General features: G+C 40.2%; 2 pseudogenes; one reads left to right on the forward strand and one right to left on the reverse strand.

Moving 5' to 3' along the window:
- The first annotated feature begins 17516 nt into the window (after window positions 1-17516).
- LOC143389334 (serine/threonine-protein kinase PAK 2-like) lies at window positions 17517-44465 on the forward strand (annotated as a pseudogene).
- Window positions 40705-43218, reverse strand: LOC143389340 (zinc finger protein 516 pseudogene; annotated as a pseudogene).
- Window positions 44466-64278: the final 19813 nt, after the last annotated feature.

Genomic DNA, 64278 nt, shown 5'->3' on the forward strand with positions numbered 1-64278 from the left:
AGATAATTTAGTTAAATTGTTAGGAAAATAAAACATGAATAATATCTACAAATTGAGATGCAAAACTATATAATACCCTACAGAGCCATACAATTGAAACTTTTTGGGTTGCATTTTAGTTATGCATAGAAATTACTTGTGACTTATTAGTTGTTCACAGGTATCATCTAACATCACCCTGGAACTAAGTCAGAAACAAGAAAGTTAGATAAAGTTTTCTTCTCATAAACTCTAGCATAGTACTGTCAAATAGATATATGAGATAAATGTATATAACTTTAATTTTCTACTAAGTACATTTTTAAAACTTTAAAAACAGTAAGGGAAGTCAGTTTTTAAGAATATTTTTTATTAATTGTAGATGAACCTTTTTATTTTATCTTATTTTTTTAATATGTGGCACTGAAAACTGAATTATACTAATATATTAGTATACTTCAAATATATATATATATATATATATATATATATATATATATATATATATATATATATATATTCAATTCAGTTCTTCAGTTGTACCACCTTCATATTGAGGGCTCAACACCCACATGTGGCTACCATACTGGAGATGTCTAGGTCCTGGAGCACAAAGATTTTCAGGAGATCTTGTAAATATTCCAATACAGACTACAGAAAATGCACATGGCAAACTTGTTGCCTCAATTACAAGCTTTGTATAGATTTTATTAAAAAGAGTAGATTTATATACAGTGATATGGCACCTATTGAAAATTCTGGGGATGAGGATCTGGAGCTAGATTTAGTTTGCTTTAGGAAAACAAAAAGAAAAATGGTGTGCCTTTCTTAAGCTCTGAAACAGTATTTACTATTTAAACAGCAGTCTAGAATCTTAAGTGTGATTGTGGCTATTTTGTCAGACACTTTATTTTTCTAAGCAGCAGCATAATGGAGCTTTTAAGTTCAACTGCACTTCACTTCCTGCCTTTTCTTTTCAGTCCTTATTCATAAAGTTGTGGGATAATCTGGATGCAAAAGGACACCTGTGCTTGTCAACTGGATGGCACATGTACCAAGCCCCTTCCAGTCAGTGGACTACAAAGATATATATTAGCAAATGAGAAGGATGCTACAATTTCCTTTGGTCTATTTAGTAAAGTGAATTAGTAATTGTCACAGTTTGGCTTTGTTTTATTAATTCAATTATGGAGAAAGAGATCAAAAACCTTTGTGTTTTAGATGAAAAATCATGGAGTCCATTTGCTACATGTTACAGAAATTCTAATCAGTGATTGACAGCTGGGCTGGGTAATTTGCATATGTTGTCTTTAATGCACAATCAATTCTATAAAGGGATTATCAATTCTCCACTAGAAGCAAACAGTGTCCATAAATTTATGTCAATAAGCATTCAAACTCAATTTAATTGACTACAAATATTTTGCTATTCTTACTATTTTTTGCCACCTCCTAGCCATACTGAAGGGAGTGATCATAGATTTAAGAGCATTGGCAAACAGATTACCCAAATAATAAACATCTTTGGGGTCAATGTTAAATTCAACAAATGTGGTTCGCACAATAGATGATGGCAGTCCCCAATATATGTAAAACCTCTTGTTATATGCTGGAAAGTCTTCTAAATGATTTGGAGGTAACTAGTCAACTTGATTTTTACAATAACCCTACAAAGCAGATGCTACAAGAATTTCCATTTTTTTTCAGATCTTTAAGAAAACTGAAGCACAGAAAACTTAAGCTACTTGCACAGTAATGATGAAACCAGGACATTCTGGCTTCAGAGCCTGCATTTTAAACACCTCCACTAAGATCACTGATGGGACATGTGGAAGGGAGAAGTCTTAACTGTATAGGAGCTGAATCCCTTAAGTCCTTTTCAGCAATATGATCCTCAGAAACTTGGATAGAGGTCCAAGCAGAACTGTCACAACACTTATCCATTAGCTCTACCCTTCACAGTATAAAGTGTAACACTTTTATTCCAAACATGAGCATTTGTCTCTTGCTCAAAGGAAAGTCACCACAATTCCTGGTAGATGTTCAGCAAGGCTTCAAAGACCACTCCTTGAGGGACTCTTGGTCTCTGGAGTATTTGAATTCTTCTGTCTAAATTATGAAGTAGTGTAGATCCCAGGCATTGAGTTTTTTCCATCATATTCAAAACATTTTTCTTTACATTCTGTTTCTTTTCAAATTCAAAGTAAACTCTCTTTCTGCCTCAACAAAGGGTTTTAATTTATGACTTAAGTCATCCGTGAAGGAATGGGAAATGTTAGTGGTCTACTGCTCTCTGGAGCAAGCCTGTTCCTCCATACTGCCTATATATTAACATGGTGCTAAACATGAGAAATCAGCAGGAAAGATGCATGAAAGCTCTATTGTGGCAGCAGATTTTACTCCTTAGGGTGATTAATAACTGTGCATTTTTCCTTGAGCACCACCAAAACCCGACCATGACTCCCTTAGAGCACCAACAAAGGTGAGGTTTATCTCAAAGAACTCTAATTTGAGGTTGTAATCCAGAGAGCAAAGTAACAGTGAAACTAAACTCATGTGCTCAATTATACTTCAGTGAGCTTAAGCTGTTAAGAAAGACAAAGAAAAGAAACCAGATGTGTCCTGTGGTCAGTATTATCTATAAATTCCTCAACATATCTGAAAGCCATGGGTTTAGTTTCACATTGCCCATTCCTATGAAGGAGAACGATTTGGATATAGCAATTCTACATTTTAGATGGAGAAACTTCTGGGAATCATGCTTTAATTAATATCTTCAACTGTTAAATACTTGTTTTTTTTTTTCTTTGAGTAAATAAGTTAGCACTTTGGTATTCATTTTTCACAGTTTGTTACACATGGTAAGATAAAAGTATGCTTGGGTTTGCAAGGGACATGGGAATTTAGAGGTTGCCCCACACTGTGAGATGGAGGCAGCAGTCTGAAAAATGCCATGAACAAAAGGAGGACACTCATACAGGATACAAAGTGATATAGTCTTGATTAGGCCTGTTAAGAGTTAGATATGAAATGTTGTGCAAAGGCCATGTGCTAAAGGCTTGTTTGCCAGCCTATGGTCCTATAAGGAGGTGGCCCAACTTTAGGAAGTGGGGCCTAACTGGAGGAAGTAGTTAACTAGGAGAAGGCTTTTGAATGATATATTTTGTATCAAGCCTCTCTCTCTTATGTGTTCTCTTATGTGCTCATTCTCTCTTTCTCCCTTCATACACCTTTTCTTTCTGGCTGCCATGAGGTAAGCAGCTTTGCTCCACCTTTCACCATGATGCTCTTATTCAACACAGATTCAGAAACAATGTATAAACCTTTCATTCCTTAAAATGTTTTTCTCAAGTACTTTGTAACAGTGACAGAAAGCTAAATAACACAGTTTTTGAGAGAGTATATAAATGCAGGCAGCAACAGGACAATTCATTTGAAAATAAGCCAATTTCAAATTAGAGGAAAAACAATGTTAAAGGAATTAAGTTAGTCAGATGTGTGAAGGAGAAATTTCAGCATATGTATTCACCACTAAAAAAATCCTCAACAAACATGTTAAGTTCCTGAACCAACCTCTTATGTAAGATGGACTGTATGAAATATCCTGCTCACATTCCTGTTGTGTCCACTAGGTAGAAAAACTATTGAAGGAAGGACTTGTCATATTCCTTTCTACAATCCTACTACTTAGTATGGTATATTCTACTAGGTAATTATTTCATATATGTCTCACCAATTAAGAAATTAATAATAATAAATATCATTTGTGGAACACATAATTCATATTTGATGGATTTTAACCTATATATGGCTGATTTTAACACATCATTCTCCAACCTAATCAAGTTAACAAAAGGATTTCAAAACAAAGATGAAATACTTTGGAGTGTGGATGAAGGTGAATGAAGTTTGAAGGGGTTAGTGGGAAAAGAACAAAAGAAATCATACTTTGGTTTGTTAAGGTTAGAGATATAATAACAACAATAATAATATATTGTGTCTGAATTATTCAACCATTTTTCACCATGATGAAAGAGAAAATAAAGAGAAAAAAATAATCATTTCTTTCTTGGAATGAGGACACTAAGACTGAGAGGACAGGTGAGTAAGAGAGTCCCAGAGACTAAATGTCATAGACGTAAGAGCCATGATTTGTACAAGCTTTATGAAAAAAATTACTTACAATGGATGTGAATATAGCATTTATATAATAGTTTTGATGTATATTATTTTATATCACTTTCATGTATTGACAAATGGTTCCTGAAGCATAAAATATTTACATTTAAAATATATGTTGTTTCTATTTATATCATATATGTCAGATTATTTCATGCAAATTCATAAGTAGCCAAGTTATAAGTACTCTATATACTACTAAATATGTAGTGGTAGCGAATAAATGCAATGGGCTAACCCTGTTTAGATGTCATGTGAGGAATCAGTATAAAAATTCCAAACAAAATACAAGATAGAATGAAGGAGAATAATCGTAATGTAATAGTAATGTAAACTCTGTGAAGCCCCTTGAATAAGAACATTATCTAATATAAGAACTTATCAATGAATCTCTTGAACTAATGAAAAACTGGATTCCTCAAAGAGTTATTTGATTTCGAGACTTTAGGTAGACATGATATGACAGAAAATCAGGGGAAAAAATGGAAACCATGTAACCATTTTTTTTTTTAAGAATAAGAACTGTTCTAGAAAGGTTTTCACATAGCTTGTATTCTTGGCAGTATTTATTTCAAGGACAAAGTCAGCATGTGTATTGTAGCCAAGTGGCTTGGTTGTTTGGGCTCTCAGTGGCACTAGTTGCTGCAGAATTGGGTTACAGCCTTAACGTAATCAGTGAATTATTTATTCCTTGATGGGGTTATCTGAGTGGTTGCTGGAGGTAGGTGGGGTTTGGGTTGAGGATGTGGTTTGTTGAGGACCTGGATGTGGGGTCTATATTTTGTATCTGGAGAGTGGAGTTTCTCTCTCTCTGATGATTTCTCATCATGTGAGATGGTTCACTCTTCCACACTCTTCTGCTATGATGTCCTGCATTAACTCGAATCCCAATGAATAGAGCCTGCGATCTGTGGACTGACACCTCTGAAACTGTTAGCCACTAAATAACATTTTATTCACTAAAATTTTTCTAGACAGATTGTTTTGTTACAGTAGTGAGAAATTGACTAAAACATGCCTCTAATCCCAGTGGCTCAGGAGGCTGAGGCAAGAATATTGCAAGTCGGAAGCCAGCCTCAGCAAACTAATGAGGTCCAAAGCTAGTATAGAAACAGTTTCAAATAAAAAAATAAGAAGGGCTAGGTATGTGGTTCAGCACCTGAGTTTAATCTCCCATCCAAAAAAACAAAGAGTATGTCAGATTTGATCGTTTCTCTACTCAGAATCTTGCAATGTTGCAATAACTCCTCATGTTACTTACACATTGTTTAAAGTAGCTATATAATTTGTAATTCTGTGATGTATTGTTCACTTACTGTTTCTCATTTGTTTTCTGCCAAATTAGCTTCCTTATCGTAAATGAATCAAATTCTTCTGCTTTTCTAACATCATCTCACCATGTCTTAGCACTCAATGTGTTCCAATGATTTCTCTTGTCCTACACCAAAAATAAATGAGGCACCTTCCACCATTCAATAGGCTATACATTTTACTTATTGTGTTTATCTACCTACTTCTATTAAGCATAAACTATTCATCATGTGTATAGTGATTTGTCTTCTGTTAAGTTTACTTCTGTTAAGTTTCCCTATCACCTTAGAATAGCATCTTACACAGAGTAGGCACTTGGTAAATTAGCATATATGAATGGATATTTAAAACTCACCTATATTCATGTACATGTACGAAGAGTAATATTTAATTCTTTTAATGTGTCAGGGACAATTTGTTTTACAATTTTAAATCAGATTGCTACTTCTATTTCTTGTACATTAAAAACCGGTAATATTTTTGTTAAAGGCATTAACACAAAAATGGTCAATTAGATATCTGCTCTTATTCCTGCTGCTTTCAACAAGTTTTAATGTGCTACATGTATTCAGATTTATATTCTAGATAACATTTACCTTTTAGGGAAACATAATAAATCAAGTTTTCTTCCTCTCAATAGTTGATCTATAAACATAAATCTGTACACAACTGAACCAATTAGTTTTCCTTATATTGTGTGATCATAAATAACAATTACTACAGAGTGCAGTGCTATCATCATTTCTTTCTTTAAGTTGCTAATTTTTTTCACTATTAAATTTCTTGCAAGCTGCAATTCAGTGTCTGGAGACATTTTTTAAGACCAGCTCACAAGATTCGTATCTAGCAGTTTCACAACCTTTGACAGAAATGTTCGCAAATTCCTTCTGTAAGGTATGTTTCCATTGATTTCTCCTTAGTAACTGATGTAAGTGTGATTATAATTTGTTGCAGGATTGTTTATCATTGAGGCACCAAGTCTGTAAGTAATGAACTGATAGTTTATATGGATAGAATGTGGGATTTAAAACATAACAAATTTAATATGGTTTAGGTTTTTTTATATTAGTAGCTATTCACAGGAATTGATAAAAATCTTGGTAAATCCATATCTACCCACCAGCAGATGCCTTGGTTTCCATCCAAAACTCACTACTTTTAGTTGATACTGATTGTTTCTGTCTTCCTATACATGAGTTCTTCCTAGCCGGGGAATTCAATGTACATACCGTTTGTGTGAGAGGTAAGAAGAGCTTTGCCATCCATCCTATGTTTTTCCTGTGGACTATTAATCATAAGACTGTCTTATGAAAATAGTACTAAGGATGTCAGGGTGTACCTGCTCCACTATTAAAAGAAATGTTTCTATGCAGCAGAGGATGAGAGTAGCAGACCTCTGGTTCTTCACTGATACCCTCTCTCTATTGCCCATTCTCTCATCTATAAAGCCAAGCATAGGATAGGTGCACTCCACAGGGTGCTCCTGGAACACATTTTTCCAACTTTTCCATCTGAACAGAAAGTATTTCTTTCCAGGTCCAGTTCAATGCCATCAGGATTCTGATTGGTCCTGTCTGTTATGTGCCCAGCCCTACGGCTACAGAAAAAGGGAGAAGAGAGTTACTTGGGTCCTCCTCCATTTCCGCATACTCTTGGAGCTCCTCTGTGTGATCTCTCCAGGAGTGCAGTTGGACATCTTTGTTAGCACAAGGCTTCCAGAGAGTAAATTCTCTTAAAATCACACCTAGAGTTATCACATTGCTTCTTCTTATATATCCCAAAGACCAAATCACTCAAAGGCCAATGCATTCAGGGAAAGGCGATACGTCCTCCTGTTCTTTTTTTTTTTTAATTTAGTTTTTAGTTGTCATTGGACACATTACTATTATTTATTTTTGTATGGTGCTGAGGATCGAACCCAGGGCCTCGCACATTCTAGGTGAGCATTCTACCACTGAGCTATAAACCCAGTGCTATACTCCAGTTCGTGATGAGAGATATATTTGAAAAATTGTAGCCATTTTGGATTTATTATACCTACTCATACTAGAACTAGGAATTTACTTTTCCAGGATTCACTGGAGACTATCTGAGTCCAGACAACATCCGCTTAGGTGTATTGTTTTTAGACTGGCACAGACACGTGGTAGTGTGGCCTGCGGAGGACAATCAACAGAACTGCTTCCTTTGCTCATGTATTGTAGCCATGCAGAGGCAGCTTTTGGATTTCTCTTTCAAGGAGGTTTGCTGCCTAGTACTAAGGAGTGCAGATGGCAGCCTCTAGCTGTCAGCACCATCAGCCTCTGCCTCAGTTGTAGAGAGCTTTTCCCCCAGCATCATGCTTTTTCTGGGCAGCCCACATCCAGCGGTGAGGGAGGCAGGAAGAGGATGGCCTGGACACTTTGGTCCAGCCATTTCCATCTAAGTAAGATAATACTTACTAGTGACACTTATTCCAGAACTCTCTACTGACTTATACAGGCTCTGTCAGGTTATGTTGAAATTTCACTTCTTCTACTGCCAAATACAAATTCTTTTTTCTTCCTTTCATGATTACAGATCCCCAATGAACAGGTTATACACAGATAGTCACAGACTGTGCTTCCAGAGTATGTGGCCTGTGACACACTTCAGCAACTATTTACCCATACCTAGGTAAGCACACATGTATGTGTATATAAACACACACATGTGCATACACACTCAAGGCATGCAATTATACATGTATACATACACACATATATAAAATGCATAGCACATATACACATATATAAAACACTCACAGACATTGGTATACGGGAATGCTGACAGCATGAAGATCTTGGTAAAAGATGAAACCAGCCTCCACTTATTCATTCATTCATTCAACAAATACTTATTGAGCATCTAATATGTGCCAGGAACAATTCAAAGCAACTCAGTTTCTGAGAGTGAACAAGAATAAGAAGATAAAATGAAATTAACTAATTCCACTAAAGTAAGTTTGGAACCAATGCACAACTAACTATTCTCCATCATTTTTTGCAGAATAGATTTGTTTCCATTGCTGTTAAGGCTAAAGCATTTACGATTTACTAATTACTTAAACATTGTAGAAAGAGTGATTGTAAATGCCCTGCCTGATTCCAAATTAGACTGCACACTGAAATACATCAGAAAGATTTTAAATATTTTATAAATGTTCTGGACTCCACATAGGCCATACAGTTTAGGAAATCTCTCCTATAACCATTACTATAATGTAGGGTGAGTTAACATAACCTTTCTTTGTTCCTATGTCATTATCTCTGGCAGATAGTTATCCTGACCATCCTGTTGTGAGTGCTTGCTGGCTTCATTCATTAGATAAATGCTTACTGAAGACTCTAGCATGTGCAAGATATTGGGTTGGATGTCCCAGAAGCAGTGTCATTAGTAGATATTACTCATTATTGAGAAAACTTTAGTTCACATGAGAGATACAACTATAATCAGTTAACTGTAATGCATGTGCCGGAATTTGGAATATGCACTGTTTCATGATGTATTCATGCTCTTATATATATATATATATATATATATATATATATATATATATATATATATATATATATATATATAGTGTATGTGTGTGTGTGTTTGTGTTTATACACATGTGTATATACATATATGCTTGTATGTATTCATGCATACATACATACACACATAGACACACACACTCACACACACACACACACACACACACACACATTCTCTCTTATTCTTCACAAGAACACTACAAAGTAGATATCATATTACACAGGCTTTAAGATTCAAAGAAAGTAACCTCCTCAGAGGTAGGTGTGTCACAATTGATTTGACTAAGATAGGTTTCCAAAGTCCCTGCCAAATTCTCAATACCATGAAGCCTTAGGGAGTACTACATGTGTTTACATGTGTATGTGTTTACAGGTCTGTGTCTTAGGAATGGGTTATACTACTTAGGAGTAAGTATCTTGCCATACTCACCAGGATTTCCTCCTCCTATGCTAAATATACATTAGTTAGTAAGAAATATGAAGGTATAACCAAAATGAAGTACACATTTAACAAACTTGTGTTCTCTAGAAGTTTGTAATAGACATTAAGTGAGAGAAACCATACAAATGTAAAAAATGTGGCAAAGTTTTTAATGTTAGGCAAACCCTTATTTGGCCTCAGAGAACTCACACTGGAGAGAAACCATACAAATGTAAAAACTGTGACAAAGCTTTTAATCAAAGCTCACATTTTACTTAACACCAAAGAATTCATAGTGGAAAGACCCATAGAAATGTAAGGAATGTGGCAAAGCTTTTAATGTTACACCAACCCCCATTGGATACCAGAGAATTTACACTGGAGAGAAATCATACTAATGCAAAGAATGTGGCAAAGCATTCACCGTTCAGAACAGCCTTGTTGTGAAACAGAGAACTCACACTGGTGAAAAGCCATACAAATGTAAAAAATCTGGCAAACATTTTAATCAAATCTCAAACTATATAATTCACCAGAGAATTCATACTGGAGAAAAGCCATACAAATATAAATATTGTGGAAAAATTTTTACTCAGAGACAATATCTTGGTCGACACCAACGAATTCACACTGAAGATTAGTGATACAAATGTAAAGAATGTGGCAAAGCTTTTAATCACAGATCATGCCTTAGTAAACACCAGAGAATTCATACTGGAGAGAACCCATACAAATGTAAAAAATATGGCAAAGGTTTAAATAAAATATCACATTTTACTCAACATCAGAGAATACATACTGGAGAGAAACCATAGAAATATAAAGAATGTGGCATAGCTTTTAATGTTAGGCACACAGTTATTGTGCACCAGAGAACTCACACGGGAGAGAAACCATAAAAATGTAAAGCAGAACAGCTTTTATGTGCGCCAGAGAACTCACACTGGAGAGAAACCATACAAATATAAAGAATGTAGTAAAGCTTTTAGTATAAGGAAAAACCTTGTTCTGCACAATAAAATTTATAATGGAGAGAAACCATACAAATGTAAAGAATGTGACAAAGCTTTTAATGAAATATCATACCTTAGAATACATCAGAAAATTCATGCTGGAGAAAAACCATACACATGTAAAGAATGTGGCAAAGCTTTTAATCAAAGATCACATCTTAGTAGACACCAGAGAATTCATACTGGAAAGAACCAATACAAATGTAAAGAAAATTTCAAGGCTTTTATTTGAAGAGTAGGCCTTACCCAACACCAGGGAATTCAAACTGGAAAGGTTATAGAACTGTAAATAATGTGGCAAAGTATTTAAGTACAATTCAAGGGTTAATAAGCATGAGAGAATTCATACTTGAGAGAATCTTTACAAATCTAAAGAATGTAAAATATCATTTATTTTGATATCATGACTTATTAATTACTAGTAAATTCATACTTGGAAGAATAGTGTAAATTGACAAAAATGTGGCAAAGTTTTAATCAAAGCCCAACATTTAAAAAATGACAAGAAAATTACAGTAGTGATTAAACCCTACAAATGTAAAGAATGTGACATAGTTTTTAATGAAAGATCACACTTTACAAATTTCCCCCAATTTGAAATTCAAGAGAAGTTTTGGACTTGCCAAAAAAATGTCAGAATGATGTTCAAATTTAAAAATTCATACTCTACTTATTCCTAATGCAAATACTATCTGTTATGGAAAATTGAATAAAATACGCCTTTTACCTTAGCAATGACTTGCTTGTTATATACAAAAAGCATCATCTCTCTTTTCATTTTTAGAAAAGCAGTAAGTACATTTATTAATTATTTTATGGCTGTGGTAAAATACTTATATTAGCCTTGCTTTTCCTATAACACGTACTTTTATAACAATGTATCTCAGAATCCTATTTTACCTTTCATTTTTCAGAAAAACATTTTATTGTAAAAAGCAAAAAACAAAATATCACATATATATTTATTTTTATTACTATAATGTCAATTCTAAGATAATCTAATCACATAATTTATACTATGTGCCTTTTAAAGTTATTTTAATACCACATTAAAATTGCAAATAATATTTGGATCCATTGTTTGACAAATTTATACATGCACATAGTATAATTTTGTCAATTTTATTCCCAAGTTCCTCTCTTTTCCCTTCCTTGCTTCCTATCACAGATTGCTTTCCTCTACCCTATAGTTCACATTAATTTTTAATGAGATCCCCATTTTTTCATTCTTCTGTCTAGTTTCCACATATAAGAGAAAACATAGGATCCTTGACTAAGACTGGCTTGTTTTTCTTAACATGATGTTCTCCATCTCCATCTATTTTCCAGGAAATTATATGGTTTCTTTTATGGCTGAATAAAACTACATTATATACCACATTTTCTGTGTTTGGTGTGTTGGCCAATATCTAGGTTGTTTCCATAACTTGGTAGTTGTGAACTAAAAATATTCGTGTTGCTAAAGTATGTTGACTTTAATTCTTTCATATAAGGAGTGGTATAGCTTAATCATACACTGGCTCCATTCCTAGTCTTTTAAAGAACTTACATATTGACTTCCATAGACATTACACTTATTTAAAAATGTTACCAATATTACATTAGTTTCAGTCCCCTAGGATTCTCACCAGCATTTATTATTATTTAAATTCTTCATAGCTATTCTGACCTATATGTTGGAATTTTACTTCTGTGTTTTCTTCTATGGAATGCATAATTTCTGGTCTCATTAGCAGGTATTTTATTGACTTTGAGTTGATTGAATTTTATTTGATTGACATTGACTTTTGTACAAGGTTATAAAAATGGATCTAAGATAATTCTTCCATATGTCCAATTTTCCTAGTAGCATTTGTTAAAAAGACTGTTATTTCTTCAATGTATGTTTTGGCACTTTTGTAAAGATCAGATGACTGTATCTGTAGGTTTGTCTCTGAGTCTTCTTTTCCATTGATCTACATGTCTGTTTTTAATATTGGTACCATGCTATTTTATAGCCCTTCATTTTAAATCGAAATCAGTTATCGTGATGTCTACAGCATTGTTTTTTTTTTTTTCCTACCAGCATTATCTTGGCTACTCTGTTTATTTTATTTTTGCATACAAATTTTAGAACTATTCTTCTAGGTTCTGGGGAAAATACCAATATTATTTTAATAGGTATTGCATTGGATTTGTAAATCACTTTTGATACATAAATGATTTAGCAATATCAATTGGGCTATCCATGAACATATCCATCTTTTATTATCTTTTTTTCAAATTCTTGCTTCAATAGTCTATGACTTTTATTGTAGACATATTTTGTTTCACCTCCTTGGTTAGATTTATTTCCAGCTACTTTTAAAATTGTATTGTAAATGGAATGTTTTCTTGATTTTTTCCCCAGTGGATTGATTATTGGTGTGTTTAGACTTTGTGTCTTGCTACTTTGCTGAATTACTTTTATGGATCATTGAGTTCTTCTGCTGGAATTTTTTAAATTTCTAGGTAAATAATCATATCATTAGCAAAAAGTGATAATTTGACTTGTTTCTTTATTAATTGTATATCTCATATTTCTTTTTTCTTGGCTAATTGTTCTGGTTAAAATTTCAAGTACTACATTGAATAGCAATGATGAGAGTAGACATCCTTGTTTTATTTCTGATATTAAAAAATACTATCAGTTCTTTCCTATCCAGTAGGATATGGTTTTTTAATTTGTTGTATACAAATATAATGTTGAACTGAGTTCCTTATATACCTGGATTCTTCAGTGTTTTACCATGAATGGGTCCTAGATTTTGTCAAAATCTCTTTCTATTCATATTGAGATAATCATTTTATTTTTAAATCTTAATAATGTTTATGTGATGAATTACAATTTTTTATTTGAATATGTTGAACCATACTTTCATTTATGGTATGAAACCAACTTGATCATGATGTACAATCTTCTTAATCTGTAAATGATTTGCTAAAATTTTAATAAGAATTTGTGGGGGTTAGTGTTGTGATTCAATGGTAGAGTGCTTGCTTAGCACACGTGAGGCACTGGGTTTGATCCTCAGAACCACATTAAAAATAAGTAAATAAAATAAGGATATTGTGTCCATCTACAACTAAAAACATATTTAAAAATATATTTTTTAAATCTGTGCTCATAAAATATATTGGTTTATAGTACCCTGATCTTCCTGATATGTCCCTAGGTATTTGGCTTATAGTAGCTTCCTAGAATGATTTTGGAAATATCTATGCTCCACACACTTTTTTTTCATTTCATTGAGTGATTTGAGAACTATCAGTAGTAACTCCTTAAAATTCTGGTGGAATTCAGCTGACACTCTGGTGTTTTGTTTGTTGGGAGGCCTTGTATTACCAATTCAATCTCATTTCTTTTTATATGGTTAGATTTTCTATGTGCTCTTGATTCGATTTTGGTAGGTTGTATGTTTATAGAAATGTATCATTTTTAAAAGATTTTCCAAATTATTGAAACACATTTTCAAAATAGTCCCTAATGATCCTCTGCATTTCAGTGATGTGTGCTGTTACCTGATTTTTCATCTCCAATTTTAAAAATATTGTGTTTATCTTCTCTCTGTTTTGGTTAATTTGGCTAAGTGTTTATTAGTCTTATTCATCTTTTCAAACAAACAACTCTTTTTCACATTAATTATTTATATTGCTTTCTTATTCTCTTCATTAATTTCAGACCTGATATTATTTCCTTTCTTCTGCTGTTTTTTTTTTTTTATTTGATTGGTTCTTGCTTTCCTAGGGCCTCAGATTGTTTATTTGATATGTCTCTATTTTGTTTGTTTCATGTTGTTTTTATGTAGTTTACTCACAGAAGTAAACTCTTCCCTTATAAATACTGTTGGGATTTAGGTAGGCAATGACGTCCAAAAGCTATTTATGATACAATGTAGTAAAGTTTATATGTGAAATTACTGAGTTATGAGAAATTTAATTTAATCAATGCATTAAACCCCTGATAGGGATTAACTGAGTGGTAACTATAGGCTGGTAGAATGAGGCTGGAAGAAGTGGTTCTTTAAAGGCATGCCTTTAAAATATACATTTTTCCCCATTATTAGGGGATCCCAAGTTTGCCTGCCTCTCAATTCTTTTTCCTTTCTGTTTCCTGCTTCAGTGCTGCTTTCATCCACCATACTCTTCTGACATGTCTTTTAATTTCACCTGAGTAATTAAGTGGGTAATTTTTTTATCACAGCTCTAGACCTGAGCAATAGGGAGACCTTGGGTATGCTACTCAGTCCCTGGTCACTCAATTTCCCTATCTGTAAAACAGGGAATTGTGGGTTCATTTATGTAAACCTCATAGAATAGTGGATGGTCCCAGAAAGTGCCCTGTGTGCTGCTGTTACATCACTACCATTCCTTCCCATGGTCATCTACACATGTTTGTGCTCAGATTAAAAGTCATAAAAGTCCCAGCCTTAACATCCCAGGACTCCACTCCACCTGTTGTACCTTCTGGGCCTTATTTCCTGAAAGAGTTGACCTTGTTCACTAGCTCCCCCTTCACTTCCTGGCCCAGGGCAGCCCAGCCCTTGCTGTCAGGATGATGCTCTCATTAATGGCCAAGTTCAGCAGACATCTTCAGACTACTCTTTCTGGTCTAGACACAGCCTCTGAAACCAGAAGTCGCTGTCTCAGCACTTAAGTCACTGGGCTTCTCCTGTGCATGTACCTGGGTGCTGTGAGCTGGGTTTCCTACATGGTTCCCATGATACTCTCTCTCTGCTCTACCCTTTCCACTCCCCTTGGTGCACAGGGTCTCGGGTTGCAGCTGCCCTCACCACTGAAAGTAGGCTGGCCATGCTGTTTGCAGGGTGCTTTCCATCCCCAGTGCAGTGATGGGGGTTTGTTTTTTTGCTACTCGGTATTGAACCCAGGGGCACTTTACCACTGAGCTACATCCCCAGTCCCTGCTACCTTTTATTGTGAATCAGGGTCTCACTAGGTTGCTGAGGCTGGTCTCAAACCTGCCTCACTGTCCAAAGTCACCGGGATTACACGTGTGTGCCACTGTGCCTGGTTGGACAAAAGCATTTTTGATGCCCTGAAATATTTCGAATGGGGGTGCATCTCAGTGGTAGAGTGTGCTTAGCATGTGCAAGGCCCTGAATTCTTCAATCCCCAGCACACAGGGAAAAGACATCTGAATCAATGAGAGAACCAACAAACAGAAGAACCAACATTTGGGGATAGAAGGAAAGAGGAAAGGAACAGAGAGAAGCCTGGTGCCCTGAACCCCCAGGATAAGGAGAAGAAGGAGAGGCAGCAGGAAGTTGGGCAGAAGATGGGGCAAGAAGAAGATGCCGTTGGATTTTGGTCCTGTGGAGTGTGAGGGCATTTGAAACACAGAATTGGAGCAGGAGCCACAGGAGTGGAGCCAGTGAGAGAGGCTGGTCTGGGTGCCTTAGAGCTGTTGGATTTTAGTTTGTAAGGGTCCGGCGAAGCATTGGAGGGAGAGACCACAAGAGACCGGCTTCATGCAATTGGCAGAAGGGGTTTTATTGATTCAGCATGCTGAGGCTCCAGGCTCACTCAGGAAGGTACAGCAGAGAAGAGGTCAAGCAGTGCTTAAGTACACTTTTTGGAGGGGGTGGGGGCTTTGCATACATCAGAACAAATCATCATGAGGCGCGGGAAAATTGAACAACTCTGAGACATGATTAGTCCATTCATTGGTGGGAACAGATTGGACGGGGGTGATTGGCCACTTCTAAGCGGGGTACACATTTAAACTGATTGGTTTTGGGGCTTGGATGCCTACATGCCGGGCTACTCAGAGTCCCAAGTTATTAGACAACCAGAGGAGTCAGTGAGAATATTTACTGGACAGTTCGGGTATTGTCCTAACAGCTACAGGGATTACAGGTTTTGGGGTAGCAGAGGAACTTAACAATACTTGGTCTTTTACTTTTTAACCCAAGCCCTGCAGTTTAGAAACTTTACAATGTCCGGTCTTTTACACTTTAACTCAGGCTCTGCGGCTTAGAATCAGCTTAGAAATTTTACCTTTACAAGTTGTATGTAATAGGGTTCCATGTGGGGGGAGGATGGTATTCACATTTACTGCTCAGTTCTTAGAAATTTACTATCATTCCTTAAGCATTTTCTTTTTTTATTGGTTGTTCAAAACCCTACAAAGCCCTTGACATATCATATTTCATACTTTAGCATACATTAGCTTCAAGTGAGTTATGTGATTCTGCAATCTGTACTTGGGGTAAAAAAGGGAGTTCATAACTCCTTAAGCATTTTCTACACTTTATGTACAATCAATATTTTCTATACATGATGTATATCTAATCAAAAATTCTTTCTCTAAGTTTAAAAATTCTGTAATTTTTAAATATTCCCCATTAATTAATTTATTTCTTCTGATACTAGAGATTGAACCCAGGGTTGTTTACTATCAAAGCTGCATCCCTAATCCTTGCTATATTTTTTTGAGATAGGCTGTCAATAAATTGTTGAGGGCCTTGCTAAGTTGTTGAGGCTGGCCTTGAACTTGCAATCCTCCCGTGTCAGAATCCCAATTCCCTGGGATTACAGGTGTGTGCTGCTGCACCTGGTGGTATACTCATTTCTTAAGTGCTGTGAACATCTTAAAGGAGACAGAACCTCATAGAGGACAATGATTCGAGTTGCTGTTTTAACATATTCCAGAGCTGTTCTGATGTGGAGTCTTCTTTCCTTCTGGTGGAGGAGAGTGTTGAAGATGAAAGTCTTCATGTGTAGGCCATCGGAGACTTGGAGTGGTTAGAGGTGCTGCTGGGCCACGTTCCATTATAACAGAGTATTTGCTACCTAAAGCTCATGAAGTTGGGGTGTATCTCAACTTGGTCTGGAAGGAGGAGGGGTTGAGGCTGATGGATGAACTCAGGAGAAAGAGAAAGTAGAATAATGGTGAGAGGAGAAGCCAGTCAGTGTCCTGAAAAGGACATGACTTTTGAGCTTGACCTTTCCTGCTTTGTGTACTGAAGGTCTTCAACTCAGATTTTCCTGGAAAATCTGATTTTTGACTAGGGAAATATGTCTGGGCATCCCCTGCTGCCACTGGTCTCCCAGATAGTGAAACTCAATGAAGGTAGATTTTTAGAAAAAATCGAGAGGTAAGAGAGTCAAGTGGGAGTGGGGTAGTGACACCATCTTTGGATCAGTTGAGCAGAACAGCATGAGACAGACCTAAAAAGGTACCTGGAAGGATGAGGTGAGAGGATGGGTTTGGCCAATGGAGACAGAGCAAGGATCCTGCAAAGGGAAGCACTAGGGGTTGAGGAGCCCTGAGACCCACTCACAAGTGGGTCGAGGGAGGTCACTCTTCCTAGGACCTGAGAAGGCAGGAGGCCCTGGGTCACTCTTGGGCACCCCTGTACCTAGAGCCTGGCCACAGGCCCATGTTGAGCCCTGGCTTAACTGACCAACTTAGTGAGGGTCCCTGGGAGATGGCCTTGCCCAGTCCTGCTGATTCTGAACTCCTCTTCCCTTCCTCATCTCCCTCCAGCATGACAACGCATTCAATGAGGGCTGCCCAAAAAACTGTTACATCACACTATGTGCACCCTTGGGACCTAAGTGAGTTGGTAAACCAAGGGCTCAAGTGGTAGACCCTGGGGCTGGTGGGGTGGGGTGAAGCTGGGTCTATTTCCCTGGTCCTTGTCTCTAGCTCCCAGCCTTAACACTCCCTGTTCCTTTCCTTTTGGGGTTTTCTCCAGGGCACTCTGGAAGTTTCTGGGAATTTCACTCTTCTGTGCTCGAGGGGAATGGCAGCCTGGATAAGGCTCCTGGATGAGAGCCCTGGGCTCTGTGCTTTCCCAGCTGAGGGGTAAGAGTGGTCAGGGAGACCAGGCCAAGGTGGGTAGTGACTCCTTGCATTTGGCCTGTTGCTTCCCAGGTACATGTCCGAGGCGGTCTGCTTTCAGGTGGACCAGGGGACCAACTGGGGGCCAACAGAACACCTTAAAGATCTCCTTTGGCCCAGGTCTGCCACTCAGGCCCCTCCAAGGAGTGGCAAGTCCGCACCTGTACAGAAGGTAAGGAGTATGGGGTGTGCTTTGAACCATGGGAGTCTGTGGTTGCACATGTGTTGGGGGAATCCCCCATGTTGGGTAGACCCTGAAGCTGAAGCACTTGGAGCATAAGGAGTGGGATTACGGACCTGGAGAGTGCAGGGTCCAGGTCACAGGACTTCAGAGCACACCCAGGTGTCCCTGGATAGAGAAAGAGAAAAGACTGAAACACTAACTTTCTGATTGGCTTTGGGCCAGTCCTTACATTTTTGGTCCCCAGTTTCCTCAGCTATTAATGAGGACTGAGACTAGTCCAGTGGTTTATGTTTTAAAGAAAATTCTGTTTCTTTTGTGTGTGTGTGTGTGTGTGTGTGTATGTACATATATAAATATCAGTTGTTGATGGACACATATATTTATTTTTTGTTGTTTATTTTTATGTGGTGCTGGGAATTGAACCTAGTTCTCATGTGTGCTAGGCAAGCACTCTACCCATGAGCCACAACTCCAGCACACCCAGCTTCTTTTTTAATGGAAATTTTTATTTGACGTACGATGTGAAACATTTGGAGTGGAGTATTAGGAGTACAGTGGGGTGGGTAACCCACAGTGTACCCCATGCCCTTGCAGTGATGTGGTGCCAGCCCTCTCCCTTGTCCTGCCTCTAGGCATCCAGGGACTTGACTGTGAGCTGTGGGGTGGAGGGTAGGGAGATCCCCCATGTACTGACTCTGTGTTTAGCTTCCCATCAGCCCAGTGGTGCATTGGGAGGCTTCCAAGGGAGGCTTGGCCTCCCATTCTCCCTTCACACCCAGCAATGACAGGACACGCACAAGAAGTTCATCTCCTGAGCCCCATGTGGGGGTCTCTTGTTCCTGAGCCCTCACTTCCCTGTTGAGAGTGCCAAGACCCCCACGCCTGTAATATACACATATTTTTTTGCTGCTTCCTATGGCAGCTGTGCCTATGTGTCCTAGGTTCAGGGAAGTGTGTTTCCTGGCATTGGGTGGAGAATCTGAAGGGCTGGGACAGAGCCCTCCTGGTTCATCCTTGCTCTCTGGAGACTCAAGCTCGTGAACCAACACTGACTGACTCTTTGCCCTTGGGCAAGACATTCAGCATGTCTCTCATCCTTCAAATGTGGCAACAGTAATAATCACAGTGACTGACCTGGCTGGCTTCCTGGCAAGGGCTGCAGATGGAGAATACCCACCAGCCTGGATAATTCCAAGTGCACCTGAAACAATTCCATAAAATAGGAAGGGAACTTGTTTATTATTAGTCCTAATAGGCTAGTAGATTAGTCAGAAATTATAAAGTTTCAGTTAATATGAGTAAGTTTCAGAGATATAATGGTCAATATGGTTGTTGCAGTTAATTTACTACATACTTGAAAACTTATAATAGAGTTGGGTACAGGGGTGCCCATCTATAAGCCCAGCTACTCAAGAGACTGAGGCAGGAGGATCACAAGTCAAGGGTCAGTAACTTAAAGAGAATTGTTTTCTGTGTATAAAAAAAAAGTCCTGGGGATGTAGGTCAATGGTAACACTCCCCTGGATATAATCCTCAGACGTGGAAAAGGAAAGAAAAATTGACCATCAGTTTTGTGGGTTTTCTGTTTGTTTGAGGTGGAGTTCCCAGTATGTTGGCCAGGCCAGTCTTGAACTTCTGAGGTCAAGCAAACCTCCTATGTGCTGAGTGCTGGAAGGCAGGTGTGCACCACTGGACTGGCTAGAAAAGGGATTGTAAACTGGGTTGGTGGCACATGACTAATTCCAGCAACTCAGGAACTGATGCAGCTTTAGGCCAGCCTCTGCAATTTATCAAGACTGTATCTCAAAATAAGAAGAGCTAGGGATAAAGCCAAGTGGTAGGATGGCCTTGGGCTCAACCCCCCAGTGCTGGGGGAAAATGTGTGTATACACACACACACATACACACACACACACACACACACACGCACACACACACACATATTTCATTATATAGAAGGATTTGGAGAGTTTAGATTTTTGCTTTGGGGCTAATATGAATAAGCATGAAAACTCGTGTCCTTGAGCATGCTAGGCAAGAGCTCTACCACTGAGCCACATGAGAGACCTTACATTTAAATTTGGGTTACTTTCTCACTGTTAGTTATTGGAGGACCCCACTTTTATCTTTTTTTTTTCATTTTCTTTGGGCATGAGGTGGGGCTTCCTCTGATGCTCAGATTGGTCTCAAATGCGTGGGCTCAAGTGACTCTCCTACTCCTGCTTTCTGAGTAGGAGGGATTACAGGTACATGCCACCACACTTGGCTGTACAGTCTCATATTGATAAGACATTTTACATGGGATAGGAAACCCAGAATAAAAAACAGCAATTTAAGATGACTGGGCATAGTGACGTCTGCCTATCATCCCAGCAGCCCAGGAGGCTGAGGCAGAAAGATCATAAGTTTGAGACCAGCCTGGGCAGTTTAGCAAGACCCTATCTCAGAGTAAAAAGGGCTGGGAATGTAGCTCAGTGGTATAATGCTCCTGGCTTCAATACCTAGTACTTCCAAAAACAAATTAAGGAATAAAAACATTAGGGCTGGGGTTGTGGCTCAGTGGTAGAGCGCTTGCCTAGCATGCTTGAAGCCCTGAGTTAGAGCCTAAGCACCACATAAAAATAAATAAATAAAGGTATTGTGTCCATCTACAACTAAATATTTTTTAAAAAGAATAAACATGAAAGCTGGGCTTGGTGGCACCTGCCTGTAGTTCCAGCTGCTCTGCAGACTGATACACAAAGATCACTGAGTCCATGAGTTTGAGATGAGCCAGGGGAAAATGGTGAGACCTTATGTCTCAAAAAAAAAAAAAACCGAAACAAACCTATCATCATCATCATCATCATCGTCATCATCATCATCTGTGGAACCAAGCACTTTGGTTCACCCCTGTAATCCCAGAGGCTCCAGGTTGAGGTAGGACAATCACAGGTTTGATGCAGGTGTTGGGGTCTTAACAAGACTCTTGTCCCAAATTTGCAAAAGGGTGGGGGCACTGGGGATGAAGCTCAGTGTTAAAGCACCCCTGGATTCAGTCCCCAGTACAGGACATGGGGGAGGAAACAAGCCAATTTGACTCCATATCATTAAGACCTTGGGACTAGAGGTAACTAGGTAACTTGTGGTAGTGTTTAGCAGATGCTTAGCAGCTTGAGGCCCTGGGTTTAATACCAAACACCAAAAAATAAAAAATAAAAAATAAAATATTTTTTTAAAAAAATCTTTATGTATATATCCCAAATCACAAATGAAAATAGTTTCGCCTGTATAATTTTTAACCCAGAAATGTAATTTTTAGCATGTGTGTCCTAGGTGAACCATAGAACAGCATAGATTATGGGTTGTATCCCATTATTTCAACAGCATATAGCAAAAAATCAACTCAAATATCATTAGTAGTAAAATGATTATAAATATGGCATGACCGTTTAATGTACCACTAGATTACAGTTTTTTCCCCTAAATCTATTTAAAATAATCTATTTAAAATAATTCTAGACATTTTTAATGTATTGCTGGGTTCAGTGGAGCATGACTGTAATCCCAGAAACTGGTGAGGCTGATTTAGGAGGTTTGCAAATCCAAAACCAGACTCAGCAACTGAGTGAGGAACTAAGCAATTTAGTGAGACCCTGTCTCAAAAAATAAAAAGGCTGAGGGTATGGCTGAGTGGTTGAGTGCCCCTGAATTCAATCCCTGGTACTCCTCCTCCTCCCTGCCAAAAAAGATCTGTAACAGTAAACACTGTATAAAATGGGTTCTTGGTTTCAAAACCCTACATTTGTATTTCCTGAAGTGCGGAAGTTGGAATGGGCCTGCTGCCCTGTGTTCTCTATCTGTCTAAAGCCTAGAGCAGAACCAGACATAAGCAAGCATCCTTCTTCCTGTTTGCTGTCCCCTGAGTTTTGCTCTTGGCTTAAGCCTTTTCAATTAGGAGCTACTCTGGTGGGTGATGAACAGGAGGCTATACAGGTTTGACACTTCTGTCCCTCTCCCCAAACAAACCCAGCACTCCATTCCATTCCTCTGTTTGGATCTTTCCTGTTGATTTGCAAAATAAATATGGAAAAGAAGAGTTTTAGAAAACGAGACCATTTATAATTTAGTCAAATCTAAAATTATGTGTATGGGTTTGTTTCATGTATGTTGATATTTATGTCTGAAAATTGATAGTATTAGAGCAATTCAAACCACAACTCATTTCTGAATTTCTCTTTGTTAGGGCCTTCCAGAGCAGCGGGCTCAGTTGCCACAAACTTTCAGGGTCCTCAAAGGAAAGCCAATGGAGCATCCTCTAGCTCTGCGGGGTGTCAACAAGTATTATAACACCAACACCTTGAAACAGAAAAAGCTCAGATTTCCTCCACCTGGTGAGACATCAGACAGTGGTAAACGACTGAATCCCATGGAAACTTGTGAAGCACTGATAGATAAAAAGATCATTTCTGGAAAAATAAAAGGCTAAACTGTATTGTTCCTACTTTCTCCTACATGGATACTCTTTTTGTCAACTGTCGGGTTGGCTCTTGAACATCATCTGGAGACTGAGGATTTCATTGATCTCATAATTTTGTTAGAAATGGAATTGGATCTGTTACACTTTTTTTCCATATTTCTTATACATTATAATTCAACATGGTAGTGGGATTCACGCTTGTTCCATGTTGTTACATTTACTTGGGGTTTTTTCCTCCTCACAGCTTTAAATGATTTTCAGTTTAGAAGGAAAATGTGTGGATTTCTAGACATTTTTAATGTAGAGATATGTTTATTGTCAGTGGACTAGAAGGAAGTTTTGCTTTATAAATGCACAGACCTTGAAATAAAAAGTATTTTCTACTCAAAAAATACATGCAAATACTTAAAAATAAACATTATAACTAAAAGGATTTATACCTCAGAATTAGAATATCAGTGGGTAAGAATTGGAATATACTGGATTTTTAAAAACAGTTTGTGTAAGGCAGCATCAGAATGAAGTCCACATGGTGCAGTTGGTTGAGGGATCCCTGGAATGTCTTTGGAGATTTAGCTAGACTCCCCTTCCCCACGCTGGTTCTCCTGCTTTCTCTTCCTTGCACTGTACTTTAAAAGATGCAAAATCATTTGTCCTGTTTCCCTCAGTGTAGATTTTGCCCATTACTCCCCCAGGATATAATTTTTATTTAACATGTTTCTCTGTCTCTAAAGTCATATATCTAGTTTTAAAAAATAATGTAATTATGCAAAAATCATATGTGGTTGGATTAATTGTATTTAATATTTGCATCATCACAGAGATAAAGGCTATGTTCAAAAAAGAAGTAGACTTCTTTGCAAGTAATACTGATCTTGACTTTTTCTATAAATAACTTACCTGGTATCCTAGGAAAAGGTCAGACTTTTACCAAGAACTTCTGTGTCAATAGTAAGTTGCATTTTAAAAAGAAACAAACCATGTCCAAAATAATTGTTTTCCCAGTTGCCATGTTTGGTGGCTTATATCCTTTGCTCCTTGGTAGGCAATTCTCTGGAGAAAGTATCTTAAACAAGGAATGTTTTATTTTAATACATAAATTGATGGGTATGGTTTTTCATGACACTTTGGTGGGGGCAGGGTACCAGGGATTGAACCCAAGGGCACTCAACTCCTGAACCACATCCCCAGCTCTATTTTGTATCTTGGAGGCTGGGTCTTATTGAGTTTCTAAGCACCAACTAAATTGCTGAGGCTGACTTTGAACTCAAGATCCTCCTGTCTTTCCTCTTGAGCCGCTTGGATTATAGGCATATAATTACCAGGCCAGGACTCCATTACATTTTAATGACTTGATTGAAGTATAATTTACATACCATGAAAGTCAACCATTTGAATAATCGATTCAGGTTTTTTAAAATGTATTTTTGTTTCATCAAGATTATAGAGTTAATAGCTGAGTCTTATATAAATTGTTATTTTTATAGTACTATTACTGTCATATTTCTAGAGAAGTAATTCTACTTAAAATGAAATCAGTTTTAAGACATTTCACTTGCCTCCTCTTTTATATTATTTTTCTTTTTGTCATAGAAAAGTTTTCTCTGGTGAATTGTTAACATTCCTTTCTCTTTCATTTTCAGAGAAGGATTGCTTCCCTTCTGGAACACCAGCAGTAAGTTGACTTATTTCTTATAGTTCTTGTTCTAATTAAGGTTACCAAAACAAATCTGTTTTTATTTTACTTTCTAAAATAAGAAGAACTATTTAATGTTTCTAAATAGTACTCAAGAATATTTATCATATATGTTTATTTACTTTTTCATATTTCAGAAAATCACCTTTACTTTTTAATTGATTATATTGGAACCAGTGCAATTTAATCATTTAAAAATTAGCTATTGAAAAAAATAACTTGAGTTTTTAGTCCTCCCACCCACAGCCCGCCACGGCCGGGGCACCCCCCGCTTGGCAGCCCCACCCCGCGTCAGCTCTGGCCCCCGGGAGAAGCAAGCGGCCAAGAGAAGTCGCGAGGGACTACTTCTCCTCCTTCTCCCGGGGGCGCCCCGGTTCGGGCAGCGGCGGCGGCGGAAGGAGCGGGCGGTGTGAGCGCTTCCACGCCCCCCTCACGGCTCCCCTCTGGCGGGCGAGAGGAGCTGGCCCGCGGAGCGGTTGGTGGGGACCTGCGGCCGCTGTACTCTGCCGCGGCTTCTCGGTACCCTGTATCTACGAGCTCGCCCGCTCTTCTCCAGCTCGGGTGGGAGCAACCAGCTCGTCTGCCCCTCGCCTCTCACGCTCCTCGCCGCCCCTGCCTCCCCCTTCAGGAGGAGTCCAGGCTGGAGCGTGTCTGGAGGAATCCGCCGCCGCGGGCCCCCTCGTCCGGTTCCCCTCGTGCCTGAGGGCCCACTCTGGCCCCGCTGGTGGCTGAGCGGGCAGCCGGCGGCGGGGCGGGAGATGGTGGGGTGGGCTCCAGCAGGATCGCGCCGCCGCCGCCCGGAGCCTGGGCTTGGCATCCCCCCGCCGGCCCCCACCGAGCGGAGCTCTGCTTCCTCCTCGCCGCATTCCTGCGGGAAACGCCGCCTCTGCTCCTGGCTTCTCCGCCCGCCCGCTTCTTCCTGGCCAGACCGACCCTGCGGCACTCCAGTGGCTGGAGGAGCAGCTCTCCAGCCAGCCTTTGCAGCCCCTCTTCCATTTTCCCTTTTCCACCAGCCTCTCAGGATCTCGCTGGCCGGGCGCTGAGGCGAGGGAAGAGGCTGGGGTCGCCACGGCAAAGATTCCTGCTGCCACCCCCCTGCGGGGGTGGCCGGGGTTCCCGGCTGGGGGGGCACTGTTCTGGGTGAGGCATCCACCATGGTGAGGCCCCTGAGCCGCTGCCTGCTGCCCCTTGGTGCTGCTGCTACTACCCCGCCTGCTGTTGCTCCTCCATCTCTGGATCGGATCACGGTGAGGGAAAGATGAGCGAGGAGAAGGCGACTTCTGACAACGATAATAGTTATGCACGAGTGCGAGCTGTGGTGATGACCCGAGATGACTCAAGTGGTGGATGGTTACCCCTTGGAGGGAGTGGACTAAGCAGCGTCACTGTCTTCAAAGTCCCTCATCAGGAAGAGAATGGCTGTGCTGACTTTTTTATCCGTGGAGAGCGACTCAGGGACAAAATGGTAATGAATAATGTATCTATCACTATAAGTTTAGGATATGGTCTACAAAATGGATTATCTATTTAAATTTATGATTAGTATATTACTTACAAGAATTATTTTTTCTTGTGACTCTGATTGTGTTCCTGGAGCTATTTTTCTGTTAAAGACAGTGAAATATGACAGTTTTCAGAACTGGATCTGACATACACATTGGATGTGTGTGCTGCTTTTCTGTTTAAGCTTAGTGCAAGAACATTAATGAATAGCACCCCCCACCCCCCTTATTAAACCATTTACATAGTGCTTCCCTTCTCTCCACTATTTCCTGTACCAGACATTAGCAAATGGTAGTTCAGGCCTACCACATTTAAAAAATATGAACTATTAGCTAACAGTGGTTTTATATTTTTAAATGGTTTATAAAAATCAAAGAAGAATCATAATTTTGTGACACATAAAAGTTATGTGAAATTCAGGTTTCCTTGTCCATAAATGAAAGTTTATTAACTATGACTGAAATTGTTCATTTATGTTTGTGACTTTTTTTACTCTATATAAAGTCAGAGTTGAGTAATTGAAACACAGACCATGCATATCTGACCTCCCTTGCTGGAAAATATTGCTGATTCCTGCCTTAGGCTCTTATGTTCTCAGGTTCTCTCTTCATTCCCCATATTAATGTAATTATTTTAGGATCATAAAATTACAAGGTGGCCAGCCTAATTTTTAATGCTATGATCTTCCACTCAGATAAATGTTTTCTTACATTTATGTGTTTTTGTAATATTTGATAATGTAAGTTATTTGCTCTTTCAGTTAGTGTGAAAAGCTCTTCATAATTTGTTTGAGAACCAAAACCAATCATATATAAAAAGCTGAGTGATGTAGTATCATCTATGCATAAAGGAAAAGGAGAGCATAAACAACCAAAATGAAAAGTGCTTGAAATTTTTAAGACTCTTGAAAGTGACTAGAATTTCCTTTAAATATACATTTGTGAACCAGTTTATGAGGCTGTTTAACTTATGTGTTGTATTTGTGGAAGTGTGTTTTAATAAACAATTCTTTATCCAAAAAAAAAAAAGAAAGAAAAAAATAACTTCTTAAAGTTTGTTTTAAAAAAAGAGAACTGGTCACATTTTAATCTTTGACTTTTCCTGGCTTGTCTTCCTTTGCTTCTGAACACAGCTGAACACCAAGGGGCCGGAAACATAAGTAACAATAATGGAGGAAGATGATGGTGATGGAGAGGTTCGGCCTGTCACTGCCCCACGACATGGCCATACAAGGCCAATGAGTGACTAATGACCTGGTGTGCACATCTGTGCATGTGTGTTTCAAGAAACAGCTGTTTGTGTTTGACTTTCAGAGATAATTTCAATAAGCCTTCAGGATTAAAATATTTTACTATGAGAAAATTAATTTAAGATTAAATTAAAGTTTTTAACCTAAAGAGCACTCATCAAAAACCACTTTTTTGAAAAATAAAAATCTATGGCTTCTTTAAAAGTTAGAATACTTAACTCACTGGGTTTTTTCTTTCCATGTTTTGCCCCCTTTTCCAGAAAGGTCATCTATTGCTCTGTTTTTTCTCTGTTTCATAATGTGGGTAACTCTTCGACCTAAAACTTAGATCTTTCCTCTTCCCCAGATTATGTATTTTATTTCTCATTTTGACATTTCTTTCAAAGCCTTGATGGCATTCTAAAGACAGTTGAAAGTGAAATTCCTCCCCAGCTGAGGAGAATTTCAACAGTAAAGAGCTCAGATGGAGCCAGGGAGAGAAGTACTAAGGGGGCTGGACTGTGATGTGGTGGCTCAGAGGACTGCCATTGGATTCCCATCTCATGACAGATGGCTGTGTTTTCTATATTCCTTACAACTGGCTCTTTGAAGTGAAAGGGAGGGTAGGCATTATATTTGTGTAAAATGTTTTGTGGAAACTAGTTATTTCATCGTCAAGATTTCTAGTCTTTTGCATTTTCTCTTTTTACGAAAAACATTAGTTTTAAAGTGTGCTGCTATGTTGTTTTACTATTATATTTTTTAACTTTAAAAAATATTTTTAGTTGTAGATGGACACAATACCTTTGTTTTATGTAGTTATTTTTTCTGTGGTGCTGAGGCTCCAACCCAGGACTTCACACATACTAAGTAAGCACTCTACCACTGAGCTACACCTGTTATACTATTTTAGATCTGGGCACACCGAAATTTTATTCATAGGCCTGCTATTTTTCTAGTTATACTTTTTTTTTGCACTTTGGATTGAATCCAGGTATACTTAACCACTGAGCCACATTACCAGCCCTCTTCATTATTTTTTATTTTGAGACAGGGTCTCGCTAAGTTGTTGAAGGTGGCTTTGAACTTGGAATCCTCCTGTCTCAGTCTCTCAGTTGCTGGGATTACAGGCATGCACTGGTGCATCCAGCTGCTAGTTACACTTTTAAATACATTTATGCTATGGCAAAGATAAATGTTTCACATTTTTTTCACTATATGTTTTTTTCCTAAGTCTGAAAGCATGGTATTCCTTAGAACAACAGCAAAAAAATAACTTAGTTTTGGTTAAAAATTAAGGAACTCTCTGAATAGTGTTCCAATAAGAATATCTGAAAATATTTTTTTCAAATCTCAATCATGAACTATATCTCTGGATATTTCCACACAGTCTATAACTGATGCTCTTCCTGCACCTCTTGGTGATGCGACTGTCAGCAGTGGTGCCAAGTCTTCAAAAAAACAGAAAAAGAACACAAATTGGACCGATGAGGATATTGTGGCGAAAATAAGTATGTTATCTACTTTTTATATTATTTATAAGTTAACATTTCTTAAAACATTTGACCCAAGTCTGGGATACAGCTCAGTAGCAGAGCACTTGCCTGGTGTGTGCAAGACCCTCAAGCCTTCCACAGCACTGAAAAAAAAAACAGTTGAATTGAAATATATACCTTTTATTTTAGCTAAGGCAGAAAGAATAACTGTTTCTTATAGAAGTAATGGCTTCAGTTCAAATGTAGTGAGCTGGGCATGGTGGCACATGACTATAATCCCAGCAATTTAGGAGACTGAGGCAGAAGATTTCAAGTTCAAGGTCAGTCTGGATAACTTAGTGAGACTCTGTCTCAAAATAAGATATAAAGGGCTGGGCACATAGCTCAGAGGTAAAGTGCCCCTGGATTCTACTGCCAGTACCACCCCCAAAAAGTGAAGGCAAAATATTATTCATTGTGTTTGTTATTGCATTTGAAATATATTATGCATATTATGCATATATATTGATAGTGAAGTCAGTCCCTTCGGGAGCAATACTATTTCCTATGAGCCAAATGTAAAGGGTATGAACATGGACACAGTTGGAAACCTTATCAAAGGAGGTTTGTATATATTAGTCCAGACCTATAGCTTTTCAAAATAGAAACATTTAGTCATAAAATATATTCAAAGGAAAAACACATTTTCCATGTCTCTTTAAAATCACTTAATATCAGTAGCCTGAATCAAGCATTATAAATAATGTAAACAGTTCCAGGAAGGAGGTAACAATAATGTCTGATTATAAGCCCCCACTAACTATAGTTATAGAGAACAATGTGATGTAAAAGCTCAAGGACAAATACTTTAGAGATGGGTGTTATAAGCACTTATGTATTCAACGTTTATTTGTTCTGGATTCCTCAGTATTTTCCAATATAAAGCTGCTTTAACTCTGTGACGTCGTAGAGATATTTGTATATAGGGCTGCTGCTTTTAAAAATAAACTAAATTAGTTTAGTGTGACTATTCATTTGTGACCTTTAGTTATCACATCCCCTGTCTTTATGCCCTTAGCTTCTTGGTTTGAATCTTAGTAGCTAACTTGAGATTGAATTACCTACATAAGATTATTTATGTGAGTTTCCTTGACATGGCCCTGTCTTCTTTTATATTGAGTAAGTGAATTTTTAATGTGATTTTCTTACATTTTGACTTTACTGGTCATCAGAATTCATACTAGTGTTTTATATCCAACCTCCTAATTTTACCATTTCTTGGTCATTACTTTGAACATTGCTAAAACAGATATATGATTATTCCATAGTAGAGTAATGTCTGTAGTAGGAGGTGATTTCCTAAATATATTGAAAAAAGATATCCTGGAATAGTCAGAAAAGTCAGTTAGGATTATTCATTTGGCTATCATTCATTTATTATTACTGATAGTTGTTTCATAATTTATCATTAGTGTATAATACATGCAGTGAGGAAGAAAAGTAGAGTGCAGAATTTCCCACGAATTGCCAAGTTGTTGTTTGTTTTTGAACCTAGGGGTGCTTTACCACTGAGCTACACCCCAATCCATTTCATTTTTTTTTGTTTGGAGACAGGGTCTCACTGAGTTTCCAAGACTGGTCTCCAGCTTGTGATTCTTTTCCTTCAGCTCCTGGTTATTTGGGATTTCAAGCATGTGCAGACTAGAACATTCAATTGTTCTGAAATGTCATGATGTTTGAGAAAGTGATTGATTAGGAGTCCCAACCTAATGGAGAGTATGTGTCTTCTTGTTTCGAACACACTTTTGCTTAAGTTTCTTCAGTGTTTTGTTTGGAACCATTTATTGTTGAAACTTGATGTGTTTGAAAACCACTGTTTTAAAATCAGTAGAGTTTATTAAAAGGAATGGTGATAGTAAAATTAATTTGTTTTTAAAATGCTTCACTGAACTTTCAGTGTTGTTTTTGTTTAAAATAGGAACTATGGTGAGCATCGGTGACCCTAAAACGAAATATACAAGATATGAAAAAATTGGACAAGGGTAAGTGTTTATGATTGTATTGTTATAATATTCACTACTTACTCGGTATTCAACATGAGCTCTCCTCCCTCCCCCACACCAACATAAAAACTCACTGTATTCTATGAGTGGTCCCTTAGGGGATTTGTGTAAATACATAATGCAATTGTTCAAAAACCCTACATGTTTTTTTAAAACATTTTTTTGAGAGAGAGAGAGAGAGAGAGAGAGAGAGAGAGAGAGAGAGAATTTTTTTATTAATATTTTATTTTTTAGTTCTCGGCAGACACAACATCTTTGTTGGTATGTGGTGCTGAGGATCGAACCCAGGCCGCAAGCATGCCAGGCGAGCGCACTACCGCTTGAGCCACATCCCCAGCCCCCTACATGTTAACAATGACTTTACATCATTGTTTCTTCTTGAATGTTATTTCTCATAGATGGTAAGGGGTTATTAAATGGAAAAGTTGCCCATGACATGTTTAAAAGCCAACTTTATTGCAGGATTATAGGCCATAAAATCTTGGGGCTGGGTATGAAGTTCAGTGTAGAGCATGTGTCTGAATTACATGAGATCTTGGCTTCCATCCCTGGCATTGCAAAACAAAAGCAAAGCAAAGTAAAGCAAAAACCCACACATTGATCTGGGCTTGCTGGTGCACACCTATAATCCCAGCAACTCAGGAGGCCGAGTTAGGAGGATGGCAAGTTTTCAGCCAGCCTCAGCATTTTAGTAACTAAGATAAAAAGGACTGGGGAGTTAGCTCAGTGCTAAGGTACCCCTGGGGTTCAATCCCAGTACTAAATAAATAAATAAATACACAAAATGTTCTTGAATCCTATTATTGAGTATTGATCTTTGAGTCTGCCACTCTGATTTTGTTCAGTAATTTGTTTTTAAACTATGCTAAGCTCTTTCCTGTATTGCTTTAGAGCAAATGAACATCTTGAATTTTTATTGTTACTAATCTCTAGAAAATGTTCTATGAACTTAGAGAGAATTAGTAGGATTTAGAATGAGAATTTTTTGAAACATCCTTAATTTCTTTTTCAACAACTAAATTCAGTTCAGCACTGATTTTAATACTAACAAAAAATTGAAAATCAACTGAATATTTTGAACATGATAATATGTTAATAACGAGTGAATAAGAATCATGCCTATGTATGTGGATAGGTATCAGAAATCCAGGTGAATTATTTATGAGTTTGTTTGTGGTGCTGGGGATTGAACCCAGAGGGGCTTCACCACTGAACTAGTTTACTTCTCAAGCTTCTTTACAGGTGTGTGCCAGATGAATTTTTAAAAGCAAATTGCAGAGAAATACCTAAACAACTTCATAATTGAAAGTATAGGAAAGCGCTTAGAAAGTCGCACATCAAATACAGATGAACACCCAGTGTAGGTTCCCTGAGGTGGAGGGAGAACGCTGCAGGCAAGGGCACACCAGAAACTTCTAGGTGCAGTTGTTTGTTTCTTAAGCAGGGAGCTGTCAGAATGAGTGTCTGTTATTCACTCTTTTCTTTATCTTTTCCCCTATATTTTTGTAGGTCTGAAATATTGCAAATCAAAGTTTTAGCTACAAGATTACCTCCTCTTTTCCCTTTCCTTTTCCTGTTTTTAAGATGCTAAATCTAAAAATTAACCATGAGAAGGGAAAGTCTTTGGCTATTATAAATGGCAGTGATTTAAAAATCTGAATTCTGACTGTGTCTTGTTTCCTCTAGGTTTTCTGGTATGGTTTTTATTGCTATTGATGTGGCTCTGGGGAAAAAGGTAGCAACTTTTTCATACTTCTAGATGTTCTATTAGCTTTTTGTTTAGGAGAAAAACTAGATAAAGCTCAGCATAATCACTAGGAATATACTTTTTAGTTGGATATATGTTGTAAGAATTAATCTATATAATTTTATAGCCATTCTCACATGAGGGTGAACAAAGAAGAAATTATGTCATTAATAAGCAAATATTTTAAAAAATGTTTTCCCAGGTTGGAGTGAAAAGAGGGTTAATTCCTGGCACTGGACTGATCTTAGGTTGGTTAATCAACTTCAAGATAAATCTGAACATATTTAGGATTCAGGTAGTATAAAACACTGTGCATAGTCAGTGTGCAATTGAAAATATTAATTTTTGTCAGCTATAATCTCACTATGTAATATCATGTGTTACTATAAATTAGTGACTGGTTGGTGTTTGTTATTTTCTAAGAGAACTAGGAAAACCATTTTTTTTCATTTCTGTTTCCATTATAGGTTATGATTAAACAGATTGACTTAAAGAAACACTCACAGAAGGAACTGATCCTTAATGAACTTTTAGTGATGAAAGAACTAAATAACCCTAACAGAATTCACTTCTTGGACAGGTAAATACATTTGAAGTTCTTTTAAACATTAGGATAAAAATATGGAAATTTATAGTCTGATGGTTTCATGAAGGATAGCCACTTTGAAGTGTCAATAGTGAAAAGTAAACTTAAAAGAGAAAGAGGAGAGGTGAAACTAGCCTACTCCAAGATAGAAGGTGCTTTTGCCACAAGGATACTACTTGGCAAGTGAGAGCAGGCATCTAAATGAAGCACATTGCTGATGATGTGTATATTCATGCAAATGAACAGAAGCTAAAACATTAAGAAATGGTCAAATGGGATTCATGTCTTAACCCACAGAGCTGACCAGCAGACAATTCTTAACCATTTGCATCAGTTTTATTTCAAATGCTGTTCTTCATGGCAAATTGTATATGTTTATCTTTTGGCTCATGTAGGCCAAGTGCTGTGGTGCACACCTGTAATCTCAATGACTAGGGAGGCTAAGGCAGGAGGATTGTGAGTTCAATAACAACAGTGAGGCACTAAGCAATTGAAGGAGACCCCGTCTCTAAATAAAATACAAAATAGGGCTGGAGATGTGGCTCAGTGATTGAGTGCCTCTGAGTTTAATCCCTGGTACCCCACACCAAACAATAAAAAGCTAGTATAGATTAACAATTGATTTTTTTTAAAAGATGGAATGGAAAATTAAGTATATTATTCAATATTTTTAAAAAGTTTTCAAATATATGAATGAAAGATGACTAGTAAAAAATGATACTGGTTGATTGCATTATGGTTACAAGGTGATTTTCATCCACATATAAATTTGTTTAGGATGGAGAGATGATAATATATTTTGAGACTTTAGCCCTAATCATGGGGTCTGGAGGTCTGCTTTCATGGAAATAAATTATCAGTACATTTCTCTGCTTTTTAAAATAATATTTCAAGTAAGCATGGAATGCTGGTTAAGATAAGCCATAGGAGTTGGAATCATTAGAACTTGACTTCAGATGCTGATTCTGTCACTTTCTATGTGATCTTAGATGAGTTCATTCACCTCTCCAAGCCTCTGTCTCTGTATCTGTAAAACAAGACCAATAATCCCTATATGATAGGGTCATTTTGGTTGGAAAACTCCAAACTATACACCAAGACTACTATTATGGGCCAACTATGACTTAAAAATCATAATGGATATCATAATGGCCCTTGGACGTTTTTGTGCTGTTACATAGTAACTTTCCAGTTTTCTTCTTGGCTCTCAAACCATTAGCTCTGTAGTTTTATTATAATGACGCTTAATATTTGAACTCTTGAAGAAAGAGTGTCATATGTTTAAAAAAATAAAACGTATGTTTTGTATGTTCTGTTTCTAGTTACCTGGTTGGAGATGACTTATTTATAGTAATGGAGTACCTTGACGGTGGGCCACTCACTGATGTTGTAACCGAAACCTGCCTGGATGAGGCGCAGATTGCTGCTGTGTGCAGAGAGGTGAGTTTGCTTTCTTTGGGATAAAGCAGAGTGGTGTGTGGTCAGCAAGAGATGAATTAAAGGAAAGTTGTTCTGCACAGGGAATTTTGGTTGTACACATCCTCTGCAAAATATCCCATACTGTTTCATCTCAGATGAGCATTTCAGGCCTTCATGTGTAGGGATACCTTAGGAATGGGAGTTAGGCCCTTTTTAATTCCTTTGCCAAATTGGGGATTGGATCCAGGGGTGCTCCACCACTGAGCTACATTTCCAGTCATATTTATTTATTTATTTATTTAGAGACAATCTCAAAAGTTGCCTAGCTTGGCCTCGAACTTTTGATCCTCCTACTTCCACCTCTGGTGTAGCTGGGGTTACACACATGCCTGGTTAAGGTCTTTGAAGAACTAAATTCACCTGCAATCTCCTTATAGTCATCACAATAGTTTATCATCCAGACAGTGCACTTTTGAGAATAAAGTGGGGTGCTTTTAAAAATATACCACTCAGCCAGGTGTGGTGGTGCATGTCTGTAACCCCACTGACTCAGGAGGCTAAGACAGAAGGATTTGCAAGTTCAAGGCCAACCTCAGCAATATAGGGAGGCCCTAAGCAACTTAGTGAGACCCTGTCTCAAATTAAAATGTAAAAAGAGCTGGAGATGTCACTCAGTGGTAAAGTCTCTCCGGATTAAATCTCCAGTGTCCCTTTTCTGGCACCCACCCCTACCCGCAACCCCCTCCCAAAATAAATTGGGAACTAGAACTGTCACAGACAAACAAGTCACATTTATCTTTAATATCAGTAAGTCTGCCTCTGGCTTTATTGAGCTCACGGAAGGTGAAGAAACTAGTAGTTTCTTTATGTTTTTTAATGAATTTCTTTTTGCTTAAGCTAGTAAAGTTTTCCAAATTGCCTAAGTATAAGCCCAAAACAAGTTCCATCTGTCTCTCCATAACTTGTTCTATAGAGGGGACTTGGGATAATTATTTGCTTATTGTCACTGAAACTGATTCTACTTTGTCTTGATGCCACAGGATCATTGTCATAAATGACAAAATTATTAAAGTTTATGAGGGACTATGGTGTAAAACATAATGAATATAATATTTCTCAACAGAGTATATTTGGTTACTTAAAAAACTAATTAAAACTTAAGAATTTATCCATTAATACTTTGTTTTTCTCAATTTTTTCATAGTTGAGATAAAGTCTACTGTAGGAGTTGTTCTAACTGCATTCACTTGGGGTTTCTTTTATGTGCCCAAAATTTTAACTTGTGACTAGTTTATTTCTACTTTTTGTATAAGTATTTTTCTCTGGCTTTATTCTTTCAAGAATCTGATTAAATGTCTGGAAAATATAACATGAAAATACCATTTATATGGTTTTTCTTTGTATAATAGTACAATATTTGGAATGGTATTTTTACTAGTTACAAATAATGTACAGACTTTGTTGTTCTACTCTGATGGGAATGAGAATAAAAAAATACAACTCACTTTTCCCAAGTGAATTTTGTATTCAAAAACCATGGGGCAAAGAATTTTTTAAATCTCACTTTATTCTAGTATTTAAGGAAGGGGGGTAATTTATCTTCACTTTTAAAAAAGTATTTTTAATTGTAGATGGACACAATAACGTTTTTTTTTTAATTTGTTTTTAATTGTGGTGGTTATTTTGTTTCTTTTTTTCAGCTCTGGGGATCAGACCTACCTCAAACATGCTGGGCTCTACCACTGAACTCTACCCCTAGCCATATATTTTTCTGGTTGGTGTCAGGCTGTGAAGATAGCTTGACCTAAAATCTACCAGAGAAGAAATGAAGAGGACAGAACATTATATTGACAACCCCCCTCAATGCAACCAGACCACCCTCCATCTTGCCTGCTTCTCTTAGTGGCTCACAATGATGAGACTTCTGAGTACCTCAGGTTTCAAATGCAAATAATCACAAGTTTATCCTCTACTGTGGAAATAATTTCTAAAGAATTTAGGCTCGTTTACCAAGTGCTTTGTACTACTAGGCATTTAAACCTGAAAAGGCCTAGATATTATATGGACATATCCTTCATTTTATAAGAGACCATAAGTTTTAAAAATCCATGGTAGAGATGGGGGATGTAGCTCAGTTTGCCTAGCATACACAGTGTGCTGGGTTTGATCACAGCACTGAAATAGAAAAAAAAAAAGAAAAAGAAAGAAAAGGAAAATAATTAGTGGTGGATGAGTTGGGCACAAGACAGGTATCTGCAGTCTTAGTATCTGCTTGGAAAGCTGAGGCAGGAGGATTGTTTGAGGCCAGCCTGGGCAACATAGAAAGGCCTTGTCTTAAAAAAACAAATCACTGGGGAAAAAAAAGGCTTAGTAAGACATTATTTAATAATGCCTCTAGATGAGATCAGAGTGTGGGAAGGGATCTTCTTACTAATTAAGGTATTATGTCTTCAGAACTTTGCATATGAGGGATGTTTTTCTTTATAAATGTTAAGTATTGCAGGGTCTTTGGCTGAAGACTACAGACAGTGCTCAGGCCACAACTACTGCTATAATGACTCTGTGTGAGCTAGTAAATGGAACTTTCCAGGACTGTTTCATTGATACCTGTTTTCTTGTGTTCAGTGCTTAGAGGCATTGGAGTTTTTACATACCAATTATGTGATTCACCACGACATAAAAAGCGACAACATATTTTTGGGGATGGAAGGATCCGTCAAACTTAGTAACAAGTGAAAGAAAAGCGTTCATTGTTTATTTTCTATTATGCTTTCCTCCCTTTTAAATTAAAAAAACCCTTTGTTTGTTAATATTTTTGAAAATTAAAATATGGAAGGAGGGGGCTAGAATTTAGTGGTAAAGACTATGAGCTGGGAACTGAACTGGGTTTAAATAGCAGAGGTGCTACTACTTGCACAGTAATTTTGGGCAAGTTAATCTCTTTGTGTGTCTTTTCTCATTTATTCACTGAGGAAGATAATAGAACCCCCACCATCAGGATTTTTTTGGAGGTTAAACATGTAAAGGACTAAGAAGCAGTGCCTAGGCCTGTGCTAGTGTGGATGCTGCCTTAGAGATCAATTTGCAGTTGTTTCCGCCATCTGTTAGTTTTTCTCGTGGTACTCTTCAGCATTCTCTGAGTTTTGCTCAGGATAGCCTTTTCAGGAGAGGGCTGTATGACCCTGACCTCAGGGATGGCAAGGAAAACATCCAACTTTTCCAATGTTCTTCTGTATGAGACACAGCAGAGTCATGCAAAACAAGTGAACTTCGTTCCCCTGTGTCCATGGGTTCCTGGGTTTCTGCCATGCCCTCTGGAGGAGTCAAGCAGAGCTATTAAAGTACATCCTGTAAAAGTTATCAATCAGGTCATCAAAATAAAAGATTCTACCTTTAAATTATCTTATTGGGCAAGTTGGGAATAGATAATCATATACATTGTTGGTGGAGACATATGAAAATGGAATTAGACTTTTTGGATCATGTTTTGTGGTGAGTCTGCCACTTACTAGATAAATAATCTTAGGGTGAATTAACTAAAAACATATATGTCATGGTTCCCCTATTTGTAAAAGAGAATAATTTAAATAGTAAGATACCTGGGGCTGGGATTAGTGGAGCACACGTGTACTACAGTGGTTTGGAGGCTGAGGCAGGAGGATCACAAGTTCAAAGCCAGCCTCAGCAATTTAGCAAGGTCCTAAAGCAACTTAGTGTGAGACCCTGTCTCAAAATAAAATATTTAAAAAGCGTGGGGATGTGGCTCAGTAGTTAAGCACCATCAAAAAGAATAAAAATTTTTTAAAAAAGGAAATTACCCAGAACAAATTTTTTAAACTTACCTTTTAAACTTACCTATTTCAAATGGGATATCATGAGGATTAGATTTTTTTGGGGGGGGTACAGAAGGTCTTTTAATAACTAAAACACAGAGAACAGACAGGACCAGACCGCTAGTCCCTAAACGTCCCTGTCACCATTTACTTTCAGCCAAGAAAATAAAAGCCAAGGAAACGCAGAAATGATCACTTTGGGGAAACTATCAAAATGATCAGACATAAACCAACAGAAGGGTGTTCTGACATCTTAGGTGGACAGAGGAAGGCACCTCAGCACCTCACTCCAAGTAACTTCCCAGAACACCCCACGATGTCCTGCGATGTTTGCGCGGACATTCCTAAGCACACCAAGACAGATCATTCCCATACATATCTGTGTAATATTATCAGGAAAAAATAAGTAAAAAAAATAATATAGATAGATATACATAAGCTAGCAGTTACATTGCATTGTCTGCAAGTGTGGCCGCCACCTCAACTGTCAAGTAATTTAAACTCAGTAACAAATAGAATCCAGACCCAAACATTAACTAACAATAACAATAAAATAATAATAATAATAATAATAATAATAATAATAATATAATAATCCAACAAATCATTAGAACAGGAAAGCACACTTTGGGAGTGTGTGTGTGTTTAAACAAAGTCTTTGTATCAGAAGCCCATTTTCTACAAAAACTGCACTAATCCATTACTGTATTAAGTAAACTGTTGCTCTCACCAGTATTAAAGGTTAGGATAATTTCTGAACATGTAAAATTATTGCTTTTTTTGAAAAATATATTTTGCATGCTCATTTTAATCCATTTCCTGCCTTTACAAAATTTCACAATTAAAAAAAAAAACAACTAGTAAAGCTTTTGCAAAAAAATTCACAGAACATCTTCATTCAAGGCAGCAGTAACTTTTGATAATGCATAAAATTATATGTGCAAAAATCTGAAACTTTCAGAAATATTACCATCACACATAGTGTCACGGCAATAGGAAAAGAAAATATTTATATCTGTGAAATACCATTAAGATGCGCACACTGCATGGTCTAAGGTCCTCTGTCGCGGGCCGAACCCCCACCACCAACCCTCGCTGTGCACCACGAGGAAGAGGTATATAGAGCGTCTCCACCTGCAGTCTGGTGACCCCCACTGGCCGGGAGCCATTCCTTGACCTGTGGAGGTCACCAGGCCCAAGAGGAAAGACACCTACTTGCTGGGGTGCTGCAGGGGAGAGGTGGAGTGGGGAGCAGAAGGTTGCGGAGCCCGGCACCCTAGTGCTGAGGGCCCCCTCTGCTCAGCGGTTCTTCTGCCATTACTACAACAGGCCCAGACTGGGAGGACTCAGTGGCTAGGTAACTGGTTAAGACGTGCAGCCCTCCTCTGTGAGCAGTTTGCAGAATGTAGCCCTGTTACAAAAAGGTCCTGAGTTAAACAAAGAAGACTGCTTGTCCTCGTGTCCCACTAGCTCTCCTTCCCAAAGCAGCGCGACCCTGTCCCGCGGACAGACGTGCTTCCTTTGCTGGACTTGCAGGAAGGTGGGCAGAGCGCGCTCCCAGGCAGGCATCCGCCTGCAGGTGCGGTGGGGATCCTTCACCCCTTCTCCACCGCACCCGATCTCCAAGGCACCTGAAGGCCACCTCCTTCCCGTGTTCTCTACTGTCCACACCCACTAAGACACGGAGAGGCAGTAGTATCGCTTCCTCGACCTCAGCTGCACCTCCACCCTGACACCACGTGACAGTCCCGCTGAGCTCTGGGCTCCAACTACAGTGCTTAGCTTCTCTGCTCCGTCCAACACACAAGTTTCTTTTTTTCCAGTGTCTCAATCTTGTCTCGGAGGCCGCGGACGTCTGGAGCCCCGCTGGAGCCCCGCTGGAGCCCGCGTGCCTGCTGCACCTCTGCTCGCCCAGCCGGCGGTGGCCGGAGGGCGGCAGAGGCGCGGCCTGCATGGGCTCCAGACTGGGCGTCTTCGCTTCCTAAGCCTCAGCGGGGAGAGGCCTCGCCACCAGGCTCCGCTGCAGTGCAGTGGCTCCGGCCGAGGTGTCTGGTCGGGAGGCCTCCAGCTCCTCCTTGGATGGTCAGGGGCGCAGCGGGGCGGCAGCCAGGACGTCTGGGAGGACACCGCCGAGGGCCGCCAGGGGGCGCGCAGGACGCGGTTGTCCTAGGTTCCCTTCCTGAGGGGCAGGGTCTGCGGGGCGCCGGAGTGGGCGTGGTCTCCCACTTGTTTGAGAGCATCTGTGGAGGCAGAGTGAACTTCGGAACCTCGGGGACCGTCACACTCAAACACCACTGTGTGTGCCCGCACATGGGCCCTGAGGTGGCTTGGCTGGTGGAAGCCCTTCCCGCATTCAACACACACGAAGTCTCCCGGGCGAGCCTGTGTCCGTAGCGTCCCTGCTCTGTGCTCCGGCCCAGGGCTGCTGATGCCCCAGCCCTGGTAGAGCGCAGCAAAGTCCTTTGGAATATACGTCTTAAAGATGTTGAGGATGTCCAAAAGCTTCTCGTGGCCCTCGGCTGCGGACTCCTGTTTGGTGGAGTGTGAGACAGGGGGCGCCCCGGCCATTCCTGGCTGGGCCTGCAACGCTGCGTCCCCTCTGGATCCTGCAGCACCGGTGGCCAGAGTCCTCGGCTCCTGGGCCGCCTTTGAGGGGGGCTCACGGGGAGGTAGTGGAGCGCCCCCTTCACCTTTCACAGGAGGTGGGCCCTGAGGGCTGAATTTGGCTTTCAGGGAGTCAGGGGCACTGTGCTTATTTGAAGGGGCATAGCCAGCCCCCATCGAGGGTGCTCCGTACTTCTCCACGGGCTTGCTGTTGGCCAGTGGCTGGGCACCCACCCGGGTTATGACAGAGGGCGTGGGGGTGGCACTTCTGCCGAGGCCCCCGCTGCCCAGGACAGATGCTGGCTTGGAGCTGGCCTTCGGCCTGGGTTTGGCTGGGGGCCCCTGCCCTGCAGCACTGGGAGGCTCCTGGCTGTGGCCTGGCTTGGCCTTCCGATACCTGTCAGGACCAGATGCCCACAGTGCACAGGGGCTCCCGGAATGGCTCTCCTTATTCTTAGGCATGCTAGGGGCTTTCATGGTGGCCCCCAGGGGAGAAGAGCTGCCTTTGGGTCCTGGCGCACCCCCTGGCACCTGAGTGCGGGTGAAACGAGCAAGGAGCAGGGGCTGGCACTCCTTGCCCCCAAGGGCGGGTGGAGGGCCCATGCGTCCACTCCGGGCCAGGAAGACCAAGTGGTTTCTGATGCTCTTGTGGCCACTGGGCTGCGTCCACTGGGGGGCCATGGCGTTGTAGCTGACCCTGTGCCAGATACGCTTATGCATCCACAGAACCTCCGGGTAGTAGGTCTTGTGGCTGCAGTAAGGACATGGGTAAGTGACCAAAGCAGCTTGCAGGGAGGGGACCACTTCCTTACTACCAGGTTCATCCCGGGTGGACCTCATGCTCAAATCCAGTGGGATCAGGTCTGCAGAGGGCGCCCCTTTTCCTCCCCCAGAATGCTCTTTATTGTGCAAATCAGACAGCTTTTCTTTAGGGTGGCCAGCATGGCTCTCTAGTGCAGACTGCAAGTCAGTTCCTTCCATAACTGAAGGGAAATCCACACCGTCGCCAGAGCTGGGCGCCTCCTGCTTGGGTTGAAATGCTGGCATCTTTAAGTCAATAGAAAATCTATGTTGTTCAGGGCGTTTGGAAGTCTCTCTGCTACTGCCTTCAAGTATGGACACAGAAGCTGCAACCCCCGCCTGGCACTCACTGGCGGCTTTTTCTGGCGGGTTATTTCCAGGTGGCAGCCCTGGTCGAAGGAGCCCTGGTGCTTCTTCATGTGCGCCTTCAGGAACCAGGTCTGGCTGAAGGCCTGGCCGCACACCTCACAGGGGAACTCCCCAGGGCTCAGCTCGGGCTTGCCGTTCTCCACGCAGGCCTCGCTGCCACTGGGGCCCTGCGCGGTGATGTGGTCCCTCTCTATGTGGCTCAGCAGCGACTCCTCCCGCGAGGTCACGTAGCTGCACAGCCTGCACTTGAAGGGCTTGTGGGTCTGGTGGACGTGCAGCTCCAGGTCCTTCTGACGCTCAAACTGGCTCTTGCAGAAGGCGCACTGGGCCACGGCCTCAGCCTCCTCCAGGGCACCGGCTGTCCCCTCGGCCTCCTTCCGGCTGCTACGCAGCAGGATCTTGCTGCTATCCACCTGCACGGCCCCATTCAGCATTCGATTGCAGGCTGAGGTGCTTCTGGTGGGGCTGGCACACCCGTCCAGGCCCTCGGACACGCGCATCTCGCCCAGCTGTGTCTCGCCTGCCTCTGGCTCATGTCCCTGAATCAGAGTCCCTGTGCGGTGACTGATGATGTGAATCTTGAGGTTGCCCTTCTGGGAGGCCCTGTGGTCACAGTAGGGGCACTTGTAGGGCCTCTCCCCCATGTGCTTGCACATGTGCTGCGACAGCGAGCTCTGGAAGGGGAAGCTCTTGCCACAGATGCAGCAGCTATGGCAGGCGGCCCTGTCCCCGTCCACCTCCTGGCTCTGGCTGGTCCTGGGCGGGCTGGGCCCTCTCCTCAGCTCCATCTCGGCCTCTCTGCTGCGATCCATGGGAAGGATGGGGGTGTGGTGGCGGAGCGGCTGTCGGTGGCACAGGCCCGAAGGGACATCTTACCTCTCCATCCTCAGAGGGGCTGCTGCTGCCCAGCAATGAGCGAGGGGCCCGCGAGGAGGCAGTGCATGAGCAGGCGGAGAATGAGGCCCTCACAGCAAGCACCTGGTCTCCGCCGCCTCTGCCCTGGAGCTAGCCGTGCCGCCCCGACCCTGCGCCCCGCCCGCCCGCGCGGTCCGCACGGACCCCCATCTTTGTTACGGTGCGAAGTTGGGCTGCGGGTCCCCGGCTCTTTCATTTCTTGGGTTACAGTGCAGCGTGTGACGTCCGCTCCACATGACGGGGGCGAGGGGCGGGCGCCCGCGGGCGGGGGCCAGGATTAGATATTTTTACAAGGTGCTTGAATGGTACCTGGCTTTTATAAACACTCCTTTTTATTGTAAATATTATTTTACCTAACAGTTTCTCTTTTCAGTATTCACTCCTATAGAATTACTAAATATAAGCACCACAATTAGTAAAAGGATATTCTATGCAACATGGTAAAGAAAAACTAAACCTGTATTCAATATCAAACAGTAAAGAGATGGTAATTTGCTGTGTTAATACACCATAATATATTATAGTTTTTAAAATGAGGCGGATAAATGCACTAATATGGAAGGATCTCTTAAATAAACCTCCTTCAGTTTTACTAAAATTTTTAGGATAAAATGTATTATTGAGAACAAAAGCCCACCTAATAATTTGCACTCTTTTGTAGGAAGAAGAAGCAAAAAGTGGCAGTATATAACATCACCAAAATATTCTAATCTCAGTCTGGACTACTTTATTATTAAATTCTTTAAATAAAATAGTCCAGATGCAATTATGTCATCTGAGGTGAACTCTTCTACAAAACCATATCTGGAAGCTATTAACTCTAGATGTTTTGTTTTTGTTTGTTTCTTAGCCAACTTTGGGTTTTGTGCTCATCTCACCCCTGAGCAGAATACATGCACTGGCATGCATGGAACACCCTACTGGATGGCACCAGAAATGGTGCTGGGGAAAGCTTATGGCCCTAAAATCGACATCTGGTCCCTAGGGATCATGGCCATTGAGATGCTGGAAGGAGAGCCTCCATACATGAAAGAAGATCCCACACAGGTAAGACCAGTGTAACACCAGCTTCACCGCAAGAACAATACTTTCCCTTAAAGTGTAGTCGGAACTTCCTTGTGTTGTTCATTGGCCAAGAATTTAGGATCAAATCTTGATAAAATCTAACCTCTGCCCTTACTTTGTATCTACAAGTCACACTGCTTCTGAGTTACAGAGCTGACCATGTTAGCTAAGGAGTGTAGGAGTTTGTTAGTCGCTGTATGGTTTCCTGTTTGGGGTGTAAGCAAGCATGGACTCACCTTTCTACATAGTTGAAGTCTCCTAGGTATGTGCCTCTCTCTACACAGTGAAGGTACTTTTCTTACCCATTTAAGTACCCTGGATATAGAAACCAGGTTATCCACTTTGAACTTCAGCCTCTGATCCCCAAGGTCCAGAAAAGAGGAAAACAAGATGACTCCTCTGAGAAAGCTTTATCATATGTGGCCCAATACCATTAGTAATTAAGGAAATACAAATCAGAACCACAGGACACCCCCTTTACACCGAATGTCAGACAATAATCACTGCTGGTGAGAATGTGGGAAAATTGGAATTGTTGGCCAGGCACAGTGGAATGTATTCAGTATGATGTTATAAGGGTAGACACATGACATTATTCATTTTTCAAACCCCACAGAATTATATAATACAATACAAAGAGTAACTCTAATATCAAGTGTCATTATATCTGTATTTGTTCATTTGTGGTAGAGTGCTTGCCCAGCATGCACAAGTCCCCAGGGTTCAAGGCCCAGCACCGCCAAAAAACAACAAAAATATATTTATATATAGATATGTATACACATAGATATCCTTGTAGTAAGTATATTGCACTGTAATCAAGATATCAATAACAAGAAAATGAGGGGCCAACATGGGAACATTTCAGGATCCACATTTTAAGATCCAGTAATCATTTGGAAAAAGCATTTGCAATTTGTCTTTTCTGTTTTGAAGAAGGTCAGCGAGATCCCTTAAAGTGTTCCTCCTGTCTCACAGTCAACTCAACGAGGGTCTCTATTGTTATACAAAAAAATCCATTATTAGAAATAATTTCATTTCTAGAAACTTAAAGGTAATAATAAAAATTAAAGAATTCAAAGATTTTCTAAAGGGGATTGGTTAAATTATGAAAATACTCATATTAAGGCACTATTCAATTTAGCCATTAGAATGTTTTTATGGTCAGTTCTCAGGAATGATGAAGCTGGCATAGAGCTTTTGAAGGAAGAGAGTTTCAGTAGATCCAAATTGTTTTGAAATGTGACTTTTAAAAAGCTTGCGAAGGTTTAACAAGCTATAGTCCACATGGGTCATAGGATTGTCACCATCTTTCAATATACTTTTATGCACCCCAGGTGGGGTTTTTGTTGTTGTTGATTTTGTTTTCTTTAAGCAAATGTATTGCATTTGTACTTCAACCCAGAAAAGATGAAGCTGCCAGGCCTGGGGGCACACACCTGCAATCTCATCTTCTGGAGAAGCTCAGGGAGGAGGATCTCAAGTTGGAGCCTGCCTGAGCAACTTAGAGATACCCTGTCTCCAAATAAATGACAAGAGGGCTGGTGTATATAGCTCAGCAGTAGAGCACTTGTTTGCCTAGCATATTCCTGGATTCAATTCCTGCACCACCCCCTACAAAGAAAGGGCGGGGCAGGAGGCGGCGAAGAAAGGAGTGAGGAAGGAAAGGAGGGAAGTCTAAGCAGGAGGAGGAGGAGGAGGAGAAGGAGGAGAAACAATAAAGGAAGGGAAGGAGGGAGGATACAAAATTCAAGCAGGAAGAGATAATGATAACCTCATTTTACTCACTGTAGTATTTATAGTGATTGTCTTTGCAGAATTCAGAGGGGATGGCAATGTTGTTCAGTGGTAGAGTGCTTTGCCAGCATGCACAAGGCCCTGGGTTTGGTTCTAACACCAACACCCCCCTCCCCCCCCCACACAAAAGTTCCATAAACTTGATAAATTACATTATAACTTGTTGAGCTACCTTAGAAATGTCATAAATGCTATACCCAAAGGTTGCACACCTGTAATCCCAGTGACTGGGGAGGCTTAAGAGGGAGGAACACAAGTTTAAGGCCAGCCTCAAGAAATTGGTGAGACCATATCTCAAAAATTAAAAAGAAGGGTTAGGGATGTAGCTCAGTGGTAAAGCCACCCTGGGTTCAACCCTCAGTATTCCACACCCCCCCCATTTAAAAATGTCACAGATGTTGTTCTGTTTTTAGGCCTTCACCTCATTGCCAACAATGGAGTGCCAGGACTTGCGAACCTGCAAAATGTTTCCCTGGCATTTCTGGACTTCTTGAATAAATGTCTTGAAGTGGAGGTGGACAAGAGAGGTTCAGCCAAGGAATTACTAGAGGTAAATTTGGAAATGATGTGATTTGGGGGAAATATTGACTCAACAGAAAGTTTTCATTTCACTGTTCATTGATCACTACCAATAAGGCAGCTGCTACATTTTAGGGTTTTATCTGCCAGGAGTAAAAGTTTAATTTCGAGATACTTTGTTTTTGTGTATTATCAAATATTGTGTCCATTTGATGCAGGTGTGAGTGTATTAATGGGCTGTTTAACTGTCGATCTTTAGAATTTAGAACAATTAAAAACAACTGTTTTCAAAACAATTTATGAAAGTTATGGTTGTGACTAAGAGAAGTTTGGGAAGGTATTAAAATATGGGTTGTTTAAGTCAATTGCATTCATAAGTAGTCTTCAGGCCTTAGTTGAAAGAACATGTTTTGCTTCTAAATTATGCACTTTTTGTTTCCTCTCTTTGGCAGCACCCATTCCTGAATATGGCGAAACCACTCACAAGTTTAACGCCACACATCTTGGCAGCCAAGGAGGTTCTCCAGAAAAACTACTGAAATGTCATCCTACTCTTTTGATTTTCTGGAAAAGAAAATGTTAAAAACTTTAAAAATTAAAGTGTTCATTGTTTTAAATGACTGGTACCATTTAATTTGCCATTTTAGCCATGTTAAGTGGACAACTCAGAGGCATTCATTAGACTCACAATATTGTACAACCTTGTGTTTAAAGAACAGTTTTGTCCCTCCAAGCAGAAGCTCTGCCACCATGTAAGTAAGAACTCCCCTTCCTCCTCCTCCACCCCCTGGCTGCCACCATTCTTTTTTTTTTCTTTTATTTGTTCTAATTAGTTATTCATGGCAGTAGAAGGCATTTTGACATATCATACACAAATGCAGTATAGCTTCTCATGTTTCTGGTTCTACAAGATGTAGAGTCACATCAGTCATGTGGTCACACATGCACCTGGGGTAATAATGTCTACTCTTCTTCCTACCCCACACCTGGCTCCCCTCCTTTCCCTCCCCTCTGCCTAATCCAAAGTAACTTTATTCTTCCATAGCCATGCTCCTTATTGTGAATTAGTGTCAAAATATCAGAGAAAACATTTAGATTTTGTTTTTTGGAATTGGCCTATTTTGCTTAGTATGATATTCTCCACTTCCACTCATTTACTGGCAGATAACATCACTTTGTTCTTCTTTAAAACTGAGTAATATTCCATTGTGCATATTGACCACATTTTCTTTATCCGTTCCTCCATTGAAGGACACCTAGGTTCGTTCCATAGTAATGCTATTGTGAGTTGAGCTACTTTATAGCATTGATGTGGCTGCGTCACTGTAGTATGCTGATTTTAAGTCCATTGGAAATAGACTGAGAGGTGGGATAACTGGGTCAAATGGTGGTTTCATCCCAAGTTTTCTCAGGAATCTCCATACTGCTTTCCATGCTGGTTACATCAATTTGCAGTCCCACCAGCAATCTATGAGTGTGTCTTTTCCCCCACATCCTCACCAACATTTATTTTTGCTTGTCTTCTTGATAATTGCCATTCTGACTGAAGTGAGATGAAATCTGAGAGTAGTTTTGATTTGTATTTCTTGAATTGCTAGAGATGTTGAACATTTTTTCACATATTTGTTGATGAACATACATCTTCTGAGAATTGTCTGCTCAGTTCCTTGGTCCGTTTATTGATTGGGTTTTTTGGTTTGGGGGTGTTGAGATTTTTGAGATCTTTATATATCCTGGAAGTTAGTGCTCTATCTGATGTGCGTGTAATAAAGATGTTCTGCCACTCTGTGGGCTCTCTCTTCACATTAATGATCATTCCCTTTGCTGATAAGAAGCTTCTGAGTTTGAATCCATCCCATTCATTGGTAAGGAATATTGTTTTATGGCCCAAAATGTGATCTGTTTCAATGAAAGTGTGAAGTGCCCTTAAAGGGAAAGGAGTTCTGTAGTTGTTGGGTGTTGTATTCTATAACGTCAGTTAGGCTGCGGTGGTTGATACTGTTCCTCCAACCTTCTATTTGCCCATTTAATGTATTTACTGAGAGACAGGTATCCAAATCTCCCACGATGGTTGGTAACTGTTTCTCCATTTCATTCTGTTGATTCTTGCTTTATATATTTTGAAGCTCTGTTATTAAGTGCAGGAGCATTAATTATTCTCATATCTTTCTTCAGGATTTCTATTTATGATAATGCTTTTGCAGTTTATTTTATCTGATATTAATACAGCAGTTCCAACTTTTCATTCTTCATTTTTACATTATTATTTTCCTGACTTTTTAACTTTCAATCTATCATATATCTTTAGATTTTAAGCACATCTCTTGTAGACATGATTAAGTCTTGATTTTTTTGACCCATTCTGATAATCTCTGCCTGTTAACTGGGTGTTTAATTCATTCTGTCCAATGTATTACTGATATATTTGAACTTAGACCTCATATTTTGCTCTTTGTTTCCTGTTTGTACCATCTGACCTTTGCTCTTGTGTTCTTCTTTTTCTGTAATCTTAAATTTTAACCATCAACTTAGAGTTAATGTTTTCATTTAAAATGTAAAAAAACTTCTAAGACCATCAATATTACTTTATTTTTTTTTAATTTTTTTGGTACCAAGGGGGTACCCAGGGGCACTTAATCACTGAGCCACATCCCCAGCCCCCCCCCCCCCCTTTTTTTAAATTTTTAGAGACAGGGTCTCAGTACATTTTTTAGGGCCTTGCTAAGTTGCCTGGCTTTGATACTCCTGCGTCAGCCTGAGTCTCTGGGATTGCAGACACATGCCACCACACTCACCTAGTCCATACTAATTTTAACCTCCTATTATATGCTGCAGTTCTGACAAGAATTCCATTTCCATACCTGATAAATCCCACCATACGATGCTGTCATTTTTCTTTAAACTGTAGGATATTTTTAAATGAATTAAGAGAAAAAGTGATAGTTTGAAACTATGCTCCTGCATAATTTACATAGTTACCATTTCTGACACTCAAATCTTTCTGAGGATCTGATCATCTACTGGTACCACTCTCCTTTAGTCCAGAGACCTTCATTTAGTGTTTCTTGGAGTACAGGTCTGCTGGTGATGGGTTCTCCCAGCTTTTCTTTATCAGAAATTGTCTCCATTTTCTCTTAATACTTTATATATGTATTTCAATATTTAAAGTGTATACACATATAAAGTATATACATATATACACACATTATATGTATTCATGTTAATGTAGTCATTTGGTTTTTTTTGGCTTGATATAGAATTCTGGTTTGACAATTTTTCCTTTCAGCTCTTGTTTAAGAAAATAAACTTTTTTATAGAACAGTTTTTTATTTAAAGAAAAATTGCATAGGTATAAAGACATAGTTCTCCTATGCTCTACACCCAGATGGCCTTATTATTACACCTTTTGTTAGTATGGCACACTTATTTAAATTGATGAACCAGTATATTCTGGAAGAGATGATGGAGAAATAGTACACCATTGAGGTCACTTCTTTTTTTCAAAATTTTCATAGAATTCACCAGAAAAGCCAATGAAACCCGATGTTTTCTCTTTTAGAAGGTTATTAGCTTTTAATTTATTTTCCTTCATAGAAACAAACCTATGCACATTGTCTATTTCTCCCTGTGTGAGTTTGAGTAGTTTGTCAAGGAACCCATCATTTTAGCTGAATTATCAAATTTGTGGGCATAGAGTGGTTTGTAGTAACTTTTCTATTGTTTTTAATTTTATTGATTTTTCTTTTTTTTTTCCTTTTTGCTTGCTTTAGGCTTAAATTCCTCTTTTGCTTTGGCTTCTAAAACCTAGATTACTGTTTAGCTCCCTCTTCTCTCGTCTGTGTCTTCAGTGCTATAAATTCCCCTAAGTGCACTAAATGCTTACACAGTTCATTGGATAAATTGTGTAATTTTGATAAATTGTAATTTCTTTTGTTCAATTCAAAACATTCAAAAATTACCCTTGAGACTATTTTTACTCATATGTTATTTACAAATGTATTATTGAATTCCCAAATATCTGAGGATTTTTCAGTTCTCTTTCTATTGGAGATTTTCAGCTTAATTTCATTGTGGTATAAGAATATATTTTATTTGATTTCTAATCCCTTAATTTTATTGATGACTATTTTATGACATACAGGACATGGTGTAAACTTGAATAGAATGTGTACTCTATTCTTTTGGGATAGAGTATTTTAGAATTCCAATAAGATCAGGTTGATAGACAGCGCCTTTCTGGTCAACCATATGCTTATTGATTTTCTGCCTGCTTCATCTATCAAGCCCTGACAGAAGTGTTTGGAAGTTTCCAATTATATAGTAGTGAATTTTGTCAATTTCTACTTGAGTTATATCAGTTTTGGTGTCACATATTTAGATTTCTGTTGCTAAATGCTTACATATTTAGAATTCTATGTCTTCTTGGAGTTTGTCCCTCTATATTGCTGATAATTTTCCATATTCTGAAATGTACTTTATGTAAAATTAATATAGCTATTGCAGATTCCCATTGATTAGTTGGTATAGTGCATCTCTAATTGTATCTGGGTCTTCATAATCAAAATGGGTTTCTTATAGACAATGTGTGGTGGAGTCTTGTTTCTTTATTCAGTTTGACACTTTTTCTTTTAATTGATATATTTAGACTAGTCACATTTAAAGTGATTATTGGTAGAGTTTGAGTAGTATTTGTTGTATTTATAATTGCTTTCTCTATTTTTTTGCCTTTATTCTTAACACATTTTTCCATTTCTCTTGTTATATGAGCATTTTCTATGATTTTATTTTATCCCCTCTCTTAGAATAACAACTATCCTCCTTTATCAGACGTTTAGTGGTTGCCCCAGAGTTTGCAATGTACATCATAAGAATATAAGAACATCTTCAAATAATACTCCACCCTTTCACGTGTAGTGCAGATACCCTATGATATTGCTCTCATTAATTTCAGTTTTTCCTATGCTATAATCACCCAATATATGGTTACTGTTACTGCTCTAAACACATGGTTATCTTTTATATCAGGAATAAAATAAAGAAAAGATGGCATTTCACTTTCATTTCTTCTCCAGTGCTCTTCTTTTCTTTATGAAGATCCAGGTTTCTGATCTACATCATTTTTCTTCTCCTTGAAGAACTTGTTTGAACGTTTGCTCAGAGCAAGTTGCTGGTGACAATTTCCCTTTGTTTTTGCTTATGTGAAAAACTCTATTTCTGCTTCACTTTTGAAGAATAATTTCACTGTTTTAGTCAGCTTTTGCATCACTGTGACCAAAATACCCAAAAAGAAACAATTTAGAGAAGGAAAAATTTATTTTAGCTCACATTTTCAGAGGTTCAGTCCATGGTCAGCTGACTCCATAGTGCTGGGCTCAAGCTGAGTCAGAACATGAGGGCAGAAGGTGGCAGAGGAGAGCAGCTCAGAACATGACAGCCAGAAAGAGAGAGAGAGAGAGAGAGAGAGAGAGAGAGAGAGAGAGAGAGAGAGAGAGAAAACACTTCAGTTCACCAGGAACAAAATACAAGGCCCAAAGGCATGCCCCTAGTTGACCCACCTGTCTATAGATATCACTGGGTTAATCCATATCAGTGCATTCATCTACTGATTAGGCTACAACTCTCACAATCCAATTTTCCACCTTTGAACATTCCTGCATGTCTCCCACATGAGCTTTTGGAGGACACACAATATCAAACCATGATACACTGGGTAAAGGATTATAGGCTGGTGGGTTTTCCTTTCAACACTTCAAAATTTCACTCAACTCTCTTTCTCTAGCACATTTTAGGAGAAGTCCACTAAGATTCTTATCTTGGCTCCTCTATGAGTAAGATTATTTCTTTAAGTACCATCTCTTTGGCTTTGATTTTCAGCAATTTGAAAAATGGTAGGTGTAGATTTTGGGTATTTGCCTTGTTTGATGTTCTCAGAACTCCCTGTATCTATTACTTCATAAAAGTTTTCTGTCATTATTACTCGAAGTCTTTCCTCAACTCTGTTCTATTTTGCTTCTCCTCCTCCTATTCCAACTGCACATGTGTTTATCTTTTGCAATTGCCCCGTTGTTCTTAAATTTTCTGTTTCAATTTTTCTTTTCTCTTTGCAATTTTGCCTGAGAAATTTCTTCTGACCTATCTGCAAGTTCACTAATATTCTCCCCAGTCATGTCCAGGGTACTAGTGAGCCCATCAAAGGTGTTAAGCATTCATCTTAGTCATTTTATCTCCAGTCTTTCTTTTTTTTTCTTGTTTACCATTTCCATCATTAGCTTACATTATCTATCTTTTCTTTAATATTCTTGTTCAGCTATAACCCTCTATAACCCTTAGGATCTCAATCATAGTTGTTTCAAATCCCTGACTGATAATTCCCACAGCCTCATCATTTGAGGATCTCATTCGAATGCTTGGTTTATGTCCTTAGACTTTCTTTCTTCTTGCTTTTTAGTATGTATACCTTATAATTATTTTTGATTGAAAGCTAGACAGTGTACTGAATAATAGGAACTGAGGTAAATAGGCCATTTATTTGGTGAGATTTTGTGCTCATCTGTCTAGAAGTTCGGTCATGTTTAGTGTTTTCTGTTGCCAAAGAGGCCAGAAACTTTCAGATTCCTATAATGTGTTTATTTTCATTTCTTGCCCAGAAAGAATTTGTGTCTTCAGCTCTTTCATCTCTAATTCTCTAAGGTTGTGCGGAGGCTTTTTGGTATAGTGGCACAGTAGAGAGGAAAGAAGGATTCTGTGGTCTATGATTAGATCATGGTGTTGAGTGAGCCTGTATTGCTGGGGTGTGACTTTCACTGGTGTTTCCTACTTTTCCACCACCACTAGCACCTTGCAGGAGATAAGAGCCTAGAGTAGGAGAAACGCCTTCCCCCTCGAGGGACAAGGCTCTGGTGAAATCCTTGTACTTGGAGAGTAGGTTTCTGTTCTGGAGAATGGTTGCTCTTTTCACAATGGTTACCTCCATGTCCAGGATCACTATTCTCAAGGGACCTAAATGTGGTCTGCCCTCTGGGATTCACCAATCAGGGCTCCTTTCCATTATTGGCAGCACCCATCTCAGACACTGATCCCATGCTCCAACTTCACTCCCTTTCTACTCAGCCCCCTGACTGCAACTCCTCCTGGAGTCACTTGCTTGGTGGTTGGTGGCAAGGACTCTGGAGCCAGACCTCATAAGTCCAAATCACAGCTCTACAACTGTCCAGCAGGGAGACCTTGGGTTGCACTTAGCCCCTGGTCACTCAATTTCCCTATCTGTAAAACAAGGAATTGTGGGTTAATTCATGTAAACCACATAGAACAGTGGTTGTACCACAAAGTGCCCTGTGTGCTGAAGACAGACCATGATATATGTTGATGTGGAAGGGGAAAAGGTACACTCATACACTACTGGTGGGACTGCAAATTGGTGCAACCCAATCTGGAAAGCAGTATGGAGATTCCTTAGAAAACTTGGAATAGAACCACCATTTGACCCAGCTATCCCTCTCTTAGGTCTATACCTAAATGACTTAAAATCAGCATATTACAGGGACACAGTCATATCAATGTTTATAGCAGCTCAATTCACAGTAGCTAAACTGTGGAAACAGCCTGGATGCCCGTCAATAGATGAATGGATAGAGAAACTGTGGTATATATACCTAATGGAATATTACTCAGCATTAAAAGAGAATAAAATTACGACATGTAATGAATGGAGTTAGAGAATATCATGCTAAATCAAGTAAGCCAATCCCCAAAATCCAAAGGCTGAATGTTCTCTCTGATAAGGAAAAATGGAGGAACTTTGATGGGGCAAAGGGGAGGCAGAGGTGAGGAGGGGGCATGGGGGTAGAAAAGATGGTGGAATGAGATGGACATCATTACCCTAGGTACATGTATGAATGCACATATGGTGTGAACACTACATCAGGTACAACCATAGAAATGTAAATTTGTGCTGCAGTTGTGTACAATGAATTAAAATGCATGGTGCTGTCATATATATCTAATTAAAAATACCAAAGAGAAAAAGAAACCCTAAGGCTATCATGGTCTGCTCCAAAGCTCAATAGACCGGGTAGTTATGATTCTAGTACCACTCCTGACCTTTTTCCATGACCCAATGCATGTCATCCCTTCTTCTTGTGCTACAACAGAAATTGACATAAAATTTGGTGGTAGACTGTGACCCAAACATCACTTCATTCTCAGTAGAAACACAACTGAAAAAGAGAAATCTGAAAAAAATATTCAACATTACTAATCATTAGAGAAATGCAATTAAAATCATAATGGGATACCCTCTCGCACCTATTAGAATGGCTATTATCAAAAAGACAAAAGAACCAGTGGCACATGCCTTAATCTCAGTAACTCAGGAGGCTGAGGCAGGAGGATTATAAATTCAAGGTAAACCTCAGCAACTTAGTGAGACCTGATCTCAAAATAAAAAGTAAAAAGGTCTCCAGATGGCTATCAGGGTTAAAGTACCCCTGGGTTCAACCCCCATCATAAATAAAAGAAAAAGAAAGACAAAAGATTTTAAGTACTGGTCAGGATGTGGAGAAACTAGAATTCTTGTACTATGTTTGGGGGAATGTAAATTAGTACAGTCATTATGAAAATTAGTATGGGAAGTTTCTTTAAAAATTAAAAATAGAGCTCAGTTGGGAGAGTGCTTGCCTTGCATGGACAAGGCCCTGGGTTCAATCCCCAGCACCAAAAAAACCCAAAAACCAAAAACAAAAAACTACCCTATGGTCCAGCCAATCGGTGGATGAATGGATACAGAAAATGTGGTTTAGAAATATAAGGGGATACTCTTTAGTCTTTAAAAAAAATAAGGAAATTCTGTCATTTATGACAAATGAATGAGGCCAAAGGACATTTTATTGGGGGAAATAGCCACGCACAGGGCAACAATCACATGATCTCACCTACATGTGGAATCTATAAAAGTTGAACTCATAGAAACAGAGAGCAGAATGGTGACTGCCAGGGGCCCAGGAGTGGCTGGGCTGTGGAGGGGGAAGATGCTGGTCCCAGGAGAACAAATTACACTTAGATGAGAGGGATGAGTTTAAGGGATCTATTGTGCAATATAATGACTAAAGTTAATAATAACATACAACAGAATGAGTGCAGTTGATAATGTTATCTACACTAAAAATGACTCAAAGAGTAGATTTTAAGAGTCCTCACCACAAATAAGAATATGAAGTAATGTATATGTTAAAAAGCTTGACTCAGACATTCTTCAATGTATACATGTTTCAAATTATGTTTATGCCATAAATATGTACAAATTATTATTATTATTATTGTTATTATCATCATCATCAGGGATTGAACCTAGGATTGTTTAACCATTGAGTCACATCCCCAGCTCATTTTATTTTTGAGAGAGAATTACATCATAAATCCCACCATGGAAGTGAGTAAACTGGGAAGATATTTAATTGGTAGATTTCTACCTCCTTCCCCAAACTGGAGCTCTGTTACAACAAAAAGAAAGAAGTGGAGCTAGGATGAGCAATGAGCACTGTTGACTTCAGTTAGCACTGGGCCTGAAAGGGGGATAACCATCACCAAACTTCTCCCCATGCCATCTTCACATATTTTATAGCCTCTGTATTAGCCTGCTTTCTGTTGCTCTAACAAAATACCCGAGAACAGATAATTTATAAGGAGGTAAAATTTATTTAACTCAGAATCCAAGATTTGGCAGCTCCTGCAAGTGATCTCTGGTGAGGGTGTTCAACAGATTGCATGGTCAGAAAACAGGGAGGGACCAATCTGGCTCTTTTTATAACAACTCCCTCTTACAGGAGCAAATGGGGGCCCATGAGAAGTCCATTACTCCCTTGAGAGGGCATCTTGCAGAGTGACTGAGTTACCTCCCATTAGGCCCACCTGTTTCAGGTTCTACCACCTCATCACTGAGGACCAACCCTCCAGCCTTTGAACCTTTGGGGACAAACCACATCACATCATCACAAGCTCCAACAAAGCTACCATCATAAGAGCAGGATGTCCCAGTCTACAACATGTGCGTATGTGGGGGTAGGGGAAGGTTGATCTCAGAAGTCACTGGAAACAGCCAGAGCCCCCATTCCAGAACCTCTGTGATGTCACTTCTGTTGTCATGGCAGTCTGGGTGCCAACCCAGAAGAGTTCGTTGGTGGCTTCAGTCTGTGAGACTTGGTGGTCTAGCCATGGCCTCTTCACAGAGTATCACACCCCCAAATGAACCTCCGATCGAATCCTCATGGCTGAAAACAAGCCTGTTTCCAGCTTTTAATGCAATGCTTCTTATTACAATAAGTGGCATCTTCTTCGCCTTCCCGTGAGTCTCCCACGGAAGGTGTCAGTGTCTTAGACACAGAAGAGAAAATAGACAAGGACAGTACAGAGGCAGGGAGGGAAGTGGAGAGAGAGGGTCAGCAGGGGAAGGAGGATATAGAGTTAGAGGGAACCCAATGTGAAAGCACAGAGGTCTGGAGTGCCTGACGCATTTAGGGAACTATGAGAGACTGGTAATGCTGGTGACATTTTGTGGAGTCTCCATGGTCTGTCTCTAACCTGGATATTTAATCTGTCCTTAAGGCGAGTGAGTCCTACCTCAGGTGAACTAGGCCTTGTGGGGAGCTCTGGATTTCCCCAGACTAGGACTGAGTCTGGCTCTGGTTTCAGGTGCCGGTGGTTGGCTCAGAATGGGCAGTGGGAATTTGCGGTGGTTTCGGGCCTACTCTTTATAGTGTCCTTCTGCAGCCTCATTTTCCTCAACGGGTCAGACCCAGGCATTTTACACAAAGATAAGGCCTCAGACCCCTGGAGAAGGAGGTGGTATCCCAAGGGCTGATGCCTATAGGGGTGATTTCAAACATGCTAACCCCCCCTCAACCCCACCCTCCACCCCCGTGGCCTCAGGAGCCCTTCCCTCCATGTCATCATTACTTGGGCCCTGGCACTTCATTTCCCAAGCCACTGAAGTGCGAAAAAACAGAATCCTGGAGGTGTTCCAGCTGCTTTAGAAGGAAGGACTGGGCAGGCTGGCAAGAGAGGCCAGCAGGCTCTTCAAAACCACGCAGTTCACTCCTCCTCCTTCCCATTTTACACACGACTTCAAGCACTGATCACTATTCCAAAAGGGGAGAGCTTTGTATAGAGCTCCTGTGGCTGGACAGCCCTTTCTCTCTGACTGCCGCCCATCTGAGTGGTCAGCTTGCTCAACAGGGACCGGGATTCCCCTGCCCTCCTCCTCCCCACCCTTCTTGTTGCCCAATGATGCTATGGGGCGGCCCCAAGCAGTAGAGTGGTGGAAGGGCCTCCTGCCACTGCCCAAATCTCTTCCCCTGCCAGGCTCCTTAGAAGAGGACCCCAACATTCAATACATAGCACGAGTGAACAACATGGCCTTTCGCCTGCAGTGGTGCTCGAAGTGTTCTTTCCATCGTCCACCCCAGACCCACCACTGTCCCTTCTGTAATATCTGTGTGGAGATAAGTACTCCTCCTTCCTGTCCACTCACCAACCCATCCCAGGGCACCTGGCCAGAACCAGGAACCTCACATCATATGTGGTCCAGGGGTGGGTATGAGATCATCTTCCCACACTGCTACAAGTGGCTCTCAGCCACTCTTGGTCACTTATATATGTTATTGCCTCCAGTTCTGCACTTGTCCTGAGACGCTGGCCTTGCTTGCACAGGTGCTGACATGCAAAGGGCACCATCTGTGCTGAGCCTGGTGGAGTCAAGGGGAGGAAAGGCAGTGACTGTCCAACTAGTTTGCTGATACTAGATACCCATAACTTTAGGCCAGCTGCTGCCCTGTTCTGGGTATCATTGCCTGTCCACCTCTGGGTGTCCAATTGAGGGTTTCCTGGGTTCCGAGTGTTGTTCTCTCATGTGCACACATTGCACGGGTTTCCAAGTACAGAAGGCTGGCTGGGCAAGAAATTCTTCTCATCCTTACCCAGTATCTGAAAAAATACAGCTTCAGAGCTTTTCTGTATCCTGCTCAAAGTGACACCAGGCAGGTCTTGTCTCTAAAGACCTCACTCATGACAAATGACCTGATGAGCCATGGCGTCCTAACTGTGCTCTATCCATGGACGTGCTGGTTTCACCCTGGAGATGGGAGCTCACGTGCAGGGCCAAGAGCAGGAGGTCTAGGGGCTGGGTTGAGGGGGGGCCTCAAGATTTGGGTGTATTGGGCTAAGCCAAATAGACCCTCAAGGTCTGCCTTCTCTCCCCTAGGACTTTGACCACCACTGCCTGTGGGTAAACAATTGTGTAGGTCAAAGAAATTTCCGCGTATTCGTGCTGCTGCTGGTGTCCCTGTGCCTTTATCTGGTTGTTCTTCTGGCTACCAGTGTGCTTTTTCTCATTGGTACAAGACACATGCCCTTGTCGCTGGACTCAGCCATGGCGTATCCACCCAGTCCCAAGGGCCCACACTGGGAAGAGAATGGGTTGTGGGGAGGGACAGACAGCCAAGGGGCAGGACAGCCAAGAGGCGGGGTTAACCGAGGGAGAGCTGATGTTGTGGGCAGGGCTAAAGGGAGAAGCTACTTGGGAGGATCTATGAAGGACAAGTTGAAGGCTAGTGGGGTCAGGGAGATGGGCGTGGTAGGATGGACTATGGAGTCAAGAATCTAGGGAGGCCAAGAAGTGGCGTAATGAAGGTTGAAAAGGGTCAAGTGGGAGGACAGCATGGTGGGGTGAGGTTTCTCTTGGGTGTGCTGGATTAATTGTCCAGTCCAGGGAGGAAAAAGTGGGTGGGCGGGGCCAGCCAGGGCGGGGCTAATGAGGGCGTGTCGGTCGTTGGGGAGGGCCAGGAGAGAACAGTTTGTTCTTCTTAGCTTGTGTATGCACAGCATCGCAGTAGCTGTACCTGTCTTGGTACTCCTGCTGCCTGTCATTCTGATCATGATGATACAGGCTGTGTCGGTGAGCAAGGTAAGCGAGTACTGCAATACCAGACGGTGCGGAGGCATCTTGCATCTTTGGGAATCCAGCACTTTCGGCTGATCTTCACTGCCCTTGGTCCTGATGGTGCCTCATGAGTCCTTCCAGACCCACCCCTTAAGATGCAGCTCAGATCTTTCCTCCCCCTGGAGCTCAGTGGTCATTCTTCCTCGTGGGTGCATTGCATGGAGAGCCTGTTACTTGAGGGATGGGTGCATCCTGCGCTTGTGTTGATAAGAACCCTGCGATCAGAATAACACCAGCAGACACCCAGGAAAACGCTTGAGACGGGGGTTGGTCCTGAGTGGTGTAGCAGCCTGCAAGAAACTGAGTTTGGCGAGGCCAGCATTGTAGAGGAGGATGTGCCACTCTTCCTGTCCTAGGTGTGATTTTGCAAAGGTGGAAGACAGGAGGGTGTTGTCTGTGAGAGGCACACCTTTGCAAAAAGGCACAGAAACCCGAAAGTAGGATGTTAAGGAAATGAGGAAGGAAGGATTCTAAATCAAACCCAAGGTGGCATGGGCAATGAAGTTGACCCCGTGGGAGTCAAGATTAAAAAGCCCCTAAAAGTTGAGCGTGAAATTTAGTTTTGATGAAGTGGAAACCTGGGAGCCATGGTGGGATTAAAAAAAAAAAACAAAAACTCATTTATTGAGGAATAAATTAAAACTGCAAAATTCACCCTTTTAGTCTAGGATAAGGGATTTTGACAAATGGATACTGTCCTGCATTCTCCAGCATGATCAAGTTTAGGCAGTTTCTTTACTCCAGAATATCCTTTCATTCACCTGTTGTTGTCAGTCTCTCTCCCTATGTCCTTCTGGTTTTTCTTTTTTTCCAGGATCACCTGTAAATGGAGTCATTGCCTTCTTTTCTCTGGCTTTATTTATTTAGGACAATGTATTTGAGATTCATCCATATTGTCGCTCATAATCAGTATTTTATTTCCTTTTATTGCTGTGTAGAAGCGTACGGATGCCCTACAGATTGTTTATACATTCATCAAACGAAGGATTTTTTACATTATATCTAGTTTTTGCGAGTATTTTTGTTTGTTTTGTTTTGTTTTTTTCATACTAGAAATTGAACCCGGGGGTGTTTAATCAGTGAGCCACATTCCTAGCACCCCTCCCATTATGTTTAATTTTTTTTTTTTAATTTTGAGACAGGGTCTCACTAAGTTGCTTAGCACATCACTAAGTTGCTGAGGCTGACTTTGAACTTGCCATCCTCTTGCTTCAGGCTCCCAAGCCTCTGGGAGTATAGGTGTGGGCCACTATGCCCAGCTAGTTTGGGGTAGTTATAAATAAAGCTGCCCCAAACGTTGATGCACAGGCATGTGAACATAAGTTTTCATTTTTGTTGAATAAATTCTTAAGGGTGGCATTGCTGAGTCATAAGGTAAACACGTGTGGAACTTTGTAGGAAATTGCCAAATTTGTCTTCCAAAACAACTGTAAGGTTTCTAAATTCTACCAGCAATGTTTGGGAATTCCAGTTGCTTCACATCCTCACCAACATTTCACACTTTTTTTTTTCAAATATCTTTTAGGTATCAGTTGACCTTTTATTTATTTATATGCAGTGCTAAGAATCGAATTCAGTGCCTCAAACACACTAGGCAAGAATTCTACCACTGAGCCACAACCCCAGCCCCTCACACTGTCCTTTGTTATTTTGTTTTGTCTTTTAATCAAACCTGTCTTATTAAATGAGTTGTAGTATTTCATTAAGGTTCCAGGTTGTGTTTTCCTAATGAGTAATGATGTTGAGCCTATTTTCATGTCTGTTTGGCCATCAGTGGGTCTTTGGTAAAGTGTTTACTCCTGGCAGGGCACAGTGGTGCACACCTGTAATACCACCAGCTTGGGAGGCTGAGACAGGAGGATTCCAAGTTCAAAGCCAGCCTCAGCAAAGCGAGGCACTAAGCAACTCTGTGAGACCCTGTCTCTAATAAAATACAAAAAAAAAAAAATGGACTGGGGATGTGGCTCAGTGTTTGAGTGCCCCTATATTCAATCCGTGGTACCCACTCCCCCCAAAAGCGTTTACTCCAATCTTTTGCCCATTTGAAAAAATGGTTGTTTTCTTATTGAGTTTTAAGAGTTTTCTACATCAGATTCAAATCTAGGTTTTGCAAATCTCTTCTTGCAATCTGCGACTTGTCATTCCATTTTCTTCATAGCATCTTCCCAAGAGCAGGAGTCCTTAGTGTTGTTTTTCTAGGACTAGGGGTTGAATCAGGGGTGCTCAACCACTGAGTTCTCCCTCAGCATTTTGTGGCTGTTGTACATTCCACATAGAAAATTGTCATCTGTGAAGAACAGTTTCATTACCTTCTTTCCAATCTGTGTATCTTTATTGCTTTTTCTTTTTAGTGTTGAATAGGAATGATAGGGGTGGGCATCTCTGCCCTGGGATTCCTTTAGTATGGCAATCTCTTGACTAAAGGCTCTGTCAGTAAGACTGGTGGGCAGCATCAGTGGGGGAGGGGACGCTGCAGACCCCGAGACAGTGAACAGACAAAAGAGCCTACCTGCTCATCACCTCCCATCCTTTTAGTCACCAGCCCACCACTGCCATATCTGGTCCTCCTCCCACCTGAGACTCTGTGCTTGGCCCTTATTCTTATTCTATAACAAATTGTAACTCGGTATTTTTGCTAATGGTGTCATTGCTGGTATAATTTTTCCAAGGGCTTCTTCATGGAGCCATCAATTAGCTTGGTATTGTAACATTTTGTATCCTCCCTTTCTGTTTCTAGCAGGTTATTTATGGTGTTTCTGTAAAAATCACTATGGTCCCTATTTAAATTAAACAAAAGGGGATATGTTAGAGTCTGTAAACAAGTCTGGATGGCGCCTGGCAAAATGCCAGAGGGAGTGGTTTGTGGAGTAACAAAAGCGAGCCATTAAGTGTGGAGATTCCTGATTGGTTGACTGCTGTATCTAGTTTATGCTAATTAAGATAAGCTGTGCAAAATGTATAAATACCTCTGTTCTCCTACAATAAACGGCTTCCATTCCTGCTGCATCAACATACACAAGTTATTCGTCACCCCCCGGTTATTTTGCCCAGCCAGCAGGGCTGCGGCAGGCTGGGGTTGTGGCTCAGTGGTAGAGTGCTCGCCTAGCATGCAGAAGGCACTGGGTTCCATCTTCAGCACTACATAAGTGTAAAATGAAGATATTGTGTTCACCTAAAACTAAGAAATAAACATTTTTTTTTTTAAAAGAAATATCAGCTTAGGGTTTAATTCTGCTAATTCTGGGTATTCTTAGATGACCCCTAAAGCTCAAGTGTTGAAGAGTTGGTCCCCAATGCAGCAGTGTTCGAAGGTGGGGGTCTTTGAGAACTGATTAAATCACAAGGACTCTGACTTCAACAATGCATTCATTCATTTATGGTTCAGAGTTTACTGGGTTTTGAGTGAGAGGCTTTGTTATAAAAGCAAATTCTCCTTTGCTTCCTAGGCACCACGAGGTCAATAGCTTTAGTCTACCACATGCTCCCTCAGTGATGTTCTGCCTCACTATAGGCCTAAAAGCAACAGAATCAGCTAATCATGGAATGAAACCTCTGAAACTATAACCCAAATATAAATCTTTTCTCCTTTCTAGTTGTATATCTTAAGTATTTTGTCAGTGACACAAAGCTGATCAACAAACTGAATTCCAATCTTTTCCTTGGACATATTACCACAAATCAGTTTGGATAATCACTTTGGCAGACACTGAGACTGACTGGGGCAGGATAGGTGTTCAATTAAATTTATTGCATATTCAGTTGAATGAATAGAAGCTTTACTGCATCAGTTCCAGCTGTGATTTGCATAGAACAGAAACCAACTCTAGTTATACAAAGCAAATAGAGAAATTCCTGGAAGGGTATCAGGAGTTCAGAGAATTAAGGCAGTTATCTGGCTTGTGGCAAATCGCAGAATCAAGGCAGTTCCAGGGAGCTGGCACAAATCCACAGGTTCATGAATAATCTGTCCCTAGAATTGCCATTAGCCCCACCTCTAGAATCCCTTCTGATCCAAGATTCAAATTCCTGGGACTTTAATGGTCTAAATTACCTGTTTGAAATAATTAACCCAAAGGAGATAAAAGAAGGGTCTTCAACTCCCAAGATGGGAGGCTGCAATGGAAGACACATATTAAGAATTGTTCCAATAAAGCCTTCACACAATAAGAAAAATTTCAAAAAAGAATATGGTGGTAATAGAAGAGGGGAATTAGATATTGCACTGTGAAGAAAGACAAATGTCATTCACATTGATACTAAAAGAGAGATGGGCTGGGTGGGGGGGGCGGTTACTGGTAAAGGAGGAAATATAAGGGTGTAGTTTCAGAAGAAGGAGAAAGTGACCATCACAGTCCTCATGTAGCTGGCCAGACAGTTACAAGAACCTGGACAATGGGGTAAAGAAAATAAGTATTTCATGGAGTTCCCAGGCTAACATAGGAGCTGAACAAATATTTGTTCATTGAATTCACAACAAAATGGAAACCTAAAACATGCTATTTAGATACAAGGAACTGAGTTTCCTTCTGTTAGCTCAGTGGGGAATGTGTCCCCATAGACAGTGACTCATCCTTAGAACCAGTTGAGACTTCCCATTTACTCTTAGGCCCTTATCAAAGATACTGGGTTATCTTTTGCCTTCTGTGTCAGAAGTATGGGGTCTCCATGAAGTTAGCCTT

This window comes from Callospermophilus lateralis, unplaced genomic scaffold (genome assembly GCF_048772815.1).
Source record: "Callospermophilus lateralis isolate mCalLat2 unplaced genomic scaffold, mCalLat2.hap1 Scaffold_86, whole genome shotgun sequence".
NCBI classification, from domain to species: Eukaryota; Metazoa; Chordata; class Mammalia; order Rodentia; family Sciuridae; genus Callospermophilus; species Callospermophilus lateralis.